The sequence below is a fragment of the Neomonachus schauinslandi genome, chromosome 15 (genome assembly GCF_002201575.2).
Source record: "Neomonachus schauinslandi chromosome 15, ASM220157v2, whole genome shotgun sequence".
Classification (NCBI taxonomy): domain Eukaryota; kingdom Metazoa; phylum Chordata; class Mammalia; order Carnivora; family Phocidae; genus Neomonachus; species Neomonachus schauinslandi.
The window spans coordinates 40953791-41024743 of record NC_058417.1 but is presented as its reverse complement, the minus strand read 5'-3'; the positions used below and the strand labels follow the sequence as shown (position 1 = coordinate 41024743).

At 48.5% G+C, this 70953-nt stretch overlaps 1 protein-coding gene, 1 long non-coding RNA gene and 2 other non-coding genes across 5 annotated transcripts; 3 read left to right on the top strand and 1 right to left on the bottom strand.

Moving 5' to 3' along the window:
• Positions 1-48360: 48360 nt before the first annotated feature.
• On the bottom strand, positions 48361-50289 carry ARL4D (ADP ribosylation factor like GTPase 4D). Its single transcript, XM_021681655.1, has 2 exons — positions 50212-50289; positions 48361-49653 (listed from the first exon to the last, which is right to left on the bottom strand). Exon 2 carries the CDS (start codon positions 49558-49560, stop codon positions 48955-48957), a length of 606 nt encoding a protein of 201 aa, XP_021537330.1. The 5' UTR covers positions 49561-49653; positions 50212-50289; the 3' UTR covers positions 48361-48954.
• A 10020-nt stretch (positions 50290-60309) lies between these two features.
• LOC110580163 lies at positions 60310-64667 on the top strand. Of its 2 annotated transcripts, none has more exons than XR_002480318.2 (3): positions 60310-60477; positions 61841-61984; positions 64022-64667. It is a non-coding gene; the product is annotated as an uncharacterized LOC110580163 (long non-coding RNA). The 2 variants fall into 2 exon arrangements; XR_002480316.1 differs by lacking the exon at positions 64022-64667 and adding an exon at positions 62091-62148.
• Positions 60533-60723, top strand: LOC123326807. Its single transcript, XR_006541348.1, has one exon. It is a non-coding gene; the product is annotated as a U2 spliceosomal RNA (small nuclear RNA).
• Positions 64668-66779: 2112 nt separating the features above from the next.
• On the top strand, positions 66780-66970 carry LOC123326806. The gene has a single exon (XR_006541347.1). It is a non-coding gene; the product is annotated as a U2 spliceosomal RNA (small nuclear RNA).
• Positions 66971-70953: the final 3983 nt, after the last annotated feature.

The window sequence follows — 70953 nt, the reverse complement described above, 5'->3', positions numbered from 1 at the left end:
CTTCTGTTCCCTGGGCAGGCAGAATCAGCTGGGTGTGAATCTCCAACTCAGATCTGTCTTGGACAATCCGAGTTCCTGGCTAGATTCCAACCAGACCCAATCCCGAGGAAATAAATAGAGTAAGTCCCAGGGGAAGATGATTTGTTTCTTAGGGCAGCCTCTTTGGGGTCAGTGAGCCACAATCACCTTGGCATCCCCTTGGGCTCCGGAGAAAATGAGCGCTCAGATTTATCCCAGGTCCCAGGGTGGCTCCAGGCACTTGGTAATTCAAGCCAGCAATGCAGCAGAACGACTGAGTGGTGCAGGATAAATGCTTGCCGGTGCAGCCACCCCGTGGTTGACCACCTCAAACCCCAAGTGAAGGAAGGAGATTGTAAACTGCATTGGTCCACCTACGTTGATGAACAGTATCCAGAGAATTTATTAATACCAAAGTCAGGCGCGGTGCCTGGGGGGCTCAGTCAGTTAAGTGTCTACCTTCAGCTCAGGTCATGATCCCGGAGTCCTGGGATTGAGTCCCGCATCGGCTCCTTGCTCATGGAGGAGTCTGCCTCTCCCCTTCCCTCTGTCCCTCCTCCACCCGCTCCTGCTCTCTCTCTGTCAAATAAATAAATAAAATCTTAAAAAAAAAAAATGCTCACCAAAGTCACCAAGAGACTGACTTAATCAGGCCACGTTTACCCTTTATAATGAACATGCACCTTCCCAGTGCTAGGAGTACTCCAGTCTGAAATAACGCAGGTACCTGGACCACATGGCACCTCTATCAGTTGGATGGTCCTAACTGACTTACTGGGTGAGGATCTCTTAGGTTTATAGAGTCATGAGGCCCTGAGGAAAGCTTCTCAAGAGGTCAGCAGCTGTCCTAAAAATTTTATGTTTCAGTATTTGGCAGGATCGTGACCTGAGCCGAAGGCAGACACTTAACTGACTGAGCCACCCAGGAGCCCCAATATCCATCTAATTTTTAAATCTTGTTTCTAGGAATGTATGCTACAGACGTGTGCACAGAAACATGCAAGGTTACATGTCCAGAAGCACAAAGATGTTCATTGCCCCCCCTGCTTATATTAGTGAAGATCACCCTAATGCCCATCACCAGGGAAATGGTTAAATGAATTGCAGGACAGCCATATGGTGAGCAGCCGAGAACTGGCACAGTGCTATGATATCATTATTTTCTTCTTTCTTAAAGAATAGATGATACAGATGGATATAAACACACTTAGAAACATATGTTTTTAAACATATCTAATCTGGAAAGAAGCACAAGAAACAGAAGAGAGAACTAAGAAAGGACACTTAATTTTCTCTATATCCTTGTGTACAGTTTAAATAGTTACAACGGAGCATTATCTTTAAATTTTTTTTATTTAAGTTCAATTAGCCAACATATAGTACATCATTAGTTTCAGAGGTAGAGTTCAGTTATTCATCAGTAACATATAACACCCAGTGCTCATCACATCACATCCCTCCTTAATGCCCATCATCCAGTTACCCCATCCCATTATCTTTCCTTTTTTTTAACTGTTTTTTTTAATTCCAGTCCTCGATCTTTTTTTCAGAATGATATCAGCCCAGCATCTGTCCCACCTGACCATTGTCTGGACCATTAATTACCCAGTGAGCTTGCCATTGAACTTGATAGGCTTCTGTGATTTGTGACTCCAAGGTCCCTTTCCTGCCCACATCTGTAAGGGGAAAAGGCTCAATCACTGACCCCATTATAGGATTATAGGTGTGTGATTCCTGTGGTTGTACAATCATTTCTTCCCAGAAACAGTGATAAACAGGGACCCGAATCAGTTAAGGGGGACAAATCCACATTATTAATGCTCCTTCTGACCATCTGAAAACATACTGTCAAAAGAAAGGGTGGGGGTGGGAGCCTGGGTGGCTCAGTCAGTGGAGCATCTCACCATTGATTTCTGCTCAGGTCACGATCTCGGAGTCATGATCTCAAGGTCGTGAGATCAAGCCCCAGGTCAGTCTCCTGCCTAGCGGGGAGTCCGCTTCTCTCCCTCTACCCCTCCTCTTACCCCTGCTCTCTCTCTCTCTCTCTGAAACAAATAAATCTTTAAAAGAAAGAAAGGGTGCGGGCAGGATGGGGAGTTATTGTTTAAAAGGTAGAGAGTTTCAGTTTTGCAAGATGAAAAGAGTTTTATGGATGGTGGTGCTGGTTGCACGAAGATGAACGTCCTTACTGCCGCGGAACCGTACACTTCAAAATGGTTAAGATGGTCGATTTGATGTGCATTGTACCACGAATTATTAAATTACATTTCACACAGCCATTAGATCACAGTTTATTCTTTAAATGGTAACAAGAAAATAGAACAAAAGCAAATGCCCCCTTTTGATTGCATCCTATCTGAAAGCAGAATCAATGCCAGCCATTGGAATTTTGGCAAATCAGGCCCACTCCCTCCTCAGAACAAAACAAAAAGTCCTTCATCTATCACTCAGCTCTAAAGAGATCTATTCTCTCTATGACAGGGTACTATTTTTAAAAAAGGAAAGATTTTTGCAGGACCCCAGGAAGGGAGCCTCTTGTAAAGCACTGGGAGAGATGAAAATTAATTGGGAGCCCTTGAGGGTGACAGATGAATAATGGACCAAGGTGCCTGAAATGAAACCATGGCCCTTCCAGAGGGGCCGAAGCAGAGACATCCCCTGCAGCTTCTGCTGCAGGTAATTATTTCCCCATGTGCTCATCAGTCACCCATTAGCATCCAATGGCCTGGCCTCCTCACATAGGAGATGCCCGACTCTGGCCAACTCAGGAAAACCAGGGACATGTGGCAAGTTCTGCATTTGAGAGAAGTTTACTAACTGCAGGCTAGTAATCTGTTGGGTGAGTGAAAGGGGAAAGCTGGCTCTCAGTCCTGGTCCCGATTCCCAGTTCTAATCTGGGCAGGCTACAGGTCTGGAAAAAATGCTTCTGGCCTCAGAGATTCTAGAAAAATTTTAAGAAGGAAACATTTTGAAAAATCTTTTGAGCCAAGAAAAGGCATACGTCTACATCCCCATTCCCACCCAGAGGCTGGCTGCTTCCTTGCTGCTGCAAGTGTTCTCCTAACTTCTTTGAGCCTTAACTTTGTCATCTGTGAAGTGGGATAATAATAGTGCCTATAGGCAACAAACAAGCAAACAGATAAATAAGTAAACAGGATGATGTTTGATAGAAATAAGGGCTATGGGAAATATAAAACAGGGGGATTAATTCATTCAGTGTTCAATTTGAACAAGAAGTAGGAGCATCTGGGATGGGCCGGGCACTGCTAGGTGCTGGAGATATGTCAATGAGCAAAACCTGACAGAGATCCCTGCTCACTGGACCTTATGTTCTAGCTCCCAGAGAATAGAGAGTGTGGGGATAAAAGGAGGGATCCTATGTTAGAAGCAGTGGTCAGGAGAAGCCTCTCTAAGGAAGAGACTTTTGATTTGAAAAGGAAGTCTCTCCACGAACCTTGCAGGGGAACAGCAGACTCAAAGGCCCTGAGGCAGGAAGGCGGCTTCCAGGAACAGAAAGGAGGTCAGGGGAGCTGAAGCAGAGCAGGAGGGAACTGACACTTTCTGGAAAAGTCCACATGTTTCCAAACTTCAGAACTATAGGTGGGCAGGGGAGTCCTGGGAATGGGGTTGGAGAATGGGAAGATTTTCACTTCCTTCTTCCACTTGCCCATTTTCCTGTGCTTGGAACAGAACCCTGAAAGGGACTCATCCAGCTTTCTAATCTGAACTCCCAAGGAAGTAAGAGTTCCGGTGAAGAAACACTGCTGGGCCACCACCCACCAGGCAGGAGCCAGTCACCCTCTCCAGACTTGGGAGGCTCCCTCTTCCAGATGCATACCTCCCTTGCTGGAGGGAGTGGAGGCACCTAGGACAAGTGCTGTAAAGATTATACTAGATTTTTCCAGCATGCAAGTGCCAACCACCTCTCACTTCTCTGCTTTGTTAGAGTTCAGAATCTATTTCTGCCCCCAGGTGCTGAACGTGAGATAAGGGGCACTTTGGTCGGCTCTGGTTAGGTCTGTTTTCTCCAGGGAAAGTCCCCCCCAGCCCCAAGCAGCCGGACGAACCCACTTTCATTCTTGTGGATTTCCCACCTCCGGGGTGTGAGGCTGTCAGGCCCAACAACTGGCAAAGAAAGGTATCTCTACGAGGGCAGCCTCGAAGGTGTAACATGGTGCTTTGGGGGGTAATTTACATTGCAAGTAGACGTTGGAAATCGTTCTGAATTTGCAGGTCACTGGCACTTCACAATGACAAAAGTCACTGGTCCTCATGGTAAGGGGCCAGGTCAGTAATGCATCCTTTTGCATCTCTCTGTCTCGCGCGCGCGCGCGCGCACACACACACACTGTGATTTGCCACCTTTTCCTTCAGAGGGAAAAAAGGAGTCCAGAGACAAAAACCCAGATCCAGCAGGCAGAGAGGGGTGGGTCAGGACTTCACTCTTTGTGGTGTAAGAATGAAGCACCCTCCCTTGCCCCAGGGCTCAGCACTTCCTCAGCCGCTTCTCAGAAGGCTCTCTGATCCCCAGAGTGCTGACAAATTGGCTTCTTTTTTTGCACGGCAAGAGCTCCCGCCAGGAACTGCCAGGTGTCAAGGTGGGAACTTGGAAGAAGTTCAATCTTAAATTAGGTTGGATGGTTGCCTCTTTGGTAATGGCAAGTTTCTAGAGTATGGCAGAGTCAATATCGTCTGTCCTGATGAGCAAACGTGAGAGGGTCTTCTACATAGAGAAACAGGGAACGCAGAGGAGCAGACACCCCAGTTCCCAGTCCTGGGAGGAGACAGTGGGGTCACCAAGGGGTGGCTAAGAGAGGCTTCACCCATTCCCTGTTAGTGACCTGCCTTGCCCCCGGGCCTTATTGATATTGACTGTCCCAGTCTTTTCTTTTTTAAGATTTTATTTATTTATTTGACAGAGAGAGACAAAGTGAGAGAGGGAACACAAGCAGGGGGAGTGGGAGAGGGAGAAGCTGAGCAAGGAGCCAGATGCAGGCCTCGATCCCAGGACCCCGGGATCATGACCTGAGCCGAAGGCAGACGCTTAATGACTGAGCCACCCAGGCGCCCCTCTTTTTTTTTTTTAAAGATTTTATTTATTTATTTGCCAGAGAGAGTGAGTATGTGAGAGTACAAGTAGGGGGAGCTGCAGAGGGAGAAGCAGGCTACCCGCTGAGCAAGGAGCCCAATGTGGGACTCGATCCCAGGACCCTGGGATCATGACCTGAGCTGAAGGCAGACGCTTACCGACTGAGCCACCTAGGCGCCCTCCCTATCTTTTCTAAAGGGCAAGTTCTCACTCCCACTTTCCATGTGGTGGCCCTTTAAGCCCTCTTGGAGAGAAATTTTGAAGCTACACTGGTAAAAAAACAAACAACAACAACAAAATAATAAAAATAGTAATAACTCAAAAACCACTCTGACCCTATGCCATCTACACTGCCAACCTCAAAATATTTTATACTTATAGGATGCATCATAATTTTCACTCCCCTTTCCCCATAAATTATTGATTTGAAGTTCATGACGAACCTTTCAGGTAATAAGTAGGGGTTATTAGCCCCTTTTTTCCTGCAGAGGAAACTGATGCTCAAGGTCACCCAGCTAATACAGGAAGTGGTGAAACAGGGCTCCAGATCCAAGCATCCAGATTCCTAGCTGCAAAATCTTAACACAACCATGTCCCCTCTGCTCCATGTAACCTTGGATTCACCCAGATCTCAGTGGATGGTAAGCAGAGACCACATGTGCTGAGGTTGGCCACGGAAGATATGGAATCCGCTTTCTCACCAGAGGTGGCCGTGCATGCTCAGTGACAGCCTCGTTACAATGATTAAATCGTCCTGTGCTGGTGACAGATTGGAAGATTGGGAGGCAGGTGGACTATGAACCCAAGAGTGCCTCTGGGACAACCCAACCAATGAAAGCCATCCATCACTAGGAGCTGGCAGGGCCCGAGGGGCTCCTCCAACGTCTCTGGGGACAAGATAGCCGGGGACCCTGATGAGCCAGATGTTATCTACCGCCATTTGCATCTAAAATTCCTCGTTTCTTGGCATGAATTGATGGAAGAAGCATAAAGGGGTGGTGTAATGAGGTTGGTACTTTCAGCTCCTTTATGACCTCCATTTAAGGCAACCTCAAGGGGGAAGTTCTCCTAAGGTCAAATGGCTTTAGGTGATGAGCAGGAATACAATTAGACAACTCAGCCAAGAACTGTCAGAGGCCTGTGGAAGGCAATTTGGCAGAATCTACCAGACTTTTATTTTTATTTATTTATTTTTTTTCTACCAGACTTTTAAACGAATTGAATTTATCCTACAAATATATCCTCTCGCGGGCCAAAAGGAAGTGTTCACAAAGACATTCATTGTAGCTAATGTATTGCTACAAATATCTATTAATGGGGCACCTGGGTGGCTCAGTCGGTTAAGCGCCTGCCTTAGGCTCAGGTCGTGATCCCAGGGTCCTGGGGTCGAGTCCCGCGTCGGGCTCCCTGCTCAGCAGGGAGCCTGCTTCTCCTCCTCTCTCTCTTTCTCAAATGAATAAACTAAAAAATCTTAAAAAAAAAACAAAAACAAAAAGCCATGGCACACAAGTAGGACCAGATACGTAATTCTCAGGGCCCAGTACGATATGTTGACTCCTTATTCATAAATTATTAAGAATTTCAAAGAGTAGCAGCAGACCATGAAATCAAGCATGGGGTCCTTGCATATGAAAGGCCCTGCCCCACTGCACAGCAGCCCCCACCCCGCCCCAGGGAGCCGGCCCTGCACACACCCAGTGACCAGCTGGGCAGAAGGGGGCGGTTTTGCCGCAAGACAACCAGCCCTGCAAAGCAGACAAACCCATGGCAGCTGCTAGGTTTCCTCGGACACCTGGGAACCTATTTCCTCACAGGGTCACTTTCCATACTCACTGCTGCTCTGGTCATGAGCACAGAAGAGAAACCAAAGCAATAAAATAAGCATAAATCAAAAGCAACCGTGTTAATAAAATGGATCCAGAGGGTCAGTGTGGCAGGCCGGACATTAGGATTCAGACAGCTTTAGTATCTTCCTGGAAAAATTACACAAATTGCTATCAGAGGTATCTCAAAGTTCACACAAAATATGTCTCCTGGCTCATTTAACTCCCATTTCCCCAGCAGTAAATTATTACACGCTTGAGCTGGTGCAGCTGTTGTTCCAACATAGGCCTGACTTCCACATGGAAAACCGCTCAACAGTTTGTACTGGAAGTGACCCAGCGCTAAATACATCTCTCCTTGAGCACCAGCACCTGGCTGCAGGGGACGAATCCTCCACAGAGCATCTGGCTTCCTTTTGGAGTGGGGTGCAGAGTCCCCATCAAGGGACAAAGGTGGCCCTGTAGCCTCAGGGCAGCGGTCCAGTGATCGGTGACCTCATAAGGCCAAGGGCACCAGAAGGGCTCACGGAGGCCACCAGTGGGGAATCAGAAGGGGGAAAATGTAGGGAAAGGAAAGAGGAGAGGGGCTTGACTAAGGACGAGAGAAGAAATACAAGCTTTGGGACAAAATATATGGTTCCAAAGTGCACCTTCTACCTTTCACCGTCCCCATCTCGGTTTCTGGAAGTCCTTCCCATCCTTGAGGCTCCGTTTAGGGAAGATTTCCTCCAGGAAGCTTTCGCTGATTGCCACAGAAGGATGTTGCTGCAAAAAGAAATAATAGCAGGGCACCTGGGTGGCTCAGTCAGTTAAGCGTCTGACTCTTGATTTTTGTTTTGTTTTGTTTTTTAAAGATTTTATTTATTTGACAGAGAGAGACCGCGAGAGAGGGAACACAAGCAGGAGGAGTGGGAGAGGGAGAAGCAGGCTTCCCGCTGAGCAAGGAGCCTGATGAGGGGCTCGATCCCAGGACCCTGGGATCAGGACCTGAGCCGAAGGCAGACGCTTAACCGACTGAGCCACCCAGGCGCCCCTGAACTTGTAGTTTGTTTGTTTGTTTGTTTTTAAAGATTTATTTATTTGACAGAGAGACACAGCGAGAGAGGGAACACAAGCAGGGGGAGTGGGAGAGGGAGAAGCAGGCTTCCTGCCGAGCAGGGAGCCCGATGTGGGGCTCGATCCCAGGACCCTGGGATCATGACCTGAGCCGAAGGCAGACGCTTAACAACTGAGCCACCTAGGCACCCCTAAATAAAACTTAAACAAAAAAAAAAGAACGAACTACCCATTAGGATGGCTATAACCAGGGGTACCTGGGTGGCTCAGTCGGTTAAGCATCTGCCTTCAGCTCAGGTCATGATCCCGGGGTCCTGGGATCGAGCCCTTAGTTGAGGTCCCTACTCAGTGGGGAGTCTGCTTCTTCCTTTCCCTCTACCCGCCCCCCTCATGCACTCTCTCTTTCAAATAAATAAATAAATAAAATCTTTTTTTTTAAAGATTTTATTTATTTATTTGAGACAGAGAGAATGAGAGACAGAGAGCACATGAGAGGGGGGAGGGTCAGAGGGAGAAGCAGACTCCCCGCTGAGCAGGGAGCCCGATGCGGAACTCGATACTGGGACTCCAGAATCATGATCTGAGCCGAAGGCAGTCGCTTAACCAACTGAGCCACCCAGGCGCCCCAATAAATAAAAGATTTAAAAAAATAAAAAGGATGGCTATAACCAAAAAGAAAGATAATTACAAGTGTTGGGGAGGATGTAAAATAATTGGAACACTGACAGATGGCTGGCAGGAATGTAAAATTGTACAGCCACTTTGGAAAACAACCTCAGTCCCTCAAAAAGTTAAACATAGAGTTACCATAGGATCCAGTCATTCCACTCTTCAATATATCTGTCCCAAGAGAATGAAAATATATGTCCACACAAAAACTTGCACACCAATGTTCAAAGCAGCATTATTTATAACAGCCAAAAAGTGAAAACAACCCAAGTGTCCACCGACTGATGAATGGATACACAGAATGCGGTACACCCATACAATGAAATATTATTTGGCAATAAAAAGGAATGAAGTACTGATATATGCTATAACATGGATGAATCCCGAAAACATGCCAAGTGAAATAAACCCAACACAAAAGGCCACAGATTGTGCAATCCCATTCATATGAAATGTCAAGAACAGGCAAATCCGTAGAGAGGGAGAGTATACTCATGTTTGCCAGGGGTTGCGGGGAGGGATAAATGGGGAGTAACTACTAAACGGTACAAAGTTTCTTTTGGGAATGATGAAAATGTTCTGGAATTAGTGGCAATGGTTGCACAACTTTGGGAATATACCAAAAGTCACTGAATTATGTACTTAAATACATACTGAATTATGTATTTAAGTAAGGTGAATTGGGGCTCCTGGCTGGCTCGGTCGGTGAAGCACCTGACTCTTGATCTCGAGGTTGTGAGTTCGAGCCCCACATTGAATAGAGAGATTACTTAAAAATAATACCTTTTTTAAAATTTTTTTTTAAAGATTTTATTTATTTAAGAGAGAGAGAATGAGAGAGAGCACATGAGAGGGGGGAGAGTCAGAGGGAGAAGCAGACTCCCTGCCGAGCAGGGAGCCTGATGCGGGACTCGATCCAGGGACTCCAGGATCATGACCTGAGCCGAAGGCAGTCGCTTAACCAACTGAGCCACCCAGGCGCCCTAATACCTTTTTTTAAAAAGATTTTATTTATTTATTTATTTGACAGAGAGAGACACAGCGAGAACAGGAACACAAGCAGGGGGAGTGGGAGAGGGAGAAGCAGGCTTCCCACAGAGCAGGGAGCCCGATGTGGGACTCGATCCCAGGACCCTGGGATCATGACCTGAGCTGAAGGCAGACGCTTAACGACTGAGCCACCCAGGCACCCAAAATAATATATATTTTTTTAAAGGGTGAGGGGCGCCTGGATGGCTCAGTTGGATAAATGTCTGACTCTTGATTTCAGCTCAGGTCGTGATCTCAGGGTCATGAGACCGAGCCCCACAACAGGCTCATGCACTGGGTGTGGAGCCTGCTTGAGATTCTCTCTCTCGCCCTCTGCCCACCCCAAAAGGGTGAATTTTACAGTATGTGAATTATATGGACAAAAATAGTCCTAGAACTGTACACCAACAGAAAAAATTTTTCATTAAATTTTAAAAAGTAGGCATTGTGTCTGGAGGGCAGGAACCAGGTTCTCACCTGTTTTGTGTCTCACACACTAAATGCTTAGGACGGTGGTTCCCCAACAGCTACACATTGGAACCACCTGGAGATCTTCATAAACTTCTGATGTCTGGCAACCACCCCCAGACATTGTGATTAAATTGATCTGGGGTGCAAGCGGAGTACTGAGAGTTTTGAAGGCTTCCAGGGTGGATTCTACCATGCAACAAAATTTGAGAACCACCAGCTTAGCAAATGGTTGATGAACAACCATTCCCAGGGAACCAAAAGTCAGCCCCCTCCCCCGCTTGACTTCGGAGAAATCAGATCAGATTTGTCCTTGGCCAAAAGAACAGATGCAATCATTCCTGCTGTTCACCAAGCTGGACAGAAACAAATTAGAACATTCCTTCCAGTTCCTTAATGGCCACTGCTCTCTCCGCAAACATGTGGTTGATGAGACCATCAACAGTTCAAGGAGAGTACATTCTGCTGTGCCTTGCTTCCTCTGTCCTGCTCAGGCCCCCATTGGTAGCTGGGGATAGGAATGTGGAGGAGGAGGGAAGGAGCCACTTAAAAAACACATTCTCAGCAGGATGTAGCAAGCTTTCTTCATGACCCTTCTTAGGGACATTCACATTTTCAAAGAAGACCAGATGCCAACCAAAGACATGAATGGCTAAGGATAGAATTTGAGGTGCTAGTAGGGGTGATTTTGGAGGAGAGGGTCTCTTTCCCTTGACTTTTCAGGCATGTGACTGTCCTAGTCCTGATCTTTTGGATCCTGTTTTCTTAGAACAGAGAATGAGATCGTAGCTAGCAGCCTTCCAGTCGCTTAATGACTGTGGCTTGAATTGAAATTTCATTCAGTTATGATTAGATATTGTCTGTGGCACTCATGGACTTTATTGGGGAAGCAATCTCACACTTAATTGAAGGCGCTTTTGTATTATCCACTGTTGTTTGATGCAGTCTCCTCTCCCTGTCTTTTTTTTTTTTTTTAAAGATTTTATTTATTTGACAGAGAGAGACACAGTGAGAGAGGGAGCACACAAGCAGGGGGAGTGGGAGAGGGAGAAGCAGGCTTCCCGCGGAGCAGGGAGCCCGATGTGGGGCTCGATCCCAGGACCCTGGGATCATGACCTGAGCCGAAGGCAGACGCTTAACGACTGAGCCACCCAGGCGCCCCACTCTCCTCTCCCTGTCTTAGTTATTAAGACTTTTGGTTGCAAATTGCAAAAACCAACTCAAGGTTTAAGCAACCAGGGAGTTTACAATAAGATTACAGGTGGGACTAGGAAAAGGTAGAGCAGGAATCCGGGAATATAAGGTCAAGATCAGGGAGTAGAAACTGGGGTCCCACCCTAGTGGATGGGGGAAGTTAGAGCTCAGAGAATAATAATCACCTAACATTAATTGGATATTTACCGTGTGCCAGGCACTGTTCTAAATCCTGCATGTTAATCCAATGAGGTTATTCTTACATCATCTTTTTTTTTTTTAAGATTTTATTTATTTGACAGAGAGAGACACAGCAAGAGAGGGAACACAAGCAGGGGGAGTGGGAGAGGGAGAAGCAGGCTTCCTGCCGAGCAGGGAGCCCGATGCGGGGCTCGATCCCAGGACGCTGGGATCATGACCCGAGCCGAAGGCAGATGCTCAACGACTGAGCCACCCAGGCGCTCCCTTACATCATCATTATTATTATTTTGAGGTACATTACTGTTACTATTGCCATTTCATAAATGAGGAAACTAAGATACACAGAAGATAAAGCAACATGTCCAAGGTCTTCCAACCCTTCCTGCACTTGAGCTCAGGCAGTATGGTTTTGGAATCCACATATTTAACCAGCATGTGAATGATGCCTTTAAGAATTGTGCAGTGGGCAACCTGTACACCCGTATAGAGCAGCCCTGACTATGGAATAAGGACTAGATCAATGTTTCTCAACAGAGGCACTATGGGGGTTGAGAGCCAGATAATTTGTTGTGCAGGGCTATCTCAACCCTATTTACTAAATGCCAGTACTAATCATTCCAATCATTGTGACGATCAAAATGCTCCCAGGGGAGAGTACCAGCCTCAGGAGAGAACCAGTGGGATAAATAGACACCCCCAAAAGGTGTCTACCTCTTTATTTTGTGAGCTCCTTGAGACCTAATATCCATGTGTCTTTTTTTCCTCCTTCCCTAGCAACCGGCCCAGGGATCTGTGCATGTACTCACTCCACAGCGAGGAGCATGCATTGTACCTAGAGCCTGAAGGTGCCTACAGTCCTCACTGCCAGGATATGGCTGAGCGCGGAATGAATGGAGGTGTCCAATCTTATCAACCTAAAATGATAAGGATTAAAATATGAGTCATACATGGTAGATTCACCTCCAACAAGCCTTCACAAACATACCACAGTTTTCACAGTTTAGAAATGAGTCATTCCTATTATGAGAAGAGAATGCAGCATTTTTTTAATTTTAGGAAAGAGAAAAGTACCTATACTCCTACTCCCTGCATAATTACTCTGTTTTGCGTGTTACCTCCATTCCCTATCTACACTCGCTCTCAGTGTACAGGGTATAGTCAAAGAGCAACCATCTGGGCTTCTGCTGTTTCCGGTTAACATTTATAAATGGTTTCCATGTTGCTACATGGTCTTCTGCACAGTGTTCCATTACATTGATCTACTTTTATTATTATTATTGGTCCTTAGAAACATCTTTATTATGGGGCGCCTGGGTGGCTCAGTTGGTTAAGTGACTGCCTTCGGCTCAGGTCATGATCCTGGAGTCCCGGGATCGAGTCCCGCATCGGGCTCCCTGCTCGGCAGGGAGTCTGCTTCTCCCTCTGACCCTCCTTTCTCTCATGCTCTCTGTCTCTCATTCTCTCTCTCTCAAATAAATAAATAAATAAAAATCTAAAAAAAAAGAAAAAAGAAACATCTTTATTACAAGCGTTTTTAAAGGATCTGCTTTAATTTTAAGCAAACTTCCAAATGCTAAATGTTTAGCTAATTTCCAGGTTTATTGGTTGGTTTTTTGCTTTATCAGTAATGCTGCAATACATATTTTTATGCACATAACTCTGCTTCTGCTTTAATTATTCAGATAATTCCCAGAAATGGGGTTATTGAGGCAATGAGTGTGGACATCTTTATGGCTCTTGGAACAAAGTTCCTTATCACTTTCCAAGAAATAAGCACCAATTTACGTTGTTTCCTGGCAGTCTATGAGGGCACCAATTTCACTACAACTTCACCAGCATTAAAGACTCTTCTTTTTTTTCCCCAAGATTTATTTATTTATTAGAGAGAGAGAGAGAGACCATAGCAGGAGGGGCAGAGGGAGAGGAAGAGCGAGAATCTCCGGAAGACTCTGTGGAGTCTCAGAATCTCAGGCAGGCTCCACAGAGCCCGACGTGAGGCTCAGTCTCACAATCCTGAGATCATGACCTGAGCCGAAACCAAGAGTTGCACACTTAACCAACTGAGCCCCCTGGTTGCCCCAAGGACTCTTCATTTAAAAAAATAATTGTCCACATATGTGAAATGATGGTATTTCAAGGTGACTTAAATTTGCTTTTCTGTGATTTCATGTGTTTTCCTGCTGCTGTTTATTATTGCATTCCTCCTTATATTAATAAATTGCACACAGTGTCTAGAATGGTAATTATTATCTTCATTTTACACATCAAAACCCCACTAGAGAGGTGAGGTAAAGTTGCCCAAGTTCATGGAGTTGGTCAAACTTAGAAGGAAAGTTTCCTACCTGCTTAGTCCAGTGCTCTTTCCAGGCCACCTCATAGCCTCCCCCTGCTCAGATGTGCTCAGTGCTGAAATCAGGTTATAGGATGCAGTTCCCACCCAGGACTACATGAGGGGTTGGTGCAGAGGGCCTCTCAGCCTCTGGAGTTATCACCCATCTCGCCAAGTAAGGCTCAGGTCTAAAGAGGTACGCAAAGACAACCCCCAGAGCGGATCCCAGCACCTCAGCCTCCTTCCCTGCTTTTCTGTTCCAGGTACTATAGAAGGAATGGAGAGGCTCCCAATATTTCACCTCTGATATATTCCTTAGGACTGTGATTCCCAGACTTGGCTGCTTCCCAAAATCCCTTGGGAGAAACCTTCCCACTTTCCACACACAGATTCCTGGTCTATGGAATCAGAATCTTCAGAGGTTAGGGCCTGAGGAGCTATGGTTTTTAACCCCCTCCAGGGAATTATGAGGCTCACCTAAGTTTAGAAGCCATTGCCTTAGAGTTCGTAAGATCACCCAGGGGTGCTTGTTAAAAATGTAGATTCCGGCCTACCTAGGGTCTGGTGTAGGGCCATGGAATGTGCATTCCTACAAGCATGCAGTCCACAGACTGGGAAAAGCCCTCGCAACCACCATTTTTGCAACTGAATCAAAATGTAGACAAATTTCCACTGGAAACGGCTCTTCCTTCTCCCCAGAGGAACCGGCTAGACTTCCCGTAAATCCAGTTTTCTCGGCAAGCTCCAAAGCATTAGCATAGAAGCACTGGGGAGTGGAGGAAAAGGAGAAGAGCTTTTCCGCCCAGGAGAAAACTCTCCCTCCCAAGCAGAAGGGGAGCTGCGGGGGCCAGCGTGGCAGGTGGTGTTTGTCTGCAATCATAGGCTATTCACCAAACTCCCAAACCACCTCTTAGATGCAAATTGTTCATCAGCACCATCATGTAGCCATTCATCCTGGGGATAGATGGCAGCAATTTAAGTCGTCTTTTGTTCCCCCCTTTCCCAAATCAAACTCCCAAAGAGCCAGCAGAGCCTTGAAGCCACACAAAGGCACCACTTGCTGTGTGAAAGGACAGGACATCTACCCCGGGGGTGGATCCCCAGCTCCTGGACTTAAAACAGGGTGTCAGGTTTGTTTGCTTAGGCAAAATCACAAAGATGTTTTTACATCAGTTCCAAAATATTTCCTCCCTTTATTGGAGGAGGGGTGAGAGGATATTTAACTTCAGACTTCTAGCGACCTTACCCTCCACCAAATATTTATCTGGGAGCAGGTATCTGGGGAATCTCAGCCCAGATCAAGTCATTTGTTTATCTGTCTTCACTGGGGGGTTTACAAGGTGTCAGAAGCAACAGCCCTGGAGACAAAGGACTGGGAAAGTCACCGTGTATCTCTACATCATGACCTGCAAACATTGGTTTTGAGGTGGGAAAAACCACAACGGCATTACAGTTGCCGTCAAAAAAATCTTTTTAAAAAAATCTCTCAAATTGACCAAGATGAAAAGGAATTCTAATACCCAGTGTTGGCAAGGACGCAAGAAGTGGGCAGCCCGCTCTTCTGCTCTCCTTCCTGGAGGGCAAATGGGCAGTTTGGGTCACAGGCCCTAAAAATTAGGCAAATCCCATGCCACTGAAATCACACTTCTAGGAATTTATTCCGAGCGGGAGGGAAAAAAATCAAAGGTGCACAGATACTCCTTGCAGTGACATTTGTAATATTTTTAAAATGTTCAAGGACAGGGCGCCTGGGTGGCTCAGTTGGTTGCGCGACTGACTGCCTTCGGCTCAGGTCATGATCCTGGAGTCCCTGGATCGAGTCCCGCATCGGGCTCCCTGCTCAGCTGGGGGTCTGCTTCTCCCTCTGACTCTCCTCCCTCTCGTGCTCTCTGTCTCTCATTCTCTCTCTCTCAAATAAATAAATAAAATCTTTAAAAAATAAAATAAAATAAAATGTTCAAGGACAAAAGAATAAAAACTGTGGAGTAAACATACAAAGGGGTCTTAGTGAGCTCTTTAAAAATAACGTCATAAGGGGGCGCCTGGGTGGCTCAGTCAGTTAAGCGTCTGCCTTCGGCTCAGGTCATGATCCTGGGATCGAGTCCCACATCGGGCTCCCTGCTCCGCGGGAAGCCTGCTTCTCCCTTTCCCGCTTCCCCTGCTTGTGTTCCCTCTCTCGCTGTGTCTCTCTCTGTCAAATAAAGAAATAAATAATCTTTAAAGAAAAAAGAAGAAACTCTTATACCTGCACAGCACATTACAGTGGTCAACTCTCCTTTACACATTTATGTCGTTCTATTTCTCCCTAGTCAATGTAGAAACACTTTGATATTATCAAGCACCTCCTCCATACCTGGCCCCATGAGAAGTATTAAAAAATATGTATATAAGCATGGCAGCACAGTGGCCCTCAATCAAGCTGCACATCAGGATCACCTGGGGAGCTTTAAAAAGATGAGAGATATCAGAACCTGTGTGGGGTGCCCGCCAGGAATTTGATTTCGAAAGCTCTCCGAGAGAGCTCTCCCGTATGCAAGGCAAAAGTCCATGTGATTTCAAGAGGTAGTTCTAGGGCGCCTGGGTGGCTCAGTGGTTAAGTGTCTGCCTTTGGCTCAGGTCCTGATCCCAGGGTCCTGGGATGGAGCCCCGCATCGGGCTCCCTGCTCAGCGGGAAGCCTGCTTCTCCCTCTCCCACTCCCCCTGCTTGTGTTCCCTCTCTCACTGTCTCTCTCTCTCTCTGTCAAATAAATAAAATCTTAAAAAAAAAGAGAGAGAGAGAGGTGGTTCTGGAACTTGGCTGCACATTAGAATCACCTGGAGAGTCTAAAGATCCCAGTGTCCAGTCTGGCACCCAGAACAATTAAATCAGAATGCCTGTGGGTGGACCCAAGCATCGGTATGTTCTATAGCTCCCTGGGTTACTCCAACGTGCAGCCAAGGTTGAAAACCACTGAACTGAAGGAATTCAGAGGTGATAAGAGGACAGGGCAGAGTGGCCCAAGAATGTTTCTGCAGGAGATGGGATCTGAACCATGGCTTCAAGAAGGAGCAGAAAAGAGGAAAGGAATTTGAGGGTGGAGAATGCCATAAGGACACATTTGGCTTAGGCAAAAGATTTGTCATGAGAAATAAGGCCGGGAGCGCCGGGTGGGGCCTGATCTCGAGGGGTCCAGAATACCAAACAAGGGGTTTAGCTTAAACCTAAGAGATAGTCGAGAAGATCTTGAGCAAGGAGGTGACTGATTTAAGATTTGGGGGAAGATAAATCTGAGGGTAGATAGCAAATTTATAGAGAAGTCAGCAGGACCAAATAAGAGATTATTAAAGATTTTCTTTTTTTTTTTTTTTAAGATTTTATTTATTTATTTGACAGAGAGAGACACAGCGAGAGAGGGAACACAAGCGGGGGAGTGGGAGAGGGAGAAGCAGGCTTCCCGCGGAGCAGGGAGCCTGATGCGGGGCTCAATCCCAGGATCCTGGGATCATGACCTGAGCCGAAGGCAGACGCTTGACGACTGAGCCACCCAGGTGCCCCTATTAAAGATTTTCTAGAGTGATAAGATCTAGTAGTGGAGAGCGTGCAGAGAGACCCACATTCTCACATACTGCTGGTGGGTGTATAAATTAGCACAGCTTTTCCAGAAGGCAGGGCAGCCCTAGCCCTTAGGGTACCTTTGTGAGAATTGGAGCAAGATGCCCCTCCCTCCAAGTAGACACAACCCCATGCCACAGAGCAGAGTTGAAGCTGGATTTTCAACCCTGGCTTGCTCCCCTTGACTCTAACCCCTATGTGCAACAACCAACCCTCACAATCTGCCCCAGCCCTGATACCGGGGGAGTTGCGGGACTGCCCATCATCAGCCTCCACTATGGTCACTAAACATGGAGCATATAGGGACAGGTTCATCGCAGAGCTACAAGTATCTTGGAAGTGCCCAAGAAAGCAGTGAGGATTCCGGAAGAACTTGGACCGGGACAGAACACAACAGTGGCAAGTATCGTTGATCACCCGTCCAGCAGATACTCCCTCTTCTGCCTTGATTCAGAACCCTGCTTTTCCCATACAGCAGTGTGCCCAGCACCAAGGATGACTTGGGATTTGTCTAAGCCATTCCTGCTAATTGCTGTCCCCTTGGCCAGCAATCGGTCCAAGGGGGCATATAAATGGTTGGAGCTATCAACAATAAAAAGATTTGCCTAGGGGCGCCTGGGTGGCTCAGTCGTTAAGCATCTGCCTTCGGCTCAGGTCATGATCCCGGGGTCCTGCGATTGAGCCCTGCATCAGGCTCCCTGCTCCGCGGGAAGCCTGCTTCTCCCTCTCCCACTCCCCCTGCTTGTGTTCCCTCTCTTGCTGTGTCTCTCTCTGTCAAATAAATAAAATCTTTAAAAAATAAAAAAATAAAAGGATTTGCCTTGCCCAAAAGAAGTATGTGAAGCCGAATCCCTTTTCCTGCCACCAAGACCTGACCATCCACATTGTTGTGTCCTGTTTGGAGGCAGCTTGCGGGAGGATGTGTTGGAATTGTGACAGCTACTTAAAACCATGAAGAATCTCAGATTCTCAGAGATCCTGAGTCAAGAGAACCCCTGAGATTCTGACTCAGTGCCCTGACCTTGCTGAGTGGCTTAACTAATCCTGGAACCACTTACCCCCAGACCTTATGTTTTGTGAAATAATGAAATGTCTTTACAACTGGAGTTACTGTTCTTTAGGTAATGTATCACTTACAGCTGAATGCATCTGAACATTCTAAACATTTGCAAATTGATTTGTTCAACGAGAACCTAATGAGCTCCTACTTGATACCAAGGATTTAAAGATGGATAAGTTTCCAGCCCTCTGGGAGCTTAAATTCTAGAGGGAAAGACAATTAAAACAAATAGACCCATGGGAAAAGTGCTCTAGCAGAAGTAAGAATAAAGTACTGCAGGATGACAGAAGGCAAAGCGACTTGGTCTGAGCACAAGAGGATCTATAGATGGTGTTTTGTTTTAGACATTAGCTTCGAGGGACATCCACACGAAGATGTGTGTGATGCTGTGGGCAAGAGGTCTGAATTAAACATATAAACCTGGGAGGTATCCGTGGAAAGCCAGCAGTTGAAGTCATGGGAGACGTTAGCATCTCTCAGTATATCAGTCAGGGATGCTTTTGGCGGCTTAGAAATGAGAATTGCAGGGCCAGCACAGGACTGCTGCGTTCACTGCCTTAACTAGATCACAGCTCCAGGGCAGCATGGCTGTGATCGAGCCTGTGGCTTCTTCTCCCCGAGCTCACAAGACGGATGCTACAGCTCTTGGCACTGTATCCTCGTATCTTTTCTTTTCTTTTTAGATTTTTTTTTTAAAAGAAATCTGTACACCCAACTTGGGGCCCAAACTCACAATCCTGAGATCAAGAGCTGCATGTTCCACCAAGTGAGCCAACCAGGTGCCCCTTTCCCCATCTCTTGATTAAAGGCAGGAAGGGCTGCTTCTCCTCACACATGGGTCTCCTGAAATCCCTCCCACCTTAATTTCTATTCATGGGCCGTTGGCCAGGGCTATGTCGTGTGTCCACCCTTAAATCACGTGCAAAGACGCTTTTTTTAAAAAAAGATTTTATTGGGCGCCTGGGTGGCTCAGTTGTTAAGTGGCTGCCTTCAGCTCAGGTCATGATCCCAGGGTCCTGGGATTGAGCCCCGCATCAGGCTCCCTTCTGAGCGGGGAGTCTGCTTCTCTCCCTCTCCTTCTGCCCTTCCCCCACCCTCTAAAATAAATAAATAAACAAATCTTTTTTAAAACAGGGGTGCCTGGGTGGCTCAGTCGTTAAGTGTCTGCTTTCGGCTCAGGTCATGATCTCAGGGTCCTGGGATCGAGCCCCGCATCAGGCTCCCTGCTCAGCGGGAAGCCTGCTTCTCCCTCCCTCACTCCCCCTGCTTGTGTTCCTGCTCTCGCTGTCTCTGTCTCTGTCAAATAAATAAATAATAAAAATCTTTTTAAAAATTAATTAATTAAATTAAATTTAAAAAGATTTTATTTATTTATTTGACAGAGAGAGCATAAGCAGGGGAACAGTAGAGGGAGAGGAAGACGCAGGCCTCCCGCCGAGCCAAGCAAGGAACCCGATGCGGGGCTCGATCCCAGAACCCTGGGATCAGGACCTGAGCCGAAGGCAGACACTTAACCACTGAGCCACCCAGGCGCCCCAAGTATAAAGACACATTTTTTACTGTGATTTTTTTTTGGACCAATCATGATTCATCCCCAGGCAGAGAGGAGGGGTCTTCCTCCCTGAACAAGAAGAAAAGACAATGTGGAATGGGCCTCCAACAGTACCCTCCACTCCCTGAAGGAGCCGAGAGAATGGACAAAGGTCAAAGACAGAACTGGGAACTTGTCAACATTTTCGGGATGGTGGGGCGGGGGGGGGGGGGGAGGTAGAGATGGAGGAGAAAAGACCAGAAAAGCAGGAGGAGGGGGTTCCAGGCGACAAGAAACGAGAATTCCCAGAAGGAGGAAGTGGCCAACAGCTTCAAACATTAGTAGGGAGGTCAAATAGATGAGGACAATCCTGGAGGCCGTTAGTCTTGATGAGTAGGAGGTCACTCTTGACCTTGCTAAGAGTCTTGCCAAGAACATAAAAACATATTGAAAGGGGTGAGTGGGAGGTAAAAAAAAAAAAAAAAAGTGAAGTGTGCAGGCAAATGGAAGAAAGAAAATATGCAGCCAGAGGGAAAAACCTTGGAGCGAAAAGCTATATTGAGCACAGAGTCGCTAGAATCCTGAGCTATAGCCAGACCTGACTGGAGCTAAACAGGAAGACTTGACCAGCTTCCTCTCCTGCATATTCATCAGGGGCCTCCTTGCCAGCTTGAGAGGGAGAGCAAGATAGGAGAGCCTCTTCTACCCCAGCTCCACGATTAATTCCCATTTCCCTTGGGGCTTGGCACAAAAGAAGGACTAAATCATGCTCTCCCACCATCTGGGCAATTATGGTCTCCCATCAGCTGGTACAAAATGAAGGGTTTGTGACACTTAGTGGCAACCCTGCCCCCAACACATCTGGGCCTTAATCTCTTGAATTAGCCAAATCAAGGGAAATTTGGAGATGTATTGTGATTCAAGCGATGGAATAAATAACCCCTTGGCCAGGCTGCACTCCAAGTCTCCTGGGCTTCGTGATGCTTAATTGCAGAAGGCAAAAAAGGTGTGACCGGCTCTGCTCTCTGACATCTTGGAGGAAACACAGGCGTCTGGGCAGGAGGGTTAGAGCAGGCATGTGCCCAACCTCGGTTCCTCCTATGGGACTTTCCTAGAGCTCCCCCAACTGCTGTTCATCCCAGACCCATGACCTAGAGCAAAGGGATATCTTGGGTTGTCTGGGGGAGGCCATGCTGGGCAGATGAGGACTCTGTGATCCTAGAGCCCCAATGTGTCCCTCTATCCTGGCACCAATCACATAGCATTGGAATCTGTCCCTTAGACTGTTTGCTGCCTGAGGGCAAGGAGCGGATCTGCCTTTTTCACACTACTCTCGGACCAGTGCCCTGAATAGGGACTAACATAGAGTTATACTCAAGAGGTGTTGTCCATGTGAGCAAACAAACAAATGAATGAAAGCATGAGAGGGTGTAGAGAATATATTCTGACCACAAAACACTCCTCAAAGGGCATTTCTTCGGGAACCACCATGTGTCCATGGGGCGAGGTCGGCGTGGGGAGAGCATCGGGGGACAGTGTGTCACTGGGATCATACCTTCTGATAAGAACGTATCTCGTTGGGCCCCTCTCCTGGTCCCCTTTGAATTACAAAGTACCTTCACACCTGGTATCATCACATGCAATATCCCCAGTCACCTTGACATGTTGGGAAAGAAGAGGAAATAAACCAAATGAAATCCTAAACAGATTCAGTAAGACACTTCTTACCTCTGTCAGGGATACAATCAGGGCAGAGAATCCCCTTCCCATTTGTGATGAATTAATCCTACAAGAGGGATTACATTTCCTATTTTACAGATTTAAAAAAGGAAAAAAAAACAAACAAAAACCCACTCAAAGGAACAAAGTGCCTACTTGTGTTTGCCCAACAAGTAAATAAAAAAGCCAGGGCTGGAACCTGAGCCAAGCCCAACCCTCTTTCCACTTTACTCCCTTGCCTCTTTGCACATCCCCTGCTTCCCTTCTTGCCTTATTTCCAATTAGCAAAGCCATCTTCTCCTCTGAAAACACTACACATTCCAAAGAGGAATTGGATAGAGAGTTTGAACCTATCCTCGGGCCAACCAAATGCTTTGCCTCGGTTTCTTTATTCCCAGCCTGGAGTATTCCCAGTCCCAACTGGCCAGGCATTCCGAATAGAGCCTATATCTGGCTTCAAGCTTCCCAATGTCATGTTGGCCCATCCTCCCGGGAGACACTCCAGCTTGGGGCATTAGAGTCAACCCAAGCACCACTGAAATGCTGGTGCAATAGACTCTTTTTTTTTTTTTAAGATTTTATTTATTTGAGACAGAGAGAATGAGAGACAGAGAGCATGAGAGAAAGGAGGGTCAGAGGGAGAAGCAGACCCCCAGCTGAGCAGGGAGCCCGATGTGGGACTCAATCCCGGGACTCCAGGATCATGACCTGAGCCGAAGGCAGTCGCGTAACCAACTGAGCCACCCAGGCGTCCCGGTGCAATAGACTCTTAAGACCCAGGCCTCTCAGGGCAGAGATAGCTGCAGGAGTAGCCGGTCCTCTGGAGAAGTCTCGGCACTTGTTGGTGGGTCCACTTTTCTTTTTAATTTTATTTATCCACTTCAATTTTTTTTTCAGATTTTTTCTTATAAAATAACCCTTGGGGCGCCTGGGTGGCTCAGTCTGTTAAGCAGCTGCCTTCAGCTCAGGTCATGATCCCAGGGTCCTGGGATCGAGCCCCGCATCGGGCTCCCTGCTCGGCGGGAAGCCTGCTTCTCCCTCTCCCTCTGCCTGCCTCTCTGCCTACTTGTTCTCTCTCTCTCTATCTCTCCGTCAAATAAATAAATAAAATCTTAAATAAATAAATAAATAATAATAAATAAATAAAATAACCCTTAACCACTTGGATAAACACAGGAAATAATTAAAAAAAAAAAAAGGCAGCAATCACCCATAACCTATGCCCCAAGAGAAAACCTCTATTAACATTTTAGCATATTTCCTTCCAGTCTTTTTATGTGTGTGTGCGTTTGTTACATGTTGACAGTGTGTTATTATGTACAATTTTGTATCCTTCTTCTTTTGCCAAGTGGAACAGCTTTGTTGACTTTTATTATAATCAAAGCAATTCCCCCTAAGCCTACATATACCTAGAAGAACCTAGGAAGGTCAGATGATGTAGAAACAACCAGGTATTTATGTGTACCTACTATATTTTAGATGCTTGGGGTGCAAAGTTGAGCCAAACTTCTCCTTCCAGTCAGGGAAGAAAGACAGCAAATAGATAAACAAATGAACAGTTTAATTTCAGATAATGGTAAAGGCTTTCAAGAAACAGGGACTATCACAGAGAATACTGAGGGAAGGGGATAAGTAGCTGGGGAGATCAGGGAAGGCCTCTCAGAGGAAGGGGCATCTGAGCTGAAACAGCATGGAATGTTGCTCCAAAATCCAAAGACTTGCTGGGTGCTGTCTCCCCAGAGAGCCTGGTACCACCCACAATGCCCCAGGGCTCAGGCTGGAGACAGGAGTTCCTCCAACATTCAGCAGGTATTTATTGAGGTCTGCTGTGGGCTGGGCACAGGAGACACAGTAAAGTACAATACAGACGTGGTTTCTTTCTTCAGGGCACTTACTGCGTAGTGGGGAGACAGATGTGAAACACATGAACCCATCAATATATAAATACACATTTGTTAAGGGCCTTACGGGACAAACAGGGGAGAGGAGGAAGGATCTACATTACATTGTGTGATCTGAAAAGGAAAAGACCTCTCTAAGGGAGTGACGTTTAACAAAGAATTGAAAGATGAAAACGATGTCATGTTGGCCCATCCTGTCGGCAAGGAGTCAGCAAGGAGAAGAGTAGCAGCGAGGAGACTTCAAGTAGGGGGAGCATAGTCTCAGTGCAGGAAAGTGCTTGGAAGTGTTCACAGAACAGAAGAGTTCTGTTTGGCCTGCAATTCAGAGGGAGGGTGGTCCCAAAGGAGGTGGACATAGTAGGCAGGAGCTAGGAGAGCCCGATAAGCTAGAGTAGATAGATGGAAGTTCATAATCAAAGTATGGGAAGCCAATGGAGAGTTTTGAGCAGGGCAATAACAGGACCTGGTTTATATATAGACTTTGGTTCTGGCTGCTGTGTGAAAAGTAGATTATAGGGTGGGAAGAATGAAAGCTGTAAGAAATAACCGGGCTGGGCTCAGGGACAGAGATGGATGCAGCCGAAAGAAAGTTAAGACATGCAGTTCATAGAATTTGGTGTCAAATTAGAAGTTTCTGGCTTGGGCACCTAAATAGATGGAAATGTCACTTGGAGATGAAAAGCTCGAGTTCCCTGGGAGTTGGGGTTGGCGGGGTAGGGGGTGGGGTATGCTGAGAAGACTGAAACCCCTCAAGGCCCCTGAATAGCACAATGTCACCTTGATAGTTAATAATAGCTACTAGGGATGCCTCAAAGTTCTGCTTTGATCTCAATATAGGACCAAAACGTGCTATTCTGCCTCAGCTTCATCCTTGGCCTTTGGAAGACGGAAGCACACCCTGCTTCTGTCTCCTTCAACGGCATTTCTGATCTTGTATATGATTGGTGATCATGTAGCCACATATTTTGCCTTCATATCTCGCCGGTATAACAACATCAGTAATACAAGGAGGGCATGTCATTCCAATTTACTGATACATGTGAATATTCCATTTCTATGCAGGCAAGCATTCCCAACGTAACTTGGAGTGAAAATCTCCTTGTGTGCTCTATGTGTTGAAATTACTTTTTTTAAGTTTTGTTTTGTTTTAAGTAGGCTCCACGCCCAGTGTGGAGCCCAATGCAGGGCTTGAACTCACAACCCTGAGATCAAGACCTGAGCTGAGATCAAGAGTCGGTCGCTTAACCAACTGAACTACCTAGGTGCCCCTAAGGATTTTATTTATTTATTTATTTATTTTTTAAACAATTTTTTTTTTAAAGATTTTATTTATTTGAGAGCGAGAATGAGAGACAGCATGAGAGGGAGGAGGGTCAGAGGGAGAAGCAGACTCCCCGCCGAGCAGGGAGCCCGATGCGGGACTCGATCCAGGGACTCCAGGATCATGACCTGAGCCGAAGGCAGTCGCTTAACCAACTGAGCCACCCAGGCGCCCAGGATTTTTTTTAAGATTTTATTTATTTGAGAGTGAGAGAGCATGAGCAGGGGGAGGGGCAGAGGAGGAGGGAGAAGCAGACTCCCTACTCAGTGGGGAGCCAGGCACATAGGGCTCCATCCCAGGACCCCGAACCACTGACCTGAGCCGAAGTCAGAGGCTTAACCAACTGAGCTACCCAGGCACCCCCTAAAGATTTTATTTAAGTAATTTCTACACCCAACGTGAGGCTCAAACTCAAGACCTCAAATCAAGAGTTGTATACTCTTCTAACTGAGCCAGCCAGGCGCCCCATGTGTTGAAATTACTGTCTCAAGGTAAAAATGCTTTTTTTTTTTTTTTGGCATTTATTCTGTGCAGAATTTACTCCCGGGCCGTAAGTTTTTGTTTCTTCCGTTTCTTCTGGGATATCTTTTTCTTCTGTGCAAACTCCCCTTCTGGTTTAGGAACAATCTGCTCTTTTTTCAGTAAGGATCATCTCGATGTGGCAAGGAGAGCTCATGTATGGGTTAATCTGACCAAGAGCCCTGTACATTCTACGCCATATTTTGGGGGCTTTGTTCACCTGGATGTGCTCAATGACCAGAGAATCGACATCTAAACCCTCAAGTGCATCATTACTCTCTGCATTTTTAAGCATGTGCAGTAAAAATTCAGCACTCTTCTTGGGCCACCGACCCTGTGTCCAGCCCCACTGTTTGGCCTGGGCACATCCACCAACTCCACCATTGTAGCAACGGAATGGCACACCCTGCTTCTGTAAAGTGACGTCTTTCAGATACTTGGTGGCTTTTCGGATCTGCAGACCCTTGATGGCCTTGGCAGTTTCACGTGGGTTCTTAAAGTGAACACAGAGATTTGAACCTCTTGATTTAAATGATTTCGTAGGGTTTTCTGGGTCAAGCGAATAGTGAACCATTTTCAGAGGTCACCTCAGGCCACTTGGGGGAAGAGCTCAAGATAAAAATGCTTTAACCATGTGAAAACTGGCAGTTCTCTATATAAAAACAGTGAAAAGAAATAAATAGACAATTATGTAAATATAAGGACAGTGTGTTGGCTAGATAAGTGCTTTTTTTTTTTTAAGATTTTATTTTTAAGTAACCTCTACAACCAATGTGGGGCTCAAACTCATGAACCCAAGATCAAGAGTCACATTCTCCACCATCTGAGCCAGCCAGGCACCCCTAGATCAGTGCTTCTTAAACTTAGGGACAATCAGAATCACCTAGAAAGCTAATTAAAATACAGATTCTAGGAGGCTTATCTTCTAACGTTCTTTTTTTTTTTTTTTTTTTGTCACAGAGAGAGCACAAGCAAGGGGAGTGGCAGGCAGAGAGAGGGGGAGAAGCAGGCTTCCCGCCGAGCAGGGAGTCCGATGTGGGACTTGATCCGAGGACCCTGGGATCATGACCTGAGCTGAAAGCAGACGCTTAACGACTGAGCCACCCAGGCGCCCCTTAACATTCTTATTTGAAAGGTCTCTGGGCTGGCCCAAGAATTGGCCTTTCTTACAAGCTCCAAGGTGATAATGATCCTGTTGGTCTGAGGGACCCACACTGAGTAACACTGAGCTAAAAAACTTGACAGAAAAGAATATAGCCTTTCTGAGTCATGAAACATTTATGAAAATTTAAATGATAATATAAGGCAAAATGATAGTTATTTTATCATCAATCTAGTCTTTGTAGAATTGTTTGCTGAATTAGCTTTTATAACTGTAAGCAAAATAAACTCTGAAAACTGTAATCCCAAGGCACCTGGCTGACTCAGTTGGTAGAGTATGCAACTCTTGATTTCAGGGTTGTGGGTTCAAGCCCCACACTGCGGGAAGAGATTACTTAAAAAATAAAATCTTTAAAAGAAAAAGAGAACTGTAGGGCGCCTGGGTGGCTCAGTCGTTAAGCATCTGCCTTCGGCTCAGGTCATGATCCCAGGGTCCTGGGATCGAGTCCCACATCGGGCTCCCTGCTCGGCGGGAAGCCTGCTTCTCCCTCTCCCACTCCCCCTGCTTGTGTTCCTGCTCTCGCTATCTCTCTCTCTGTCAAATAAATAAATAAAATCTTTAAAAAAAAAAAAAAGAAAAGAAAAAGAGAACTGTAATCCTTATTTAATGCCATTCAGTCCATGAGTCTTTCAGCAAAGACTCTATCTGAGAAGTTTCTTATGTACTGAGCCTTACCAAATCTGTGATACAACCTGGACCCAGCTGAGATCTTGATTGGATTAAGGGGATCAGCCACACTGTCTTTGGGAAGGCAGCATGAACTGTCTCTGGTAGGAAATAGCCATCTTGTGGAGCCTCTACAGTGTTTTTGTATGTAATTTCTAACATTCAATAAAAAATTACTAAGTATGGGGGCGCCTGGCTGGCTCAATTGGTGCAGCATGTGACTCTTGATCTCAAGGTTGTGAGTTCAAGCCCCAGTTTGGGCGTAGAGCTTACCTAAATAAAGGGGGGGGAGGGGGCCATCTGGGTGGCTCAGTCGGTTAAGTGTCTGCCTTCTACTCAGGTCATGATCCCGGGGTCCTGGGATTGAGCCCCATGTTGGGGTCCCTGTTCAGCAAGAGATCTGCTTCTCACTCTCCCTCTGACCCTCCCCATGCTCATGCTCTTGCGCTCTCTCTCTCAAATGAATAAATTTTTTTAACTACTAAGTATGTGGAGAGACAGGAATGTATGACTATTAATCCAATGAAAAAAATATACACTAGAAATAGGTCCACAGATGATATAGACATTGGAATTAAAAGACAAGGACTTATTGTATCTATTTATTTACTTACTTTTTTAACCATGCAACATTGCCTTTTATTATGCATGGATTTTTAAAATTATTTCCTCAATCTCTCCATACATAGGCAAAAATAAGTATATGTTTAACGTATTGGAACCTCAAAAAAAATTTTTTAAGATTTTATTTATTTATTTGACAGAGAGACTGAGAAAGTACAAGCAGAGGGAGCAGCAGAGGGAGAGGGAGAAGCAGGCTCCCTGCTGAGCAGGGAGCACAATGCAAGGCAGAGCTAAAGGCAGACCCTTAACCGACTGAGCCACCCAGACACCTGGAACTTCAAATATTGATCATTGTCTACAGAAGAGAAAAATTATCCCTAAAACATGCTTAGTCAGGAAGCCAATTCATCTGCCACCCTCCAAGAACATGAAGATGAACATGATAGACAGTCTGAACCTTCATTCACTATCATTTGATACCCCTCCTTCAGGCCCAGATCAGCAGCATGTTTTTTTCTCTTTTTTAAAATATTTTATTCATTTATTTGTCAGAGAGAGAGGGAGAAGGAGAGCACAAGCAGGGGGAGTGGCAGGCAGAGGCAGAGGGAGAAGGAGGCTCCCTGCTGAGCAAGGAGCCCGATATGGGACTCGATCCCAACACCCTGGGATCATGACCTGAGCTGAAGGCACCCAGGCATCCCAACAGCACGTTTCTTGCCAAAATCATTAAATGTCCAAGAAGACTTTCATCATCATCTTCTGCTACAGAAATCTGGGATATATGTTTCTTGGGTATCACCAGAAAATGTATTGGTGCTTCAGGGGAAATGTCATGGAAAGCAAGACACTGGTCATCCTTAAAAATGATTTAGGCTGGCATTTCCTTGCAAATGATCTTCCTAAAGATTTTCTTTTTGTTTTTTTAAGTTTTATTTATTTAGGTAATCTCTACACCCATCACGGGCTCAAACTCATGACCCCAAGATCATGAGTCTCATGCTCTTCTGACTGAGCCAGCCAGGTGCCCCTAAGATAAGGACTTTTAAATAATTATTATTAATTATTATTACTATGCTCAGAAAATAGGGGCACCTAGGTGGCTTAGTCGGTTAAACATCCGACTTGAATTTGGCTCAGGTCATGATCTCAGGGTTGTGAGATCGAACCTGAGTTGAACTCCTCAATGGGCGTGGAACCTGCTTAAGATTCTCTCTCTCCCTCTGCCCCTCCCTTCCTCCCTCTCTAAAAAAATATATATTTTATATTTTTTTTTCCTGGAGATACATATATATATTTTCAAAAAGTAGAGAAAAAGATGTACAAAATGGATGAAAATGGAGAATTTCAACAGAGAATAAGAACAAAAAATCAGTTATTTCATAAGAAAAAAAAATCAAGGGGCGCCTGGGTGGCTCAGTTGGTTAAGCAACTGCCTTCGGCTCAGGACCCAGGGTCCTGGGATGGAGCCCCACATCGGGCTTCTTGCTCAGTTGGGAGCCTGCTTCTCCCTCTGCCTGCCGCTCCCCCTGCTTGTGCTCTCTCTCTCTCTGTCAAATAATTAAAAATAAAATATTTTTAAAAAGAAAAGAAAAAAATCAAATTGACACTGAAAATAAGAAAGTGGTAGATGGGTTTAACAGATGGGCTACAACAGAGATGGGATAAGTGCACTGAAATACAATCACTGTCTCTTTGGGGGAGGAATAAGGCAACTGGAGAAGAATATTCTTAAATACCTCCCCACCTCTCCTTACAATCCCTACCCACCCTCATCCCCTCCATGCCTTATGATCACGGCTTTTTTTTTTTTTTGCTGTTGTTGTTTTTATTTGAAATAATTTTAGGTTTACAAAAGAGTTGTAAAGTTGTAACAGTAAAAAGAGTCCCTGTAAAGCTTCACCCCGTTTCCTCTAGGGGAGATTTTTTTCTCCTAAGATTTTATTTATTTATTTTAGAGATAGATAGAGGGAGAGAGAGAGCATTCGGTGGGAGGATGGGGAAGGGAAGGAGCAGAGGGAGAGGGACAAACAGACTCCCCACTAAGCATGGAGCCCCACACGGGGCTGGATCTCAGGACCCTGAGATCATGACCCTGAGACCATGACCTGAGCCGAACTCAAGACTCCGACACTCAACTGACTGAGCCACCCGGGTGCCCCTCGGGGAGATGTTTTTTATTTCTTTTAAAGATTTTATTTATTTATTAGACAGAGAGAGAGAGCACAAGCAGGGGGAGCAGCAGAGGGAGAGGGAGAAGCAGACTCCCCGCTGAGCAGGGAGCCCGACGCAGGGCTCGATCCCAGGACCCTGGGATCATGACCTGAGCCCAAGGCAGACGCTTAACGACTGAGCCGCCCAGGAAATTTGTTTTAAACAAGTATTATATTCTTGGGCAAGTGGAACGATCCTAGGTTTTTATTTTTTTCACATATAAAATAAAAAGATTGGACTATTCTCCCTAAGATTCCTTCCAGCTCCAACATTGTGTGAGTCTAAATCTCTATGCTCTAAACGTCAGTTTCTACAGCCTCCAAATAGGGAAGATCCTATAATAACTGCTATGGACTGAATGTTCGTGTCCCCCAGGCCAAATGATGTCCAAACCTAATCCCCAATGGGAGGGTATTTGGAGGTAATTAGGGTTGGATGAGGTCATGATGGTAGAGCCCCCCATGATGGGATTAAGGACCTTATGAAAAGGAAAACACAAGAGCTCTTTCTTTGCCACCTGAGCATACAGCAAGAAGGCACCCCTCTGCAAACTAGAAAGAAGGATCTCACCAGGAACTGAATCAGTCAGCACCTTGATCTTGGACTTGCCAGCCTTCAGAACTGTGAAGGATAAATTTCTGTGTTTAAGCCACCCAGTCTATGGTATTTTTGTTATGGCATTCCAAACTGACTGCAATAGCTAACATACAGGACATACTATGCACCTGCCTTGTTCATTCATTCTGTAAGTATCTTGCAAACCTCTCTGTGTCCAGGGGCGCCTGGGTGGCTCAGTCGGTTAAGTGACTACCTTGGGCTCAAGTCATTATCTCAGGGTCCTGGAATTGAGCCACATGTCAGGCTCTCTGCTCAGCCAGGAGTCTGCTTCTCCCTCTCCCTCTGTGCTCGCTCTCTCTCTCTCAAATAAATAAATAAAATCTTAAAAAAAAAAAAAAGAAACAAGCAAACAAAAAACCTCTGTGTCCAGCACTGTCCTAAACACTCCAGACAGCAAACAAAACAAAGATCGCTTCTTTCTAAAATTTGTGGTCTAGGGGCACCTGGGTGGCTCAGTCAGTTAAGCGTCTACCTTTGGCTCAGGTCATGATCATGGGGTCCTGGGATCGAGCCCCGCATCCAGCTCCCTGCTCTCGGGGAGCCTGCTTCTCCCTCTCCTCTCCACTTGTGCTCTCTCTTGCTCTCTCTCTCTCTCAAATAAATAAAATCTTTAAAATTTGTGGTCTAATTTGGAGAGACAGGGACAATAAACAAGTAAACTGTTAATCTTTACAAAAACCATATAGAGTAAGGGGGGTCTGGGTGGCTTAGCCATTAAGCGTCTGCCTTCGGCTCAGGTTGTGATCCCAGGGTCCTGGGATTGAGCCCCACCTCGGACTCCCTGCCCCGTGGGAAGCCTGCTTCTCCCTCTCCCACTCCCCCTGCTTGTGTTCCTGCTCTCACTGTCTCTCTCTCTGTCAAATAGATAAATAAAATCTTTAAAAAAATAAAATAAATAAAAAATAAAATAAACCATATAGAGTAAGTGCTAGCATGATCCTCATTTTTAATTTTTTTAAAGTAATCTCTACACTCAACTCACAGTTCGAATTCACAACCCTGAGAGCAAGAGTCTCATACTCCACTGACTGAGCCAGCCAGGTGCCCCTTATGATCTCCATTTTAATTTTTTTTATTTTTAATTTTTAAAAATTTTATTTTTAAGTAATCTCTATACCCAACATAGGGCTCGAACTTACAACCCCGAGATCAAGAGTCGCATGCTTTACTGACTGAGCCAGCCAGGTGCCCCAGTGATCCCTGTTTTTAAAATGAGGAATCTGGGGGCGCCTGGGTGGCTCAGTCAGTTGAGCATCCCACTCAGCCTGCGCTCAGGTCTTGATCTCAGGGACATGAGTTCAAGCCCCACATTGAGCTCCACACAGGGCATGGAGCCTAGTTAAAAATAAATTAAAATAGGGGCGCCTGGGTGGCTCAGTTGGTTAAGCGTCTGCCTTCGGCTCAGGTCATGATCCCAGGGTCCTGGGATCGAGCCCCGCATCGGGCTCCCTGCCCAGCGGGAAGCCTGCTTCTCCCTCTCCCACTCTCCCTCCTTGTGTTCCCTCTCTCACTGTGTCTCTCTCTGTCAAATAAATAAACAAAATCTTAAAAAAAAAAAAAGAATTAAAAATAATTAATTAATTAATTAAAATAAAATAAGGAATTTGAAGGGTGCCTGGGTGGCTCAGTCAGCTGAGCATCTGACTCTTGGTTTCAGCTCAGGTCATGATCTCACAGTCATCGGACTGAGCCCCATGAGGGGCTCTGCCTTCAGTGGGGAGCCTGCTTAAGGATTCTCCCTCACCCTCTGCACCTGCAGCTGCTCGCTCACGCACGCTCTCTCTCTCTAAAATAAATAAATACATCTTTAAAAAAAAATGAGGGGGGCACCTATGTGGCTTAGTCGTTAAGCGTCTGCCTTCGGCTCAGGTCATGATCTCAGGGTCCTGGGATCGAGCCCCGCATCGGGCTCCCTGCTCCGCGGGAAGCCGGCTTCTCTCTCTCCCACTCCCCCTGCTTGTGTTCCCTCTCTCGCTGTGTCTCTTTCTGTCAAATAAATAAATAAAATCTTTAAAAAATAAAAAAATAAAAATAAATAAAAAATAAATGAGGAATCTGAGGCATAAAGAGGTTAAGGGGTTTGCTCAGTGTCACAGCTGAAAAAGCAGCAGAACCGGATTCAGAGGCGGCAGTTGGGCTCCAGAGGCGGCAGTTGGGCTCCAGAGGCCACACACTGTACTTCTGTTCTATTCTGGTCTCTCCGGTAACAGCCTCTTGCGGGACTCCGATGAGAGAAAGTGTGTGAAATCGCTTTATAAACATTGGAGCTGACGATGTGGCTGGCCAAGATCTGCTGAGACCACGACAGATGGTGGGAAAGTGACCTCCAGTCTCCCACCCAGGCACCACCAGGCCGCGCCTCTTCCTCTGCCACCCTTCAGCCCTGGGGTTGCCCCTGCTGTGAGTGGTGGGGAAGCTGGGGGACAAGCAAATGGTGAATCCGGCTCCCTTCCTGGAGGCTCAGATGCGCCACAGGAGACACAGCCTGGAACACTACCTCGCTCTTCAGCCACTTGTATTTGGGGTCCTCATCTTGTAGGAAGGGAAGTCCCATAGGCAACGTGACTAAAGCGGGTGAGTCACACGCCCGGGGCTGGCCTCCTCCGGGCACCAGCATCCATGGCCCAGGGAGAGGCGGGAGAACGTGTCTCTGCCCGCCTGCACCCCGGGGTGGGGGGGAGGGAATGAGGGCTGGGGGGTGGGGAGGCTTGGACTCCCCTGCAGACAACACAGACGGTTGTTGCTTGATGAAGGCACGCTGTAGTCCCTCACCGAACCTCACACACACCCTCGCGTGCGCAGATCAAGTCTCCTGCCTCAGACAGGGGCTAGTCAGACCTCACAAGAGGGCACTCCATAGTTCCCGGCTGATGGAATGAGTGCCTAAGTGGAAGGATAAATAACAGATCACATTTGCAAAGCACATTACAGATGACAAAGCATTGTCACATCAGCACACGGAAGCCTCCAGAAAGAATGACGAGGTGGGTGTCACGGTATCCGTTATATTACGAGAAAACTGAAGCTCAGAGAATGCCTGTCAATTTTTCAAGGTCTCACAGCTGATCAAGGGCATTTACTGAATGAATGAGTGAGTGAATGAATGAATGGATGAATGAGTCAGTAAGCCAGGACCTGAAGGATGTTGTCTTCTCTGAATCTGGCACTGTTTCTACCGTATGTGATACTTCTGTCCTCAGCCAGAGTTCAACAGTCTCCTCCGAGGAGTTGAAGTTGGAGGCGTTGTGAGAACAAGACTGTACAAAAATGTCTCCTGATGTCACCTTCTCGGCCGATGCCTTTCTGTGGACGGTGACTTGTCCTCCAATCCCACCAAGCCCTTGCTCTCACAGCCCTCCCCGACCGCACCAGGCTGCTGGGTTGTAACAATCCTACTTACCGGCCCATCCCCCTTCACCTGTGAGCTCCAGGAGCCCTGAGCCTTATTCACCCCTGTGCCCCAGCATCTGGCATCAACCAGGAAATGAGTGAAAAAATGGATGAGGTGTGTGGCAGATCTTCTTTTCCTATGTTCTTCAAAACAAGGAAACAGCTGTAGCCTGACACCCAAGATTCTGTCCGGTGCTTCGGTGGCAAGGGAATGTATGGGGCCAGTTCTGGAAATCCATAATCTATTTCCCTCCCTCTCTCTCTCTCTTTCTCCCCCTCCCTCTCTCCCGTAGAAAGCCCACCAATATTTAGGGGTGCCTGGGTGGCTCAGCCGTTAAGCGTCTGCCTTCAGCTCAGGTCATGATCCCAGGGTCCTGGGATCGAGTCCCGCATCGGGCTCCCTGCTCAGTGGGGAGTCTGCTTCTCCCTCTCCCGCTCCCCCTGCTTGTGTTCCCTCTCTCGCTGTGTCTCTCTGTCAAATAAATAAATATTTAAAAAAAAAAAGAAAGCCCACCAATATTTATTTATTTTTTAATTTATTTATTGAGAGAGAGAGAGAATGATAGAGAGCATGAGAGGGAGGAGGGTCAGAGGGAGAAGCAGACTCCCCGCTGAGCAGGGAGCCCGACGCGGGACTCGATCCTGGGACTCCAGGATCATGACCTGAGCCGAAGGCAGTCGCTTAACCAACTGAGCCACCCAGGCGCCCCCCACCAACATTTAGAAGGCTAAATATCAACAGGGCAATTTCAGCTCCCAGGGAGCAAAAGGGGACAAGCTGCTCCAACCAGGACAGCCCCAAAGAGCTAAATTTTCTTTCTCCCTCGAAAGGGCCCAATAGCATGCTTCCACCCACGTCTTGGCTCTCCCACACCCCCTTTTCTGCCTCCCTGCAGACAGCCGATGCTGCCACCCTCCCACCCAGCCCTCTGCTATCAGAGCTCTGAACACCCAAAAAGGAAAAACGGTTGTGCTGAGCGAAGACAGAGCCGGGGAGGAAGGGAGGGGCTGTTTGCTGCCAGCTGACGTTGGGCAGACTGAGCTGCTTGTGTCTGTGCCAAGGGTGTGGCCACCAGCAAAATCTGAGAGAGATGGGAGAGAGAGAAAGAAAATACACTGACGGCTAAGGCACATCCTGAGTCCTATCTTAAAGTCTTATCTCCAAGTGTACTGAATTGGCCTCCCCAAGAGGGAGGACAAGATCAAAAGCCTAGAGATGACCGAGAACTACAGGAGGTCACACATCCATGCCACAAACATTTCCTGGGCACACTACGTGCTGAGCAACACACACAGCACAAGGGAGGCAGACGTGAAAGACAGCGTACCTGCTCCCGGGAGATCTCGCGTTGGAGTGAGGGCCACAGGCGTGTCAACGGGCAGCTGTAGTGCGAGCATGGGTAAGGGAGAGAGGAGTCCTGGACGCAGGGAAGAGGTCAGAGGAGGGGCACTTCACCCAGATTCCAGAGCGAAGGGTCAGCAGAGAGTCTGCCTGGAGAAGGTGACATTCAACACGCTGAGTTGTGTGAAGAGGAGGTGGAATGAGATCAGTGAAAACAGGAGGAGAGGCATTCTGAGGCAGCAAGAATAGGCGCCATGATTTAGTGAAGGGTGTAGAAGAGGAGTGGTCAGAGGATGAGAGCTTTGGAGGAGAAACTACAGGAGGTCACACATGTGAAGGAGTTGGGAGGTTATTTTAAAGACAGTTGGGCTAATTAGGGGTGCCCGGGTGGCTCAGTTGGAAGAGCATGCGACTCTTCATCTCAGGATCGTGAGTTCCAGCCCCATGTTGGGGGTAGAGATTACTTAAATAAATAAATAAAACTTAAAAAAAAAAAGTTAGAGACAGTTGAGCTTTCATCATAAGGCTTTAGGAAGAGGTGACTGATCAGATTTGAATTTTGGAAAAATGAGTCTGGCAACCAAGTGGGGAATGGATCCCCAGAGTACAAGATGGGGGAGTGGGAGACCACTGAGGAGGGTAGGGTGGTAACCCAGGTACAAATGGTGACTTGAACTTAGGGCCATTCCCGTGGGAAGAAGAGGAAGACACAAATCTGTGAAGTATGTGGGGAGTAGAGTTACTGGACAGGGTGACCTGCATGGAGGGGCAGAGTGGGGGATAGGGAGAAGAGGATGATGCTCAGGTTCTGACTTGGGTGTTGAGTGGGTCAGATGAATGGGGATGGGGTTTCTGGGCAGAAGAGCAAGTTTAGAGAGGAAGCAGATGAGTTCAGCATGGGGTCTCTCAAGTTGAAGGCACCTGCAGACATCCAGGGAGAGATATTCGACAGTGGAGGTAAGGTATGGGACTCAAAAAGGGGTCTGGACTAGCAATGAACACCTGGGAGTCAGTGTAGCTGCTGTGGTTAAAACCATGGGTGTGGCTGAGATCGCCCAAGGAGAATACGCATGTCTGAGAATGTATAGACGCCATCTTCCTGCCCACAGGCACAATGGGCTGAGATAACGTGTCTGACACGTGGGTCAGAATGGATGCTAATTAAATTGTACTTGAATGAATAGTAGGTCCAGGAAAAGTCGTGGATAATTATTTAGCCTAATGTTTTGCTCCCACACGTGATCAGCAACATTCCCCTTTTTCTTTCAAAACTTTCTATCCTATTGTCTCTTGTTCCTGATAATTAGGAAGTCCTTTGAACACCTACCTCGAATCCCTCCTATCAACCTTCCAGCCTTTGCAATCCTGAGTCCGGATTGTCTTGCTCACTGTATTCACCAACTGCTCACCCTCTCTCCCTGCCTCCTACACTCTCCCTTGTCTGATATTTTTAAACTGTTTTATTTTCAGACAGTATTCGTCACTGCCATCAGCTGCCTATTTGAGGTATTTTCATCAGATATTGTATTTGTGTTCTTAAACCATAACTTTCTGTAGAGGAAAGCAATGGTACAAGAAATCCAAAAATGATCAGTTTAAATGACTTCTAATTGAGAAACTACTTTGGTCCTTGCATCTGAATATAGGTATGTTAGATATTCCAAAAATCAAATTCAAGCAATATGGTCATCTCAGGGGAATTGATGCAATAGGAACCTGCCTAGAAACTGCCTAATTGTCCCATCCTCAGGACTTCAATGCAACACGCAGGCTTCTATCCATCCATCTTTCTATCCACTCATTCGTTCCATCTATCCATCTTCCAATTAATCCATTCATCCACCCATTCATCTATCTATCGCTCAAAACATCTATCATCTATCTATCTATCTATCTAAAAACGTCTTTTGAATGCCTGCTATGTACTACACTCTACTAGTCACTGAGGGATATGAAATAAATAAGACATGGAATCAAGAATCTTCAAGTCCAAATGAGAAGAAAGACCCAAAGTAAAAATGACTACCCTGTAAGTACTTTAAAAGAAGACTCAGAAGAGTGGACATAACTCTTTCCAGGGGAATCAGAGAAGGTTTCATAAGAAAGGGTCTTGAGGGCGCCTGGGTGGCTCAGTTGGTTGAGCGACTGCCTTCGGCTCAGGTCATGATCCTGGAGTCCCGGGATCGAGTCCCACATCGGGCTCCCTGCTCGGCAGGGCGTCTGCTTCTCCCTTTGACCCTCCCCCCCTCATGTGCTCTCTCTCTCTCTCTCATTCTCTCTCTCAAATAAATAAATAAAATCTTTAAATAAAAAAAAAAAAAGAAAGGGTCTTGAAAGAGAAGAGAAATTTGAAGGTAGGCAATCTTAACTCTCACAAGGGGCACAGGGCAGAGAGGCAGGATTTACCTCCCAAGGTTATAGGCTACTCTTGGGCATGGGGAATCTACCCATGACCCAGACTTCAAACCACATCACCTCTCCTGGGCTGTGTCTTCAATAGATCAAAAGGATTATATCAATGGTTTTTTTGACTATGCTCCATTGCCCAAATATGGGCAACCGACTGTCCCAGTTTGCCCACGTCTGAGTGATTTCTTGGGACGCAGAACTTTCTAAAGTCAGATATCACAAGGAGGCCATGGAGGCAGGAAGTGGGGGGCAGGTCTTGGGGAGAAGGACAGTCCAGGGGGCTCAGAACCCCCATGTACACTTTAATTGGATCAGCCGTGACACATCCTACATGCTGAGCTTCTGTGTTCAATTTTGTTTACTCATTGCTTTAAAAAAAAAAAGTCTGAAAACCACTGGACTAAATGATCTCTAATGTCCCTGTAGTCCTTTAAAATTAAAATTATAGGGGCGCCTGGGTGGCTCAGTCGGTTAAGCGACTGCCTTCGGCTCAGGTCATGATCCTGGAGTTCCGGGATCGAGTCCCGCATCGGGCTCCCTGCTCGGCGGGGAGCCTGCTTCTCCCTCTGACCCTCCCCCCTCTCATGAGCTCTCTCTCTCTCTCATTCTGTCTCAAATAAATAAATAAAATCTTTAAAAAAAATTTTTTTTTAATTAAAATTATATATTTGTGTGGAACTGATTTTTTTTTTTTTTACTCTCTCTCCTTTCTATCCTTCTGACTTGGGTTTTTTCCTTTGTCTGGTGAGATGGAGTGGGGACTACAAGATAGAAATAAGTATTATGGCTTAAAAGACTTCCTTCCTTTAGGACTTTTAGAAGCTCTAAAATAAATGAGAAAATACTAAACTTAATTAAACATGGTTGAGTTTTTAAACCCATAGCTTCCCAGACCAACCTGCAGGAAGGCATCCTTCATTTTACGCCTTTCCCCCTCTCAACTTCCATGCCACTTATTCTGAAATTATATCTCTGGGGGCAAATTCAGGAGTAAGGGGAGGGTGATAATATATCAGCCTAAAGACCCCCTTTTGTTTTAGGGCAAAGCAGAGAGCTGAAAGGGGACCAGGAGAAGCCATTGGAAACCACCCAGCTCCCCCTCCCATCCCAGATCCTTCTGGCAGCTCTAATTGAGGCCTGTCATGGGGAGAGAAGCCAGCTGCAAATTGCATTCATCAACGAATTACAGCAATTACAGCCTCAGCCCCAGCCTAATGGGGGTGACACGTCCAGCCAGGCAGTCCAGTCCCTTGCCCTGATTCCCAGATGCCAAATGCTTTGGGCTGCCAGGGTCATATTCCCCAGTCCAGACCCCAAACTTTATCCTGGCCCCACACCCTGCCTTCAGACAAATACCAGAGGATGGGTGCTTCCCCAAACTTCTCCAGAACCACTGAAGTTCACCCAGCAATCTAGGCCCGGTTCCTGTTGCTGTTCTTTAAGCTCAGTTTCCTCCAGATTTGGTTCTTGGGAGAACTGATCTGGTGGCATTTGAGGAGCCTGTTAAGGATGCACTCCTTGTTGGTATTTGGGACAGCTCTGTTCCTCTGTCCCTCGTGCCCACCCTGACCACACAGAGCCAAGGCTAGGGTGAGGTTCAGATGAAACCTGTGGAGGTGTACTGGAAGTGTTACCTCCCCAAAGAGAAGTATGTGGCCACCCACACCTGTCCACAGCTGTTCCCTCACTCCCCTCCCTGGAGCCAGCACTCTGGTGTCAACAATGTGAGGGTGTCTGTGTGTGTGTGTGTGTGGTGTGACATACCACAGGAAGATGGGAGGACCTAACACTAGACCCTCTCTTTGTCATTTTGTGTGTAAAATTGCAACCAAATGCCCTCAAAGAATGTTCTTTTTCTCTCTCTTGCTTTTTGCCTCAGAATTCTGGTACCTCTACAAACCAGGTTGTGCCAGAGAAAAAAAAAGTTTCAGAGATCAGACCATCAATCACCCAGCATTTGGACAGACACAATCATCTTTTCCTCTCTGACAGCCCCTGATTGACTTTGGGAGGGGGCAGAGAAAGGAGACTTCTTTTCTGTTCTGAAGTTTCTAAGGAAGCCAACCCAGATCCCACCCTTCCCTTCCAGAGAACATATCCTGTGATGTTTAAGCAGGAGTCAAGCCTGGAGAATGAATTCTCCTGAACTGTCCTTTCTGTAGGAGAGATGAGGATGGGCACATCCAGGAAAGGGAGGGCCCAGGAGAAGGGGTGTGTTTCAATATCCCCTGGCACACCAAAGCTTTCTGCCTAGGGAAGCAGTGGGGCTCCGCTGACCCATTGGCAAGGGAAGAGGTCCACAGGGATGACTCAGTAGCCCCAGCTTCCTGTAGGCTCTTGAAGAAACTCCGCATTCCATCTTGAGTTTCAGATAAATCTCCAGAAGAGAGAGGGCAGCATCCGAGGCAGGAACCAAGGGCGGGTGTCGGGAGCTGGGGACAAGGCGGGACAAGGGCAGATAAAGGCTGAGGCTGAGGCCGAGAGTGAGAGTAGAAAGAGGACTGGATTGCCAAACAAGGACAGCTGTCAGGACTCGGGGCCTGCCCAGGGCAGCTTGCTCTTCTCTTCTCGGCTCCACCCTGAGTGGATGCCCCTGACACGGCACCCAGATGCCCTCCGCTGACTGTGAATGTTGACTCCAGTGGCTCCTGGCTGTTCATTCCCTGGAGACTTGAGCAAACAGCGGCCAATTCGCTGACTGAACGGTATAAAAGACCAGGCTCTCTGCCTCTGGGGGATCTTTTCTGAGGTGCAATTCTCTAACCAGAGCTTCCCCACAGGACCAAGCCAACATTAGACTCCGACTGTGAGAGCACATCCTTGTTTAGCCCCTGCCCTGCCCCCTCCCACTTCCCTCCCTCCCTTTCTCCTGAAAATGCGCCCTCAATAAACCATGCGCCCCCTGAATCCCTGTCTCAGGCTCTGCATCCAGGAAACCAGGACACCTTCTCTGTGTACAAATCGCACCTCTTAGTTCCAGTGCCTAGGACAATATGGCCATGCACAATAATGCTAAATATTATATGTGGTTGATTGAAAGGAGTGATTGATTGGCTTAATGCTCAGGATGGGAGATAAGTGGGTGGGGTTTTTATTGTAGACTGCCCCCTCCCCCACTTACACACACACACACACACACACACAGTCACACATAAGGTGTTAACCTTATCCCCTTGGCTCATCCCAGTACATCCTGTCTGCATCTAGGCCACCAGCTTATGTATGTGCAAACGCAGGGGCAGATAATCCAGTTTGTGGATTATCCAGACCCCCAGCTGGCTGGCATCTTCCCATCACCTGCCTGTTCTAGGACCTTTGTGCTGGGGGGAGGGGAGGTTGAGGGAGCTGGTAGGGTTGGGCAGAGGAAGGCAGCAGGGGAGGGCAAGATGATGATGCAAACTCAGTCAGTCAACGCAGCTGTTACTATCACAGCCATCCGGTGAAAGATCAGAAACCACTGGATAAAATCACCTTAGGATTTTTGTGTGGATTCCAGGTATCTGGGCTCCACATGAAAGAGACATTTAAAGAACTGTCTTATAGAGGAGTGAAAATACCCTGAATGAAGCTAGGAACATCGCCTGCTAAACAACCAGGTTGGGATCATTGAGAATCATATAATTTGATAAGATATTTTAAGATAATTCAAGATACACAAAGTCTTTACCTATCCTGACAGCTTTCCAGGAAGGAGAGTATATAGATTTTTCAGGTTTTTCAGTTCTCCCCATCAAGAAGGCCTTCCTAGAATCTACCCTCCTGCCAGACTGCTGCAGTCTGGTCTGTTTCTCTTCTGATTTCAGAAGAAAGGAAGAACTATGAATCTCCCATTCTTTTCCCCATGATGCTCCTTCCCCCAAATATCTGGACCTGCCTTGTCAATAGAAGTAGCATGTGAGGGCGCCTGGGTGGCTCAGTCTGTTAAGTGTCTGCCTTCAGCTCAGGTCATGGTCCCAGGGCCCTGGGATGGAGCCCCATGTAGTTTGGTCTCTGTGCTCAGCGGGGAGCCTGCTTCTCTTCTCCCTCTGCTCCTCCCCTTGTTCGTGCTCGCTGGCTCTCTCAAGTAAATAAAAACTTTTTAAAAATAAAATCAAAAATTAAAAAATAATTTTAAAAAGTATTAATGAGATATTTTACATTCTTTTCTCTTACTAAGTCTTCGAAATCTGTTGTATTCACACTCAGGGCATATCTGAGTTCAGTTCAGCCACATTTCCTATGCTTGGTTGCCACATGTGTCTGGTGGCTGCCATATTGGACAGCACGGGTCTAGAGTTCCCTGGGGGTCCCTTCCCTGACACCAGCCTACACTCAGTTCCTCTGGGGTGGAAGAATGGCAATCTAACTTGACTATCCACAGTGTGTCCACAGCGATGACCCCCTTGCACATATTTCTTAGGTATGTAATCATTGTGTCAAAGGGTATGTGTATTTCACATTTTCATAGATGTGAGCTCATTGGGGTGAGCTTGGGAGAAGCAGGGGTAGGGGAGTGGTAAACAGACTCTAGGGAGCGTCCTAGGTCAGGTAATTAATTACTGGGAAGGGAGGAACAAAACTATGTTTATTAAACCTCAGATTCAGATCTTTTCTCCTGAGCAGTAGGTAGAGGCAAGAAAATGCTCTGAAGCCCATGATCCTCCAAGTCCCTTGTTAATCAGAATATTTAACTTGGGTTCCAAATCTGCTTCACTTCCTCCAAGAGGCCTTCCCAGATAAACTCTCCAACCTTGCTTGATAGCTTCTTTCCTGGTTGCTGTCACTATTTACAGACTGAAACCACTTCTTCACTGAGGTGATATCCCAGCCCTCCAACCCTTGAGTGGACACCCCACATTCCACAGGTATGAGGTGAGCTCCTACTGTGTGCCCACTACTGTCCTAGGGATACATGGTGAACAAAATGAATGAGGGCTGTCCTCCTAGAATGGGTAGCCTAGAGATGAAGGCAGACAGCAAACAAACTTAAAAACAAAACGAACAAGGTAATTTCAGAGGGCGATAAAATGAAGGCAGATCATGAAGGAGTTCCCCATGCCCACCTTGTACTGAGAACCATAGAAAGTGAACCAGAAAAGATCCAATATTGTCTACTCAACCCCCTCACTTTACAGATGTGTAAACTGAGGCCAATTGTGGGGTCCTTTCTGAGGTGCTGCCTGGTCAGACGGGTGGCTCTGTCCCTCCCCACGTCAGCCTGGGAGAGTTCCAGAGAGTGAGTAAGCAGTTCTGCCGTCTCACTCCCTAAGGATAAGAGTCAGCCTCTGGAATGGAAAGCAATGGATAATCTTGCAAAAACAAACACAATCAAAAGCACAAAACCTCACTCTCAGCAATCTTTAAAACCCAGCTGTCATCTCTGCACAACTCCACCAAACTGCTCACCAGATTTCATAGGAGGGGGTGGGAGGTGCTCAAGAGATAAACCCTCCCGCCTTCCCCACCCCATTCTGCAGGGGCACGGACCCAAGATTAGCCCAGGGGCCAGAATGAACAGAGAAGTGGTACCCCACACAGCCCAGAGTGGCCGAGGTATCTAATACTTTGGGCTTCTGCTTCCTGTTCCAGGAGTCCATGCTCGAGAGCAGCTGGTGGGGGGACCTTGCTAGAAGAGTGGGGATCACCCTGGGGGAAGTCCAGGGTCTCAGCTGCCCTTCTTCAGACTGAAGAGCTCCTCTCCATGTTCCCTTTGGAGCATGCACTCTGTGTCTCAGCCACGCTCCCTCCCTGAGTTGCTGGGATTTATTTCCGGAGATGTTTCGCCCACTCTGCCTGACGTCTGTGAGAAGCTGGGTGCTTAGGGAGTCCTCACCATCTGCCCACCTCCACCATCAGCCAGGCAGCCCCCAAGCGGTTCAATTCCCAGACCAGGAAAATCAGCCCAAGCTCCCTCCCACACCTGCAAATCTTCTGCCAAGTGGCTGGAGATTCTCTTACCTCCCCGAAAGCAAGGGCACTATAATGTCTATCCCCCACCCACAGACATACCTTGGCTTGAAGAGGCCTTGAAATCTGGGGATGGAGGATGAGAAGGCTGGATTAAAGTTCCTTCCCCGCAAACCCTCTCTACACACACATTTTGGCAGCATCTGTGAAAATGTGAAATACACATACCCTTTGACACAATGATTACATACCTAAGAAATATGTGCAAGGAGGTCATCGCTGTGGACACACTGTGGATTTAACAGAGGATTTAATTAAGAAATGATGGCATAGGGGCTCCTGGGTGGCTCAGATGGTTAAGCGTCTGCCTTTGGCTCAGGTCATGATCCCAGGGTCCTGGGATCGAGCCCCGCATCGGGCTCCTGGCTCAGCGAGGAGCCTGCTTCTCCCTCTCCCTCTGCCTCTCTCCCTGCTCATGCTTTCTCTCTCTCTCTCTCTCTCTCTCTCTCTCTGTATCTCTGTGTCTTAAATGAATAAATAAAATCTTAAAAAAAAAAAGAAATGATGGCATATTCAGATGGTGGAATCTCACGTGGTCATCAAAAAGAACAAGAAAAACCCATATGTCCCATCATTGAATAATGCCCAAGATATAAATGAGAAAAGCAAAACTCTACCACCATATGCCTCCTATAATTCCCTGTGTGTTGGATATTAATACATACCTCTTTTGTATATGCAGAGAAAAAAAATATCTGAAAGATTATATATAAAAACCTGTCCCCAACATTTAGCTAGCTCGGAAATTTAGATTATGGGGTTCTCCATTTTCTAAGTTTCTTTACAAAAAGATCTGTTACTTTTGTAATCAGGCGGGGAAGGGGGGGTGGACAGAAAAAAAATCACTTTTTTTTTTGTAAAGGAAGGAAGAACAAATCCCCTCCTCTGGTTTAGCCAGGGGAGGAGGTCCCATGACACCCACCCACAAACTCCCCAGCTGATGGCCTTGGAAGTGATGTGTGGCTACAGCCTGCCCACGCTTTACAGCCCAGTGCTGGCCTGGGCCTCCCTTACTGTCTTCGCTCCCTCTGCTCCCACTGGCCTCCATTCACAAAAGGCCTGTTTTAGAGAACACACTGTCCTGTGCACGCCCCAGTGCCTCAGTGGAAGTCTGTGCTTCCCAGGCCCCTGTGGAGGAGTCCATCTCAAGCAAGACTTGGGATGACATGTGGTCAGTGGGAAAGGAGGGTGGGGACTTCTGGCCAGACTTAAGGCCAGAGTTCTGGACTTCAGAGATAAAGCTCCAACTCCTCAGGAAGGGGAGCAGGGGAGCGGAAAGCTGGCCTTTGAACTAATCAGGGAGGGGACGCAGGGAGGGAAGGAGAGAGGGAAGGGGCAGTGGGAGCTCTGAATTGCTAGACTTGTGGCCCATCTCCTATCTGTCTGGCCCTGGGAGTACAAAAAGCCAGCCTGGGAGGAAGGATCTGGATGTGCCACTAAGTAGCTATGTGTTCTTGGGCAAGTTGCTGCATCCTCTGGGCCTTAGAGACTTCTTTCCTTCCTCTTTGTTTTCTCTCTGCCTGGAGCACTCACAGCACAGGATGACTGGAGAGGGCAGAGGAGGTGAGGGACCACTGCCATCTTTGCTGGGGGATGGGCAAGGCCCCCAGGGCAAGTGGGGTCCACCTGGATGTTACCAACCAGCTTGTGCAAGGAGAGGAGGTGGCTGGTAGGGGAAGGGCAGCTCAGAGGGAGCCTTCCACCCTACCCACAGCCCCCCACCACCAGCCCCTAACAACCACTCCTGGCCCCCTGAGACCCTCTGCCCTCAGCATCTCCTCAACATCCATCTCAGGGCCTCAAAGAAATTTATCAAGTAGGATAAAGAAGCCGGGACAAGGAAAATACATCCTACCTCCAACCCTGATCCCACCCCCATTCCAAGCCTGTGGCCAGAGCTCAGCATGCAGAATCCCTGGGGCAGGGGCGCCCAGGTGACTCAGTTGGTTAAGTGTCTGAATCTTGGGGGCACCTGGGTGGCTCAGTTGGTTAAGCAACTGCCTTCAGCTCAGGTCATGATCCTGGAGTCCCGGGATGGGATGAGTCCCGCATCTGGCTCCCTGCTAAGCAGGGAGTCTGCTTTTCCCTCTGACCCTCCCCCTCTCATGTGCTCTCTTTCTCTCTCTCTCATTCTCTCTCTCAAATAAATAAATAAAATCTTTATTTAAAAAAAGTGTCTGAATCTTGATTTTGGCTCAGGTCATGATCTCGGGGTCCTGAAATCGAGCCCCACCTGGGGCTCCGTGCTCAGGGGGAAGTTGGCTTGAAAGATTCTCTCCCTCTGCCCCTCCCCCCTTAAATAAATAAATAAATCTTAAAAAAAAGAAGAAGAAGAATCCCTGTGGCAGGATGGACCGAGGCAAGAGGATTATTCCAAAACTCCTGATCCCCACCCAGCCAGAATGTAGCTTTTTTTTTTAATTTAAAGATTTTTATTTATTTATTCATGAGAGACAGAGAGAGAGAGAGAGAGAGAGAGAGAAGCAGGCTCCCAAGGAGCAGGGAGCCCGATGTGGGACTCGATCCCAGGACCCTGGGATCATGACCTGAGCCGAAGGCAGACGCTTAACCATCTGAGCCACCCAGGCGCCCCCAGAATGTAGCTTTCTTACCAGAATCTTCCAGGGCTCCCCTCTCCCCACAACCCCTTCAAAGCAGTTGGCTTCTCCATCTCACTCTCTGGCTGCCAACACTCCTTCCTCCACCCCCACCAGCTGGTCAGGCCAGAGGAATGTGGAGAAGAGCTGGGACATTGGCAGTCTCCTGTGAACCATGGTTCCTGCCCAGGGTTGGAGTCTGGGGGAGCAGAAGATGGTTCTAACCAGAGGGGGACGTCAGGTAGTTGGCAGAGCCAGAACCAGGAGCTGGCCCCATGGAGGCCCCTCTGCAGGGGGAGGGGGTGTGCTCTTCTTCCAATCTGGAGACCTCAGTCCCCCAGGTGACCAGAAATGGAGAAAACATGTCCTTGGAGATTCTGAGACAAAAGGGCATTATTGGGGTGGAGTGAGGAGGAAAGATCTCCCAGCAGGACAGAGGCCCTTCTAGCCAAGTCCTCCCCAGCCTGTTTGTGGGCAGAAGAGGACTCTGCCCTGAGGACTGAGTGAGATGAGTCACAGGTGTGCGTAGAGGGGGGCCAGGTAGCATGTGTCCCCAGCAGAACCAGCCCAGCAGCTCTGTCAAGCAGGCCCTGCACTGACGCACACTCGGACACCCTTCCGGATCGATGCATACCTACCCGCATCCTGCCAGCCATGAAGGGGGACAAATATGAATCAGCCCGGACTCCACAGCAAAACTCAGCTTCTGCTGACCCTAGCTAGGAAGAAGCAAGTTCCTTAGGAAGTCCCCCAGGACAGGATTGCCGGCACCTTCTCTCCCTCCCAAGGTCCTTTATTCAATTCTGGAGTGGGGACTCTGAACCTGCTCTGGATCCCACGTTTGCACAAAGGGTAGGGGTGGGACTGGGGGGCTGCGGGCTGGAAAGAATTGTGCTTGGTTTTTACCCACTACCCCCATCCAGATTAGGAGGATCTGATTTTTCATCATCTCAGACTCAGCCGGCCCTGGGTGTCGGTGGAGGGGGCAGACTTGAAAGTCTGGGCAGAGGCCCTCTGAACCTCACAACATTAGCATTTTATTCTTTTTTTTTTTTTTTAAAGATTGTATTTATTTCAGAGAGAGAGCATGAGCAGGGGGAGGAGCAAAGGCAGAGGGAGAAGCAGACTCCCTGCTAAGCGGGGAGCCCATGACAGGGCTGGATCCCAGACCCTGAGATCATGACCTGAGCTAAAGGCAGACGCTTAACCAACCAAGCCACCCAGGTGCCCCTAGCATATTATTCTTACTACCGCTATTGGTGGCCTACATCTTCCCCCTCCTCCCCTGGAGCGGGGAGTGGATGTCTCGTAGTCCACACTCCCACCAGGCACAAACCGCGACTGCTATTACAGCCCCTCTTGTGGGAACAGCCACCATTCCCAGAGCTGGACAACTCACAGCTTAGTCACCAGGCCCGGGCTGGCTCAATCCAGCCCAGACCTCCCCAGCACCAGTCCCTGCCGCTGCTGCCAGTGAGCTGTGGTCAGCAGGATTCAGCACACGGAGATGGCTGAAAGCCAGGAAGGAATTACTTTCCATATTCACAGGATCCCCCAAGGTGGAAAAAAAAAACAGATCAGCCTGAGTGCCGAGGAGTGGGGGAGGATGAGAACAGAATGGCTCCTTGAGGACTTACCTATATAAACCTAGGAAAGTGTCCCCAAGGACCAGCTGGTATGAGGGGCAAGTAAGAGCCAGGGGATGAGGGGAGGGGGGAGGAAGCAGGAGAAAGAAGGGACACCCCCCAAAAAACCCTGCAGAAATCAGGTAATAGCTTGGGAGAGGGCAATTTCAACTCCATCTGTAATTTCCACCAGCCATCCCGTGTTTCCTTTGCAAATTCAGCTTCAAGATAAAACTCCCCCCACCCATTCCTGCCACCCATACAGAAATCTGGGACTACTCCTGGGGCTGGGTAAGAAAATGCCAGACCAAGGTAAGAGCTACAGTATCATCAGTCTTTAATAACTTATAGGCAAATGCTAAAAAATAGTTAATAATACTACAGAGGACACACACGGCTTATAAAAACAGTTGTGGATCTACAAATGTGGGGAAGGGTTCCTGGCACTTTCACACAGACACAAAAATAAAGACTATTGTGACTAGCATCCTTAGAAAAGCAGCCTGGGGGACACCCCAGTTGGGGGGCTGGAGGTGGGGAGACAGTCCTCGTTCATCCCAAATGCATTCTCCAAACAACCTTCTTTTGCTCCAAAACACATCTCATCAACAAGCCAGAGAAGAAAAGAAGAAACAGGGTCGAGGTAGAGTCACGGCTTACATTTAAGCCCCCCCAGTCCTGCAGCCCTCTTTTCTCCAGAGGTGGGAATGAGGGAGGGAGAGGAGAAGACATCCCATCTCCCCTCCCCTCCCCAATGCTGCACTAGAACAGGACCCCCAGTGTGCTCCTCGGTCCTTCATTGAGGCAGACAGGTCCTGCACCCCAGAGCTGAGGGAGGGGCCACAGGTTCCGCCTGGCTGTCCAGGTGTACAGACCCCTACTGGTGAGAAGGGGACAGCCTCGGGTCACCGTCTCTTCTTGCCTACCCGGGCTGCCTTCTTCCTCTTGAGGATCATCTCGTACAGGCGCTCCAGGCCCGGCTGCAGGCCCAGCCCGTCCACAGCACTGCAGCCCTGCACATGGGTGAGCGTGGCGGCTGCAAGCTCTCGGACCGAGAGCCTCTTCTCAACCTCTGCAGCGCTCAGTGCCCCAGGCTGATCCTGCTTATTGGCCAGCACGAGCACAGGCACGCCCTGGTTGTCCGAAGCCCGGCTGATTCGGTGTAGCTCCACCTTGGCCTCCTCCAGGCGCTCAGCCTCGGCAGCATCCACCACAAACACCAGCCCGTCTGTCCGACGTGTGTAGGAGCGCCACAGTGGTCGCAGCTTCTCTTGCCCCCCGACATCCCACACTTGGAAGGTGATGCCACGGGACCCTCCCAGGGGCACCCGGATCTTCTCTGTGTTGAAGCCTTTGGTGGGTACGCTCTGGACAAACTCCTTGAACTTGAGGCGGTAAAGGAGCGAGGTCTTTCCAGCAGAGTCCAGCCCAACGACCACGACATGCAGGGCCTGGAAGTGGGGCAAGAAAGAGGAGGCAGTGGGAGCCATCTCAGTCAAGTGGTTCCCCATGGTGAGCTCCAGCTAAGGTGCAGGTCAGGGGTACACAGGAGAGGCAGGAAGGTGGCCTTGAACTGCAGGCTTTGGGGACCCCGGCCGGGTTATCTGGACGGGAAAAAGTCATGGGAGAAAAAAAGGAGACGTTTAAAAATAAACATGAAATGTGCAACTTCTAGATCCTGTCCTAAATCAGTCGCCCATCCTTCCTTTTTAAAATTCCAGTTTTTGTTTTGTTTTTTAAACAGCTCCAAGTGTAACAGAGGCGCTCCCCACTTTCAGGGGAGACGAGATCTACAGAGACCCCCGAGGCCTGGACACAGGTTGGGGGGTGAGGCCTTGATCTGGAGATGGTCGGCTTCCCGCGCCTCTTCTCCGAGCTCGTGGCGCGGTCGCAGACTCAGAGACCCTCATTCCCCACGCGAGAATCCTCACAGGAAGGAGCAGGTCGGGCAGCGCCCCCCAATTAAGTTAGGGTACGGGCGCTCAGACGGGAGAGTAAGGCCCGCTCCCGCCTGCCCTCCAACGTCCCCAAGCGGTTGACACGACCCTCCTTAACACCGCGACCCCCTTCCCACTGTCCCGTGACACTTCGCCTTGCCCCGATCGCCGACTCCAGCTCCCCGCACCGGAGCCACCTCAGCTCCGCCTGAACAGCCCCTTTACCTTCCGGCAGCCGCACTCTCCCCAGGCCAGCCACCCGAGCCTCCACGCGAAACGGCACGCCCGCCCCCAGCGCGTGCCACCGCCGCCACCACCGCCGGCGCTGCTGCCACTGCGGAGCCGGCTCCGCGACTCCGCCTTAAAAAGCCGCGTGTAACGTCACGCAGCGCGGGCCAATGAGCAGTCCCGCGGCGGCGGGGAGGGGCGGGGAGGGGCGGGGCCTGGAGATACGTGCCCGGCGACCCCCGACAACCCAGCGAGGGACGTGTGCTCGATCAGTGAACGTTTTATTTGATCTTTTCTCCCATAGTCTAATATTTGGAGGTAAACTCGGGATGGAAAGTGAGAGGGACAGACGTGGCAGCGTTTGACTTGGAGAGGTGAAGAGCTTCGTAGTCCGCACGGCGGCATCCTCCTCCCCCCACCCCCCGCCCACCCCGAGATAGCCACTCCACTTACACACTGCCCCCGCCAGGGTCTGCTGGAGAGATGCTCACAAATCTTACTCCTTTATCTTTCCTAAGTCAGTGTTCAAACCTGTGTAACCCCGGAACCTCATGAAACAGCCTAAGCCTAAGCCCATTACCCCATTGATCCTCACAGCAGCCTGTAAGGTAGGGACTGGTGCTGTCTGCATTCTACAGGGGAGGAAAGCTCCGAAGGGTTCAATGACTTGTCTAAGGTCACCTAGCCAGGAAGTGGCTGAGCAAGGATCTGTCTGAATCCGGTGTCTGGGCCCCTGACGGCATAGCTATCCCTCCTCTCTCATCGGGAAGGCCATAGGGTTAGGCATCCTCAGCAGGAATCCCTCAACTGCTGGTTAGAGTGCTGACCAGAAGCAGACACTCCAAGGCCCTCCCTTGTTCAAATAGGTAAAGAGAGAATTCTTCACTCCTCAGGACTTTGATTGACCTCATTCATACTGTGTGCTCTGCCAGAGAGACTCTGCGGATATAGAGGATGCGGAGGCCACAGGGCCTGGCCTCAAAGGGCTTAAACTCTAGTGAAAAAAACAAGACTGGCCACTGACAGGGAACATTGGGCCTTTGTAAACCTGAGATAAGTCCTCGTAGGACTTCAGAGGAGGGAGAGAAGGTGTGAACTGGAAGCTTCTGGAAAGTTTTCTGTAAGTTAATGAGTCCTGTGTAGGATTGGTTAGGAGGGGGAGAGGACTGAGTGGCATCTCCCCAGCCATTGCAGCCTGATACGATCTGGGCAGCCCTGAAGAGGAGGAGATGTCACAAAAGGACAGTGTGACCAAAAGGATATCAGTGATTACCTGCAGGGGGAGGTAAGTAAAATTGAAGGAAGGGAGGAGAATCAAAGGAGAATAAGATCATAACCCTATTATTTCCTTTTTTACAAGGAGGCTGGATTCTTACATTTACTGTGTAATTCAGTATTAACCCTTTTTAAAGGTTATATTTGAGGGGGATGGGGAAAAGAGTAGGGGAAGTCACTGCTAGACAGGAGGGCCTAGCCCTTTCCTGCCCACTGGCCTCCCATCCGTTTAGCATCAGTCTGCCTTGCCACCTCCTGCTTCCCCCCCTCCTCTAAAACCAGCCACCTGGTTTCCCCAGCAATGCAAGGAGCCTCCTTGAATCCCCAAAGACATAAAGACCTTAGGAAATTAGTGTTACACTCCATATTGGGGCGGTGGCAGATTGCCACAGGAGCTAAGACACAGAGGTGGCCTGTGTTAGGAGAGGGAAAGACAGCAGGCCACGAAGTTGGAAACTACTACTGTGTTGAGTGGCCACTGCATGCCAGGCTCTGGTCTGAGAACTGTGCATACTTTTCCTTTTTGATTTTTTTTTAGTTTTAATTTTTTTAAAGTAAGCTCTACACCCAACGTGGGGCCTGAACTCACGACCCCAAGATCAAGAGCCACGTGTCCCACCCACCGAGCCAGCCAGGCACCCCATACTTACAAGAAGTAAGTATGGTTATTCCAGAAAGAAAGAAGCACTGAAAAGTTAGGTAATTTGTCCAAGGTGAGTCTGCTAGAAATTGGCCAAACTTGGCATTGAGCAAATGTTACAACACTGTGAAACTGAAAACACACAGTAATGAGAAACACAGATTGTCTCATGTTTCTTCTGCAACCTTTGAAACTTCCTGGGCCTCCCAACCGAGAGGGAAATTGTCACTTGATTATCTGATAAAAGCGATAAAACTGGCAATCCTACTCCACCCTTCATCTTTCTGGTTTGCCAGAGGTGTTGATGAACAAATGGGGAGGAAGAGGTGGGGCAGGGAGAGGTGAGGGAAGGGGCCCAGCTTCTCAGGGCAGCACTAGGCTGTGGGCTTACTGCAATTTGTCCCCTTTAAATGGAAACTCCAGTTCCCCACACACACACACACACACACAAACACACATACCCTGTCCCCAGGGAGCCTTGCTCCATTAATGACCATGTTCCTTCCTGGCAACCTCACCTCTGCAGCCCTTTCTCTCCACAAGATCACAGCCCAGGACCTCCTGTATTGGGGGATTCACTGCAGAGAACATTTGAACATTTGTACATTGAACAATCATATATGGAGTGCCTGCTAGGTTCTGAGCATACAGCCCTGAGTGAGATGGATAAGGACCTGCCCTCTTGGAGTGTACATTCTAGAGGGGAGAGACAGGCAATGAATAAAGAAGATGGTTTCAGATGGTGATACTTGCCATCAATGGAAATAAAACAGGGAGATGTGTCAGAGAGAAACTTGGGAAAGAAACTACTTCAGAGTGGAGGGAGCAGGCTGCTCAGGAAGGCTTCTCCAATAGGTGACATTAGAGCCAAAGCTTAAGTGACAGGGGTCAGGTCAGCGTTCAAAACAGAATGACTAGCTGGGAGCTACCCGCTTCCTTCTGTGGGCTCCCCCACGTGGATGAGATTCCAGCTGCTATGTCATCGTTCGTCCCCAGAGCTGTCTCCCCACCAGACGAAGCCCTGAGCCCAGGAGCTGGTTCCTGTCATCTACAGTTCCAAGGTGCCCAGCGCTGTGCCTGGCACACAACAGACAGTCAGGAAATCTTGCATAAATTCATGGATGCATGACAAAATGATTAAATGTACTGAGGGGTGTCCCTGAGCATGAGAACCAAACATCTATCCTTAGCCTGGGAGATTCCTGGTCTGGGGTTCCTCAGCCCTTGAGGGTTCTGTTGATACTGGGCTAGCCAGGAATGCCTATAAAACCCTGCATTTCCGGGCAAGGTCTAGGTAGTATTGAACTCTTGGGTCTTTATTGAGGATGAGGAACTTCTTAGAGGAGGAAAAACAGAGGCCAGGGGTGAGGATGACACTGGAGAGAGAGGCCCCCGTCAAGGCCTGGTGTGCTGAAACCCTGGGCGGAGAGTCAGGGTGAGTCCTGTCCCTCACCAGTAGACTGGCTTGGAAAAGTCACTTGGCCCCCCCAGGGCTTAGGCGATTCCAGGTCCCGTCCCCCACCAACAGTCCATACTCAGGAATAGCCGAGGATAGAAGATGAAGGAGCTCACCAAGGAAGAGGCTGAGAACATCTTTGTCTCCACAGTACCCTAAACAAATACCTGTCTCAGCGCACAAATGAAGGGAGGAAAGGAGTCTGCAGGAGTGAGCAGTGAGGGAGGGAAGCCAAAGAAGCAGCAAGCAGCTTGGGAATCACAAAGACCCGTCTGTCTATCTATCTATCTATCTATCTATCTATCTATCTATCTATCTATCTATCTATCTTTCTTTCTTTCTTTTTCTTTCTTTCTTTCTTCCTTTCTTTCTCTCTCTCTCTCTTTCTTTTTCTTTCTTTCTTTCTTGTAAGCTCTCTGCCCAATGTGGGACTGGAATTCTCAACCCCAAGATCAAGAGTCACATGCTTGGGGCGCCTGCGCGGCTCAGTCTGTTAAGTGTCTGCAGACTCAGCCTGCTTCTGTCTCTTCCTCTGTCCCTCCCTCCCCCCGACCCCGCTCGTGCGCTCTCTTTCTCTCTCAAATAAATAAATAAATCTTAAAAAAAAAAAGGTCACATACTCTACAATTGAGTCAGCCAGGTGCCATTTTTCTTTTTCTTATTTTTTTTTTTTTTAAGGTTTATTTCTTTGAGAGAGAGCAAGAGAGCAAGGGGAGGGGCGGCGGGGGGAGAGTGAATCCTCAAGCTGACTCCCTGAGGAACGTGGAACCCGACTCGGGGCTCAATCCCACGACCCTGAGACCATGACCAGGAGACCACAGTGTGAGCGTAAACCAAAAGTCGGCCACTCAACCGACTGAGCCGCTCAGGCGCCCCCTCAAAGACCCATTTTTCAAATCCTAGCTTTATTTCCTCAAGAACAAAATGGAGAAAACACAACCTACCTCTTAGAATGAGTGTGAAATGAAAAAAAAAAAATGTGTGTAAGGGCCCCATAGGCACCCTTCTCCAGTCAGGGGGCCCTTTCAGATGCAACTCTCCCAAAACCCAGTCCCAGGGCCCCAGCCTTAGGGCTAGAAAGGAGCAGATGCTGCCCCCTGGTGGATATGTTTGTCACTGACTGATCCCTGAAGAAAAGTGGAGGAGTAGAGGGGAAGTTATATGCATGTAAGTTATATGCAGGTTCCTTTGCCTCCTTCTGGAGTCTTCCTTTCAGACAGAGCCTTTCCTGCAGTTTGAGACTGGGAATGAAAAATCTACTCTCTTCAAGTTTTTCTGTGGAGCTGAGATCAGATTTAAATGAACATGATTGGAAGGGCACCTGGGTGGCCCAGTAGGTTAAGAGTCCCAGCTCCGGGCTTGACCTCAGGGTCGTGAGTTCAAGCCCCGCATTGGGCTCCATGCTCAGTGTAAAGCCTACTTAAAAAACAAAAACAAACAAAAAACATTATTTGAGCAGAAAATCTAATTTCAATTACATTTCCCATACTGTTACTGAAGGCCTAATGACAGATGCAGAGAAGGCTGAGGCAGGAGGAAGCTCTAGGGCAGGGAAGGTTATGAGCTCAGTGGCAGCCATGTTTGGGTGTCTGTGAGGACGGATGTGCAGCGTGCATTTGCGCAGGAGCTTGGCACTCAGGGGAGGGCTGGAGGAAGGGATTTGGGTGGTCAGCCAGAAACAGCAACGAGAGCCCCAGGAGGGTGATAATAATCTGGAAGCAAGGAACAACCAAAATGAGAGAGTGAGAGAAGGGAGAAAGCCAGGTCCATGCTCCAGAGGGAAGAGGGTGACTGCCCAGGTATCCAAGCTAGGTGGGTTCTTCGGAGCATTCGCAACAGGGGCCAGTCCCCCATGACCTCATCCATTTGATTCAGTCTTTCTCCACTGATGGGGGGGTTTCTCTGCCAAGCCCTCCATGTTGTCTTGCACACACGGAGTGGTAGTGTAGCTTCAAACCGTGGTTCTCAAATTTGAGAGTATATCAGAATCATCTAGAGGACTTACCAAAAACACAGATTGCTGAGCCCCACCTCCAGAATTTCTGATTCAGTCGGTCTTGGGTTCACAGGCCCAAAAATGTGCATTTATAGCAACTTCTCAGGTAATACTGATGATGCTGGTCTGGGGGCCAAACTACGAGGACCACTGGCTTAAAAGATGAGTTCCAGTCCTGACTTTAACATTTCCAGTGAGCCCTCAACCTCTTCATCTGTAAAATGGGATAATACTTACCTCACATGGTTGTTATGAGAACTGAACAAGGTTAGGGCACCTGGGTGGCTCAGATGGTTAAGCGTCTGCCTTCGGCTCAGGTCATGATCCCAGGGTCCTGGGATCGAGTCCCGCATCGGGCTCTCTGCTCCTTGGGAGCCTGCTTCTCCCTCTGCCTCTCTCTCTCTCTGTCTCTCATGAATAAATAAATAAAAATCTTTAATAAAAAAAAAAAGAACTGAACAAGATTAAATGTGTGAAGTGGTCCGCAAAGGGCTTGGCCTATATTAAGTCTTCTATGCCTGTAGCTGTCATGATAATTCTATTAAATTAGTTTATCTCAACCAATAACAAAAAAAAATTTGACCCAGGAAACCAGTTTAATATGGAATATCTTCCCCAGATAACACACAAAGTGACATGTACAAATTGATCCTTGGCTGCCATTTTTTCCCCAATGTATATGACTTAAAGCATTGCTTTTTAGAATTTCATGTGCATATGAACCTCCTGTGGACCCTATTAAAATGCAGATTATGGTTCAGTAGGTGTTATAGACTGACTTGTGCCCCACCCCCCAGTTTATATATTGAATATTCAATATTTTATTCCAATATATATTCAATATTTATACATTGATGCCATGTATAAATGGCATCATTGCCATTTATACAAGTGTATAATGTGTGATGGTATTTAGAGGGGAGGCCTTTTGGAGGGTAATGGTTAGATGAGGTCATGAGAGGGGGACCCTCAGGATGGGATTAGTTCCCTTAGAAGAGGCACCAGAGAGCTTGTTCTCTCTCTACCACACGGAGAAGGTGGCCATCTGTGAGCCAAGAGGGACCTCACCAAAGCCCTACCAGGCTAGCAGGCTGAACTGGGACTTCAGAGTCCTCCGCTGTGAGAAAAGAAATTTGTTATTTAAGGGCCCGACCGGTCTATGGTATTTTGTTATGGTCGCCAGAGCAAACTAAGACAGTAGATCTGATGTGGTGCCCAAATTTCTGCATTTCTAACCAGCTCCCAGGTAGTACAGATGCTGATGTTCACAGACCACACTTTGAGCAGCAAGGGTCTAGAACAGATTAATAGAAAGTTACCCTAAAGGCTGTGCATTTTCCCTGACGATGAGTACTTTAAATGTTCTCCTGCAAATCTACAACAGAGATCTGTTATAATCCCAGGCTTCTAATGGGTCTAGAGGCTTATTATCCCAAGCCTCTAATGGGTCTCTCCTCAGCAATCATTGTTAGATAAAGGAATGAATGAACTAAGAATTTTGTCTGACAGCTGGCCACCTTGCCTACTGGGAAGACCTTTGGACTTGGAAGACTTTTGGAAATACCCAGGGTGAGTCAGGCAGCTTCTGTGAGCTGGATTTGCTCTCTGAGACCTGGGGACATTAACACTTCTCAAGGGTGTTGTAGAGATTAAATGAGGGACACCTGGTTGGCCCAGATGGTGGAGTGTGTCTCTTGATCTCAGGGTTGTGAATTCAAGCCCTAACTTGGGGGTAGAGTTTACTTTTTTTTTTTAAGATTAAGTAAGACTGTGACCATGAATGTGCCATAAACAGCATCTGGCTCACACACAGGGACACTAAAAAAAAAGTCACAGAGAAGAGTTGAGCCCCATGAACAAGTTTCTTGGCCTCTGAATTGGAACTCCTGTTGGCCTCCTCCACCTGGAGGTTCTGGGTAGCTAGTGGGGTCTGCAGCAAGCCCAGCGGGAGGAAAAGAATACAGAGGGAGAGGGGGCAAGAGATGGGAAAAAATATATCTTGGTATAGTTTCTATTTAATTTTATATGTTAGCTTGAGAACCACTTTTTACTTTCTGTGAATTGTCTGTGCCTGGCCTTTGCCCATTTTTTTTAACTGTATGTTTTGTTTTTTATAATTATTTTCTGTCATTAATCACCTGTAGCATGATGTGACATACCTGGGCAGGTGCTGGAAATAGAGAGGGGCCAGACCCCGTTTCTGCTCTTGGGGCTCATCCAACTTGGGATGGGGACTAAGACACCTGCCCAAATGGCCAGAACACCAGGCAGGACAAGAAGGCCAGTGAGAGATGAACAAATGCTTGGGGTGTTCAAACCATAGCAACGCCCTCTCAGCAAAACCAAATTAGTGAGTATAGTAAGATGGTCTGATACAAACAGATCTGAACAGAGACCAGGGGATTAGAAGGACTGAAGAGTCATGTAGGGTACAAGCTAAGCACATTATGTATTGTTTCGTGTGACTCTCATGCATTCATTCAACAAATTTTGGGGTTTTTTAAGATTTTATTTATTTATTTGACAGAGAGAGACACAGTGAGAGAGGGAACACAAGCAGGGGGAGCGGGAGAGGGAGAAACAGGCTTCCCGCTGAGCAGGGAGCCCCCCTTGGGACTGGATAACAGGACCCTGGGATCATGATGTGAGCCGAAGGCAGACGCTTAACGACTGAGCCACCCAGGCGCCCCTCATTCAACAAATATTTATCAGGCGCTATATATGTGCTGAGCACTGTCTGAGGTGCTGGGGATAGAGTAGCAACAAAACCTCTACCAAGGTGAGAAGCAAATAAACCAATAATATGTGTATATTCGTGAATATATCTAAATAAATTGTCTTAAAATATTATTTTTTAAAGATTTTATTTATTTATTTGACAGAAAGAGAGAGCAAGCACAAGCAGGGGGAGCAGCTGAGGGAGAGGGAGAAGCAGGCTCCCCACTGAGCAGGGGGCCCCCCTTGGGACTGGATACCAGGACCCTGGGATCATGACTTGAGCCAAAGGCAGACGCTCAACCCACTGAGCCACACAGGCATCCCCGATCTTAAAATATTATTAATTTAATTGTTATTTATTAATTATTAAGAGTTTTGGGGGGGACATTCTCTTAAATGGCCCCCCCAAGGAGGGGGGCCTCATTGGCCTCACCACAATCCTGGCCCTGGATAATTACAATAATATCCACCTTGTAGGGTTGTCGAGTGAATTAAGTGAGGTAATACATAGAGCACTCGGCCCAGGGGCTGGCAACACCTGAGAACAGGCTCTCCATCCTGCAGGGTGAAGTGACTGACTGGGTTTCCGTCTTACATCCATGATACCTTCTAGTTTGTCTGAGATCAAATGAAAGAAATATTAACGACCCCAAGTAAACTGAAGTTCTCTAGGGGCGCCTGGGTGGCTCAGTTGGTTACGCGACTGCCTTCGGCTCGGGTCGTGATCCTGGAGTCCCGGGATCGAGTCCCGCGTCGGGCTCCCTGCTCAGCAGGGAGTCTGCTTCTCCCTCTGACCCTCCTCCCTCTCGTGCTCTCTGTCTCTCATTCTCTCTCTCGCAAATAAATAAAATCTTAAAAAAAAAAAACCAAAAACTGAAGTTCTCTAGGAAGGAGAATATGAAAGGTAAATGCTGACTGAGCAGCCAGCTGCAGTCTTTGCCACAAGGAAACATCAGGGGAGGGGGTTTAGGAAGTGATTGGCCTTGATACCCAGAGCATCCCTGACAGTCATCTCTCCTCTGTCGTGTGCCACCACCCCTGACCAGATCTTCCAGCCCCATCACCCCTGGACCAGGCCAGTAGCCTCCTAATTGCCTCTCTGATTCAGTCTGACCTGGGGATCACTTCTTCACTCAACAAACGTTTGCTGCCCACCTACTACCTGCCAAGCACTAAGCTAGTGATGGGATACAGAGATAAATACTGATGAGGGTCACCTCCCTCAATGATCTCAGATTTCAAGTGGGGGAGATCAAGGATTGCCCGAAAAGGTAGTGAGTGGTGTACCTGAAACGAATTAGCAGGTGGGATGAAATGCATGAGGACTGCTCATCAGACCGGAGGTAGGGTATAGAAGGGTCTTTAAAGAAAGCTTCCAGGGGGAGGTGACACCCAAGCGGAATCCAGATATCTGCATAAGCAGCCAAGAGAGGAAGACGTGAAGGCAAACGATGTCCCAGGCGCAGGGAGCTTTACGTACGAAGCCCAAGATACGATTCATTCTCCCAGAAGCACGGATAGACCCCGGTACTGGAGTTTGAGAAAATCCCTCCAGCGGCCCAGCCCGGCCTCCGGATGTGACACGCCTCCTCTCTCCGCACTTTCTATGATCTGCCTTCCGCCTTGCAGGGAGGCTACCCTCCCCGCTCCGGGAAGCCCCTCCTCCAGACCTTCCGCACCCCTAACTCAGAACGAGCTCCTCAACTGGCAGGTACGAGAATCGTCTTTCCGCCGGCGTAGGACCGACTTAATACGATACAGTCCAAGCGTTTCTAGTGACTACGTCTTGCGACTCTTCTTCAGGACGAACCCCGCCAACAGCTCCCTTCCACAGGCCCCTATTGCCGTCACCCCCAACTCTCTTTGGTCCTGTCTTTTCTCTCCGTCTGTACCCAAGTTGAGACCGAGCCCCCGCATCCCGGATTCAATGCCCCGCCCTGACGGTCAGCCCGCTGTGGCCACGCCTCCCGGGGCGGGAAAAAGGCGGGCCATTCAAATTAGATATGGCGTTACAGAGAGAGAGAGAGAGAGAAAGACAGACAGACAGACGTAGCAACGACAGACGCACCAATCTTAAAATGTAGAGAACTAAAAACTCTGCACCAGGGCGGTGACTGCCATAGCACTGTCCGAGAAGCGAGGGAAGCGAGCGGTGGGATGAGCGCGACTTGGCTCACCGTGAGTGCGATATGGCTGGCGACGGGGCGGTGGCGGCGAGGGCGGGGCGTCGGGCATCGCTTCTCGGCCTTTTGGCTAAGATCAAGTGTAGTATCTGTTCTTATCAGTTTAATATCTGATACGTCCTCTACCCGAGGACAGTGTATTAAGCGGATTTTTGGAGCCGGGAGATGGACTAGGAGCTTGCTCCGTCCACTCCGCGCATCGACCCGGTATTGCAGTACTTCCGGGAACGGTGCACCCCTCGGGGGTTAAATATGCGGTGACTAATAACAGTGTTAGCGTGTTATAGCGGGCTTTTAGGGTTCTTTTTGGGGTTTTTTTTCCCCGTAGTGTGTTCGCTTAGCTCTTTCCGGGGTTTTGAACTATCCGTTGCTCGGCGTTCTGTAGCTCTCCTATTCGGTAGGGCGTTTTGGGAGAAGAAGTTTGGATAGGAAACCTGCCGGGAACCGTGACTCTTAAACTGAACAGGGTTTTCTGTTTTTCACTCCCAGGCTGAACCCGGAAGGAGCTACACCTTTTTCTAGTGGTTGGTGTAGGGACAAACTGACAAGGTCTCTTTTCTTATCTCCCACCTTCTTTCTCTTTCTCTCTCCTCTTTCCGCTCTCCTCTCTCGTCTTCTCTCTTTTCTCTTCTATCCAGCCCAGCGCTACACCTGAGTCTGTCCCCAAGTCTAGTTAGCTGGAAGCTCCTTCTAAAGCTCAGTTTTCTCATCTGTTGAACAGGGATCGGTTTGATCCATTTTATCACAGTGTGCATGGGAATAAGGACCCACCAATAACCAAATGTAAAACCTCCAGTCAAGAGTAAGGGTCCGCTCATGCTGCTGGAGGAAGAAGAGGAAGAAACCTGAAGAAGTTGAGAGGTGGGCCTTGGCAACCTTAGTTTCTTCAGATGTAAAATACCATAAATAACACCTTCTCTTTGGGATTGTTGAAAGACCAAAAAGAAAATGTGGGGGTTAGCTGGCACACAGTGGGTGCTAAATAATGGCAGGCAAGTTTTGAAGCCCCGTCCTTGGTTGAGTCGAACTAGTTTTACGGGTCTAGTCTAGCTGGACACGCAACTTGCTCTCCAGCACACAAACCCTTAATATTTTAGCCCCAGGATCCTGAACACATTTGGGGTGGGAGGTTGGGGGGCAGGCACTCCGCTGGCCCACATGCATTGCCTCGATCATCTGTAACTCTGGGGTAGTCCTACGTCCAAGGTTTTCAGGCTTGGAGTAACACCCACCCGTGTCAGAGAAATACAGTGGAACAGCTCCACGCTTCATTGTTCACGTCTCTCAGGGAACGTTCAAGTGCATGTAATTAATGACCCTGAGTTTTTCCTGTGCTTTTTTTATTATCTCCTCTCCAGTTCTTGGAGGCTCCACAGTCACTAACAACCTAAAAAGATAAACGAAACATTTAGCTCATGTGTTATGGGCACCCTCCTTTTCTCTGTCTCACCGCCAGAAGATTCTAGAAACTGCTTTGCAGACTCTCCTCGGGGCCTTAGAAGGTAAGGGTGAGAGAAGAATGGTGAGGAATTGGGTTGCGTATATTGGTGGTGAGAGTGGAGGTCCGGAAAACTGTGTTTGCTGCTTCTCTCTGTCTCTCTCCCTCAGCCATCAGGTCCCGTCGCAGAACACTTGGTGCATTCCAGGAGAGTCTTGTTAAAAAGCCTGCGGTTCTGCATCTCCAACACGCTCACGGGACCCCGGTGCTGCTGGTCTGGGGACGACACTTTGAGCAGCGAGACTGTGGCAAACTGTCCCACCTCGAGTCATTTTTATTCATTTATTTATTTCAGGTTTTATTTATTTATTGGACAGAGAGAGACACAGCGAGAGAGGGAACACCAGCAGGGGGAGTGGGAGAGGGAGAAGCAGGCTTCCCGCGGAGCACGGAGCCCGATGCGGGGCTCGATCCCAGGACTCTGTGATCATGACCTGAGCCGAAGGCAGACGCTTAACGACTGAGGCACCCAGGCAGCCCTCGAGTCATTTTTAACACAGGGTATATGTGGCCCCAGCTTAGCCGGCTGTTGCTGGAAAAAACAATCTCCTTTCCCCACTGCAAAGTCTGACCGACTAACCCGGTGGTTCTGATGCCAGTCATAGAAGTAAAAGCTTCTGTTTGTAACTGGGGAAAAGGAGAAAGGGAGAAGGACTGAGGGGGAGAGGGAAGGGTCAGAGAGAAGGACGAGGAAGTCCGAGGAAACAAAACGGTTGGTCTCTCCAACCAGGTCTCTTCAAGTAGGTATGAAAGCTGAGGTGATGGAAAGAACCTGATGGAGCTGTGTAAGAGGACAGTGGGGACACTGAAATGAAGGCAGGGCCGCCGCAGGACCAGGCAGAGCGGGTGCGGTGGGGCCTGGACTTGAGGATGCTGGCAGGAACCCAACAGCCCTCTGGAGCCGAAGGACGGAACACTTGGGGGCACCTGGAGTTGGCAGCCTTGGCACGGGCAGACGTTCTCTGGTTGTGCATAGGCTTCCCCAACAGCTCTGTGAGGAGCGGATGGGGTTGAAGGGCAGCAGGAGAGGACTGGGAGAGCATGGCAGATGCCCCTGGCTGAGCACGGGGACAAGGTCACGTTCACCTGTGTGATCCCAGGGCCCACGCGGTGACAGGTGCAGAGCAGGTGTGACACCAAAGAATCAGTTGAATCAGAAATTTGTGGGGCGCCAGACGTCCATGAGAGGCAATGGACTCTGAAAAACAAACTGAGGGTTCTAGAGGGGAGGGGGGTGGGAGGATGGGTTAGCCTGGTGATGGGTATTAAGGAGGGCACGTTCTGCATGGAGCACTGGGTGTTATGCACAAGCAATGAATCATGGAACACTGCATCTAAAACTAATGATGTAAGGTGTGGTGATTAACATAACAATAAAAAATTTAAAAAAAATTTGGGGGGTGCCTGGGTGGCCCAGTCGTTAAGCGTCTGCCTTCGGCTCAGGTCATGATCCCGGGGTCCTGGGATCGAGCCCCGCGTCGGGCTCCCTGCTCAGCGGGAAGTCCGCTTCTCCCTCTCCCTCTCCCCCTGCTTGTGTTCCCTCTCTCCCTGTGCCTCTCTCTGTCAAATAAATAAGCAAAATCTTTTAAAAAAAACCCAAAAAACTTTAAAATTAATTTACGATTCTATTTAAAGATTTATTTGAAAGAGAGAGAGCGCACGCGAGTGAGAGGGCAGAGGGAGAAGGAGAGAGAATCTCGGACTCCGCCGAGCTGAGCACTGAGCAAGGATGCCAGGACCCTGCGATCGCGACCTGAGCCGAAACCAGTGTCAGACACTTAACTGACTGCGCCATCCAGGAGCCCCCGAACCAAAATTTTTAAAAAACAGGTTATGAGAAGGTTTTTCAAAACAAAAATCCAGGGGCGGCCTGGCTGGCTCAGTCGGTAGAGCGTGCGACTCTTGATCTCAGAGTTGGAGGATATAGAGATTACTTAAACATAAGGTCCTAGAAAAGAAAAAAGAAAAGAAAAAAAAAAGCAAAGAAACATCCAGAAATAGATGTAAATATATATGAGGACTTTTTTTTTATATGATACAGGTGGCATCTGAAACCGATGACTAGATGGGCCATTCCATATATGATGCTGGGACAACTGGGTAGCCATCCAGAAAAAAAGTCCGATTTATACGGGAACGCATATACTAGGACAAATACGAAGTGAACTAGAGGTGGGAATGCAAACAAGATCAACAAGTCAAAGGACGATGGGCAAAGACTATGAACACTCGGTTCACAGAAAACAATAGCGGATCTTAACCACACGGAAAGATGAACAACCTTGCTCGTAAAGTCACGACTGGATATTATATTACGCGAGAGTCTGATAACAGGACGGTTGGGCAAGGCTGTGGGAAACAGGCGCCGGCCGAGAAAGCTGGCTGTGCTCTTCGAGTCTCTGTCCCCGGCTTATCATTCCCAACTCCCCTGAAGCGACAGTCAGGGGGTCCCTGGGGGGTTTGCAGGACATTTGGACAAGGGCCTGACCGTCACATCTTGGTGTGGCCCTAACTTTGCAAGCACTTTGGTCTGTGGCCATTGATGTGAGCTGGCTAAGGGACACCCACGTTACCCAAACTCACAAGGAGCCGGTGCAGGAACTAGGACGGGAAATCATTTTTAAAGATATTTTATTTATTCATCTTTAAGTAGGCTCCACACCCAACATGGGGCTTGAACTCAGACCCTGAGATCAAGAGTCCCGTGCTCCACCGACTGAGCCAACCAGGCGCCCCCTAGAATGGGAAATCATTACTTTACCATGGGAAATACTCCTTTGCCATGACAGAACACGCAGCTCTGCAATCCGAAGCACCTCATTCTAAAGATCAAAACGCCCGCAAAGTTAACTTAGTGAGCACACGATGGCCTCGTAAGCGTGAGAGCGAGCAGAACTGTAGTAGAACACAGCGAAGGTTCTGAGTATCACAAGCCACAAGAGGTTTGCTAATCCCTTTGTATATGTACGGATCCCGTGATATACTATTTATTCATTCATTTATTCGACTAAATAGACTAAGCGTCCGGGTGCTGTTCAAAGCGCTGGAGATGTAAATGTGGACAACACAGACCAAGATCCCTGCTCTAGAGCTTACACGCTGTTGAGCTAAAAGGCAATAGACACGTGTTTAAACGTGGAGGGATCCCGTGCTACGGGATAAAAGAAAGCCAGGTAAGGGAGAAGCCGGGGCCCTGGGTGGAGGAGGGAAGATGAAGCCCAGGAGTCTATGCGGGCTGTTCATATTCTCACTTTCTACATGAGGAGGCTGCAGAGCAGTGACTTGCCTGAGACACTTTCCCTGTGTTTGGCTCTCCCAGATGTTCTATATCCCAAACATGTCCCGTCAGTCCCAATAGTGATGTGCAATAATTTCTCATGTCATCATCTCCCAGTTTAGAGATAACGGGTGGAAGGGGGAGGGTGAATCGAGGAGGCCAAGGAACACACTAGGTCACACTAGGTGAACCGGGCTTAGAGGCCAGGTATTCGGAGCCCATGCTCTTAGGTGCTGCAGCAGACGGCGGCTTCCGGCCCGTCCCGTCTGCGGGAAGAAGACCTGTGTGTCGGGCTCAGCAACACTTAGTCTCCTCGGGGGCTGCACACACAAGAATCACTCTTCTCGGGGCGCCTGGGTGGCGCAGTCGTGAAGCATCTGCCTTCCGCTCGGGTCATGATCCCAGGGTCCTGGGATCGAGTCCTGCACCGTGCTCCCTGCCCAGCGGGAAGCCTGCTTCTCCCTCTCCCACCCCCCACCCCCCGCTTGTGTTCCCTCTCTCGCTGTCGCGCTCTGTCAGATAAAGAAATAAAACCTTTAAAAAAAAAAAGAATCGCTCTTCTCCTTTCTTGGTGCCCTTTCTAGGCCCTGTGCTCTCGGCTTCCCAGGCCCAGCCGGCCTCTTCCACTAAGCCAACGGTGTGGTCGTGGGCGAGTTGCTCCACCTCTGTGCCTCAACTGCTCCATCTGTAGGTAAACTTTGCAAGTCTGACATGAAGAAAGCACTGAGCACGGGTGTGACCCAAACAAGAAGCGTGTCTATTTTATTGCGTACATCGCTCCATCTCTTCAGTGGTGCCTCGTGGGACCCAGGACCCATATTCTAGATGACTGCCACCAAGGTCACCTCATTAGCTACGTCTGCGTTCCCTAAATCCCTTTAAGGGAGGTACGAAGGTTACCACTTCTCCACTGGGGAAACGGAGGCTCAGGAGGTGAGGTAGTTTGCCCACGGGCCCTGCTGATGGGGCAGGGTGGCCACCCTGTCAGGGCCCCATCTCGGGTCCCAACTTGACTCTGGAGCCCTTTCCAGGTGACCCCAGCCGGGCACTTCTGGGTTGGTTCCCAGCGGCCTGGACCCAGGAAGCCTGTAGGGTCCTACCGTGATGACCCGACGAGTGTCCTGGAAACGCGAGCCACTCTGCCCCAGGCCCTTCCACAGCCCCCCCTCTCCCGACACATCCCCAATTCCCTTGGTCCTCCCCTCAGGCCAGCAAAAGCTTTACACCGAGGAGGGAGCTGGGCCGCCGCCCAGGTTCCTCTCCGGCGCGGCCACGCCTCCCTGCGCGGAAGGGGCGGGGCATTCAAATTAGAAATGGCGCTCCGGGGCGAGCGACGGAGCAACGCCAGACGCACCGTTCCCCTTTTAAAATGTAGAGAACTAAAAACTGCACCAGGGCGGTGACTGCCATAGCACTGTCCGAGAAGCGAGGGAAGCGAGCGGTGGGATGAGCGCGACTTGGCTCACCGTGAGTGCGATATGGCTGGCGACGGGGCGGTGGCGGCGAGGGCGGGGCGTCGGGCATCGCTTCTCGGCCTTTTGGCTAAGATCAAGTGTAGTATCTGTTCTTATCAGTTTAATACCTGATACGTCCTCTACCCGAGGACAGTATATTAAGCGGATTTTTGGAGCTGGGAGATGGACTAGGAGCTTGCTCCGTCCACTCCGCGCATCGACCCGGTATTGCAGTACTTCCGGGAACGGTGCACCCTTTGGGGTCTATAAATGTCTGGTACCTAATGACAGGCTGTTTTTGTTGTCGTGGTTTCATCTCATTTTTTTTTCTTTTTTTCTTTTTGAGGCGTATTGAGTTGGTTTTCAGAAGTGCTTTCCTTGCCGCTACTGAGGTTGTGAATACTGTCCTGCAATAAAAACTTCCATGGACTCGTTTCTTGTTCGGTAGGGTTCTATGTTTTGCTTTTTTCTCGCTTTTGGGTTACAATCGGGAAGAATTGTCTTTTTCTAGCGGCTGGGGAGGGTACGGAACTGGTCGGGATCCCCTTTTCTTTCTTTCTTTTTTTTTTTTAGGATTTTATTTATTTGACAGAGAGAGACAGCAAGAGAGAAGCAGGTCTCCCGCCGAGCGGGGAGCCCGATGCGGGGCTCGATCCCAGGACCCCAGGATCATGACCTGAGCCGAAGGCAGACGCTCAACGACTGAGCTACCCAGGCGCCCCCAGGATACCATCGGTCTCTCGTCTTGGCTCCTGCCTTTGGGGTTGAAGCAGTTTACTTCGTTAAACCGCGGTTATTTTTAAATGCGATGTAGGAGCGCACACAGGCCGCCCATCTTCCCCTTAACCGTGCTTTTCAAAATCCTGGCACGAAGGTAAAAAGTTTCACTAACCTCCGAGTTAATGGGGCGGCATACTGTCTCTCTACAGGGCCAGATAGTAAGTGGTTTTTAGGCTTCAAGGGCCCCAAAAGGTCTCTGTGACCTATTCTTTCACAACCCTTTAAACATGTAAAATGCGTTGTGGGCTCTCAGCATACAAGAACGAGCCTGGCCAGGCGCCTGGGTGGCTCAGTCGGTTAAGCATCTGCCTTCGGCTCAGGTCATCATGATCCCAGGGTCCTGGGATCGAGCCCCCCTCGGGCTCCCTGCTCAGCCGGCAGCCCGCTTCTCCCTCCCTCTGCCTGCTGCTCCCCCAGCTTGTGCTCTCTGTCAAATAGATGAATAAAATCTTTAAAAACAACAACAAAAAAAAAACAGAAACAAGCCTGGGCAAATTTGCTGGCCGGCTGTAGCTTGTGGACACCTGGTATAAACATACCGACTTTGTGTCTCGTCCGTCCCAGAGACAACGGCCCCCTTCAGGCTTTTTGATAGTCCTCTGCCTGAATGCCAGAAAGGCCTGACCGACGATTGCACGTGGCTTTGTGACCACAGTAAAAACGGAGAGTTCCTGCTCACCTGTGACTCTCCTGGTTTTTCCAGTCACCTTGAAGACGTTTGTTGAGCACTCACAATGTACTCTTGATTAAATACCTTTCTGTTGTCAGAGATTTCCAGTGATTCTTCCTTAAACGCATGGTTCCTGCAGATTCCCTCAACCTGTAACCATCGGGTCTTTTTTACACTCCTATAAATTCTAGGGCAGATTAGGGTTAAAATCTCCAGGAGGACTCATGATTATGGAAAATGAATCTAGCTAACGATGAGAATCCAGAATCCTTCCACCCAGTACGCATCCTTCTTCAAAACCGCAGCCCACATGGGGAGGAAACTGTGACTGTCTCGACTTTATTACAAGAGACTTCTTTTCCTCCCATAGGCTGAAACTTAAAAACAGACAGACACTCAAATCTAGAACATCCACCCCAGAATCTCTTCTCGTTTTCCTGGTTTGTTGCCCTGTGTCGTGATGCGTCCTTTGATCGGTCCCTTCAGGTGCCAACAGAAATAGCCACATGTCACCTCTCCGTGCCTCATCCCCACGAGACTCTGAACATCACCTTTCCTACTCATTTCTTTTCCTTCTCCCCAACTCCTAACAGGTTTGAGCAACTTTGGGATCCTATGGTTGGAACATTTAATTAGGTTCCTGGGGTGACTGAGGGCGGGGGGCGGGGAGGGAGGCTACGAGTGTTACAGATTAGGGTTTATCCATAGTTCAAGAAATATTTCTTGAATGACTGCTATGTGCCAAGACCGAATGACAGGTGTACCTCCTACCCCGAGAAACCTTACGGTCTCCGGTAGAAAAACGGAGCAACAAATCGTCCTGGGTCTAGGATTGTTTCCTGAACTGAACTTTCTACAAACCCTGCAAAGGATTTCTTCTCATGGGTTGCCCACCCTCCTTTGCCAGCAGAGCGTCCCCTCGACTGACTGAAGCAAGGCATCCGTTTCTGTTTATCCTATCCACTGATCTAATGAGATATCCTAGGAATTGATACCAAACAGTTGAACACGCAACAGAAAATGGACAAAGGATAGGGGTGCCTGGGTGGCTCAGTCGTTAAGCGTCTGCCTTCGGCTCAGGTCATGATCCCAGGGTCCTGGGATCGAGCCCCGCATCGGGCTCCCTGCTCAGCGGGAAGCCTGCTTCTCCCTCTCCCACTCCCCCTGCTTGTGTTCCCTCTCTTGCTGTGTCTCTCTCTGTCAAAATATAAATAAAATCTTAAAAAAAAAAAAAAAAAGGACAAAGGATAGACTGTCCTCAGGGGGGAAAAAAGAAAAACACAGGTATACGCTGACATCTGGCCCCCAGAGAACATTCCCCCCACACTCCTGTCCCCTCGTGTCTCTGGACCAAAGGGCCTGGGTCACCCGCTCATGCCACGGACCCTAGGATTGATCCATTCCCTCTGTTGCATCACACTGATGGGGCAGGATGAGTTGGGGGGTGGGGGGCAGGCCCACCAGAGGCCATAAAGAGACACACACTCCCCCTGGCCCGCCCCCCGCCCCCCCCCCCCCCCCGCCGTCGGAGAGGGAGGTAAACCCTACAGTGATACAGCACAATGTTTATGAGATCCTATTGTCGGGGCGGGCAGGGACATCCCCTCCAAAGCCCAGAAAATTGCTTCCTCTTTATACCGGAGACTACTGAGAAAGAAGGAAGCCCGGGGCCCGGTGGGCCTCTTTGCGTTCTGGAAGCAACACATTTCACACCCAGACACCCTTTTTGGGCTCACGCACCGGGTGATGGGGCAGACCCTCAGCTCAGAGGCTGGCCCGGAGCTGAAAAGGGCTCTCAAGCCCTGGGAGGGGAGCGGGGGGTGGGGGGCAGCCCTGCGGTTTGGGCCACAAGATCCTGCGGACCCCATCGTGCTGACGACAGTGGGCGGGTCCCTGAAGGAAAGAGATGCGGTGTGGAGTTTATGGCAAGCCAGGGCGGTGGAGGATCACAACGGGGGGGGCCCTCCCTGCGGGTTCTGGAGCCAGGCCGCTGGGCCACCGACGGCAGAGACTTCCCCTTCTGAAAAGCAGCTCCTGGCACACTGGTGGGCCTTTGGGGAGACGGCTGTTTAACGGGGGACCGTCGGAGCCCAGGGCCCTGGACTGTCCATCAGACCTGTGGGTCCTGACGTCAGGCGGGCCAGCAGCAGCGGGCCACCCTGAGATAAATGTGGGGTATCAGGGTCGAGCCTGAGCAGGAATAAGAGACACTGGACAGCCGACTGACCCAACGACCCCGCTGGCCTTTTTTGGCCACCCCAGACCTGGCACGGTGGACATGTGAACAGTGGGGCCACAGGGGTGGCCGTGGAGGCCCCACACTGGCCAGCATTCGGTTGGGGTACTGGGGCCGGGCCATTTCTACTGTGGGGATGCGGGGCTCCTCTAGTCAGCCATCTTTGTTTCCAGAAACCTCTCTTTGACTGGCCCAGCCTTTGTCAGGTGCCACAGGGCTTGAGGCTCTCCCAGTCCACACCTGCCTCCTCCTTCTATCTTTCAAAGCATTAATTCACCCCCTCACCACCACCACCACCACCGAAATAAACCTCTTACGCTCCTCGCTCTGTCCCTGCAACTTCTTCCCAGAGGACCCAACTGCCACCTAGGACTCAGACTCCAGTGGTCAACTTTACAAAACATTGGTCAATTTGAATATGTAACGCTCATGTCTGTCCAGTTAAAAGAGAAAGAAAAGAAAGAAAGAAAATAAGAAAGAAAGAAAGAAAGAAAGAAAAGAAAGAGAAGGAAGGAAGGAAGGAAGGAAGGAAGGAAGGAAAGAAGGAAGGTAGGAA

Bases quoted from the DNA above. Each gene is read 5' to 3' on its own strand.
- ARL4D (XM_021681655.1), bottom strand. From the start codon at position 49,560: ATGGGGAACCACTTGACTGAGATGGCTCCCACTGCCTCCTCTTTCTTG.